This window comes from Artemia franciscana, chromosome 9 (genome assembly GCF_032884065.1).
Source record: "Artemia franciscana chromosome 9, ASM3288406v1, whole genome shotgun sequence".
Lineage (NCBI taxonomy): Eukaryota > Metazoa > Arthropoda > Branchiopoda > Anostraca > Artemiidae > Artemia > Artemia franciscana.
Window position 1 is genome coordinate 39540050 of NC_088871.1, and position 72089 is coordinate 39612138.

Sequence of the window (72089 nt, forward strand, 5' to 3'; positions counted from 1 at the left end):
TAAAGGTCTTCAAAGGACAGGGCCCTCTAGAGGGAGATGGAGCGGAACTAGGCCTAGTTGCTTCAAAATACCTTCCCAGGGCATACTTTAGTCTGTTGATTCATCTCTGAAAGGTTCATTTTCCTATCCTAAACCCTTTCTGAGATAGCAAGAAGTCAATCAGACCTAACTAGAATCTTACCCAAAATTCTACTCAAATAACAGGAATTGTATTTTCAGAACTAAAGGCAGAGAAAAAGCAACTAGTAACTGAAAATTAAGGTAAAATATTGTTTTGTCAAAATTTCAACAGGTATAGACCTGTCATGTAGGCTAATTTCAGAGAGGGAGAAGGAGTGGAGGGTTGGTACTTTAAAATAACTTCCTGGGACATACTTCAGCCTGTAGACCCATCCCTGAAAGCTTCATTTTCCTAACCTAAACCCTTTCCGAGATAGCAAGAGGTCAATTAACTAGAATTTCACCCTAATTTATAATGTTCTAAAGTATCTTCAGGATTTTATAGCCTAGTGTTTCCTTCAGGAGAGTGGGAGTCCAGTGCTAAATACCCTTTTCTTTGCATAAAAACTTTTTTGCCTTTAGAAGTGACCAGCCACTAAATATTTACCCTGGCATTATTTGGGATCCATACTTGTGTCACATAGGCTACTTGATAGAGCCTATCCTAGTAGGTTCAACATTTTCTTAAGTTCTTACCTTTGAGTCATTTTAATGCATTCACTTAAGGACTTATGTCAATGACCTTGTCCCCATAATAATGATTCTTTTCAACAAGTGTAACTAGGCCAAGGATAAATAATAACACAAACTTTATATTTTTCTTTTTTGAATTTAACGGCAAATTATAGGCCTTTTTTCGCGTCAACCAGCTGGTTTAACCAATGACAGCTTTGGTTTAACCAGCTTGAATGTTTAACGCGAAAACGGAAAAAATTACATATGGTTGAGCTCAAACAAAACTGGTTCGCGAAAACACATCTTTTTACTTGTCGGTTTGGGCAAAAAATTTCAAACATAAAACATCCGTATAATGTTAAGAGTGTCATTCTATTATAATTAAATGATTTAGCACTGGCTTAATTTCCTCCGGATTTGACATATTTCACATTAGTTTGAGGTCAGAGAGAATTGAAAAATGATCTAGCATACTCTCTGGTATATTTGAAGAGATAGGAAGGGTCTGATTTAGTGGAATCTTTGGTTAAATTGTTCAGGTAATATATTGGAAAATGTTGTATTCATACTGTAAAAGCAAAATTATCTATAAAAAAGTCCTAAATGATAAGACTTTAGCTTTGTTGAGCTACCCTAAACAGAGGATAAAATTCTAGTTTAACTTCTTTTTGTTTTGATTTGGAATTCTACTAGCCTACCAGGCTATATATTAAATTTCCACTCAAATTCCAGTTTAGCTACTTTTTGCTATCTTTGATTGGGGTTATGTTAGGTGAATGAAACTTTCAGTGATTAATCCATAGCTAAAAACATACTCTGAGAAGCTATTGCTAAGCTTATGTGATAACCCTCTTCTGTTTTTAAATCTGGGAATTTTGCATACTGGACTGGTCTGTAACTATTAAAATTTTGGTAAAACAACATCTTACCTTAATTTTCAGCAAGCAGTTTCTGTTTCTCTGGTTTTAGCTCTGAAAATGCAATTCTTGTTATTTGAGTAGAATTTTAAGCCATATCAGTGTTTCGTATTTAAATATAGGGAAATGTATATCCTGAAAGTTTCCAAATCTTGGAAACTTCATAAATTGAAATTGAGCAAAGTTATGACACTAAAAATGCTTTTTTCTTGTCATTTAAGTAGAAGATTTATTTTGCAAGGGTTTCACTTTTATAACACAAGCGTTTTTAAGGGTGTGGACCAAATATTGAGATTTCCAACTGTCATCATCACTAACCAGCAATTCTACAGGATTTAATCCTTATTTCATTAGACAATGTGATTTAAGGTAATTTAAGGCAAACATTTTTAAGAGAGAGAAAGAGTAGAGTTGGATGCTCCAAAATACTTTCCCATGATATAGTTTCATCTCTAGACCCATCCCTAAAAGTTTCATTTTCCTAACCTAAACTTTTTTCAAGATAATACAAATTTATCTAAACTAGAATTTTACCAAACAGAAGTTTAACCTAATAATTTGTAATAACATATTGTTCAGGCTAGCCTTTGCAATCCCTACAAATTTTGACTCTTCACAATAAAGCACTATTACAGGCTTAGCCTAACAAAAGAAAATAGCAAACTGCTTAATCTTAATAAAAAAAAATCCAAAGGACTTTATATTTCTTCAATACAAAATATATATTAATTTTTGTTTTCAGTAGAATACTGGTTAAGTATAAACCAGCAAATGTTTAAGAATTTTTTGAGGGGGGACAGCTGCCTAAAATTAACAAAATATTTCTGATAAGCACAAAAATATAACAAATTAAGCTAAACTAGGAAAATAGTTTTTTTCTCACTGACAGTTACCATAACACATAATGTGTTGTAAGATTTTTGCAGTACTTGTGCATTATAGCCACCACATTCAAGTTCTATTGAGAAGTTTAGTTTGGCTAATGTTAATGACATAAAATAAAAAATGATGAATATATAAAACTTTATCAACAAAATTATGAAAACCACAACAAAGAATCCTGGAATTTGTAAATCAGCATCATATCTAAATATACTGTATCTTACATTGTGATAGATTGTTTTAATGCCCTACTGTACAGGGGTAAATATTTAAATTATGTATCATAGGCAATTATCTGAAGAGTAATCTATTAAAAGTCTCCTGAGCTAACTAGGGAAGTTTTTTCTTTCTTTTTTACTTGCTTTAGCCTGTATCCAGTTCCTGATTGCCATTTAAATTCCATATTCATAGTTAAATAACATAAGCCTTTGTATATAGACTATACCTTGTTGCTAATTTTTCTGGGCATAGAATGTTTGATTTGGTAAAGCCCTAGAGAAGGACCTGAAGAGAAAGAAACATAATAAAAAAAAAATTCATGCTTCATAATTTTTAGAATAATAGCTGGTAACACATTTTATATTCAACTTTGCTCTACTTTACCCCTCAATCCTCCCAATATAAAAATGTATTGCTGAAATTTCCTATTTTCCATTTGTTTTGTCAATCTGTCTCTCTAACTTCATCCCATGTAGCTGTAAATTAAACAAATGTGACAAACAATAACTAGAAAAACAGGTGACAGGAGGTTAAATGCATTGAAAATATGAAATTTGAGCCATATTTCTGCACATTGGGAGGGGGATTGAGATAAAGCATAGCCTAACTTAATGATTTTCTCTTGCTATGTAGGGTAATTGGAAGGTCACTTGTATATCATGCTGTCCTTTTCAGTTTTAGTTGGATAGAAAAAATCCAAAGAAAGTCCCCTTTGAAAAGATAGGAGCCACAAAGTGAGATTGTATTTGTCAAAGCTTGGAGGTTTGTCCCTTCTGTCTGTTTAAACAAAACAGAATCTTAATTGAAGCTTTGTTCATTTCTATCTTAAGGGTGCACAACAATTATGATATAAGGTACTTTTCTTTATTCAATTGTCTTCTTTGTTGTCTAAAAGACTTTTTTTTAATCTAGATGTTTCATAAATTGCTCATTTTTACCACAAGTTCATTTGACCTACTTTGAAATCCCTGGTCTTAAAATTACACTTGACTTTGTTAAAGCTAGGAGACATAGACCTTGTGTTTGTTTAAAGAAAGTGAATAAACATTAGTAATTTGTATTGCACTAAAGCCCTAGGGCCATCACAATTCCAAACAAAAAAGAAACTTCACTTTAGAATATTCAACATTGTCTAACATAACAGAAACAAAGAAGAAAAATTATAAAATTTTACTTCTGCACTCTGCTGTCAACATGAGAAATTGTCCAAAATTTTAAAATCTTGCAAAACATTCATCCCTCATCACATTCACCAGCATCTCTCATCAAACCTACACTTCATTTCTCATCTCACTCAATCCTACAAATGCATCAAATGACCCACTCTCTCATTAGTGCTTCCATAGATATGGTCAAAGTAAGAGCCATCTTGCTTACATTTTATTATATCTAGAAGTTTTCTGTAGCTAAGTCAGTACTTAAATATTTCATACACCTTTGTAAACAACCTTAAGATGGTAAAATAGGTTGGATTATCCAAATTTTTAGTTACCACAATATATTTCAATCATTATTGTAATATAAAGGGCAGCCAATAGTAAAGGACCTGAATAAATATTTTAAGGTAATTAAAAAGGTTTATTACTCAAAAACTTGATAAAACTAAAAGGGACTTCTTAATGATTGATTACTTTAAAATATCTACATTATACACAACAATAAACCTTTGCTATAAAGGAAAAGTCAGTAAGGCCCAAAAACTATTCGATACTAATTGTGGTTTGAGACAGTTTGCTGAATGTCTGAATGATTTTAGATAGTAATGAAGATAAAATGTGGGCAAACTCAACACCAATATGCAAGTAAGTAAATATGGCAGCACTGACACATCAAGGTCTAAACTGGCAGTGCTAATTTCCACTTTGTGACCCTTTGGCCAAGAATTGCAATTAAGGGCTGGGGGCCAGAAATCTTGTGCTTTTGTACACCCTCCCTGCTTACCTTTTGCATATTTCTCCATTTGCCTATTTAGAGCTGGTTTAGATCTGTCTAACATCACTGACCCCCATTTAAATAAAATAAACAGACAATACTTGGAATCAAACCTGTACCCCATGGACAAATGATTTCTTACTAAGAGTGCTTTCCACTTAGCCAAGAACATTATTACGACCAGAGTAGAACAACTATTAAAAAAAAAAAAATATTGAAAAAAACAACAAGATGGATTTGCAGCCATTTTCACTAATCTTCAATACACATTGTATTTTACTTAGACAAGTTATTGTAAGGCAGGTGTCAACAAAGCTCCAGCAGGGATTGCTTTACTTAAGATACAAACTAGCATGGTGAATACTTAGCTGGTAAAAACCAAATACACTAGCAATGCCAGGAATTAAACCTGTACCCCTTGGACAAAGGATTCCCAAACCAGAGTGCCAACAACTTAGCAAGGAACACAAATGTGACCAGAGAACTATTATTTGAAAAAAGAAATATTGAAAAAAACTCAATTCATGGTTGTTGCCATTTTCTCTACTGTCCCATAAACAATATATTTTATTTAGACAAATTAATTTTAAGACAGGTATCAACAAAACTCCATCAGGGATTGTATTTACTTAAGATACAACAAGCAATGTGATTGCATAGCTTTGTGATATTCTAGTCTTAAATAATGATAAAAAAGCAAATTTACATTTGCTATTTGTTTTCCAAACCATTTTAAGCAAAACCATTTGCAACAGCAATACATCCATGGTTAGATTAGTGTCTATCCAAAATGCTTTACAACAGAAGGGACACATTTCTTGCAAAGCAAATACTCAGCTTTGATGCTATTCTGTGTCATCTCTAAAAAATTAAACTGTATCAGGTGTATTTTGATATAAGATACTTCTAAGACTCTTAGCAAGGGGGCAGGCATTTCTTCACAATTTATACAATGTGTAAAAGAGCACCAGGGGTGAGAATGAAAAAAAACTTTCAGGGATGGGTCTAAAGGCTAAAGTATGTTCTGGGAAGGTCTGCTTACATGGAGTACAAAGAAACTGTTTCACAGCTTTCCTCAATCCACTTTATAAGGTTTTAAAGATATGCAAAGACATTTCCTAAATTTTGAAAAAAAAATATTGATATGGCTTAAAATGCTACTTAAATAAAAGGAATTGCATTTTAAGAGCTAAAGCCAGAGTAAAAGAAACTGATAATTAAAAATTAAGGTAAATCTTGTTTTGTCAAAATTTCAATAGTATAGGTACAGACCTTTTGAGTAAGCAATTATCTAAGACTTAGAAATCAGAAAAGGATTGACATAGAAGCCTGGCAGCACCTTCCCAGAGTGTTTTTGACCCTGGATTAATTACTGAGTTTCATTCTTGTAACCTATTCCCTTTCCAAGATAATGAAAATTAGCTAAACTAGAATTTTACGTATTTTTTGCTTTGGATTCATTATTGGAAGTTCTATTTTCCTGACTTAACCCATTTCTAAGATAGCAAACAGTAGCCAAACTAGAGTTTGACCTGAAAATTTATCCATGGCCCTATAGGGTAAGGCTGAAATGTAAAAAGTTCTGACAAAGATGCAACACATCTTGAAGCATCTAGTAAGAATAGTAATTGGATTAACAATGCTTTATAACCACTAGGGTCTTGCTTCATCAAGGTTTTATCTCTGAAGCCAAATTACCAAGCTAAGGTCAAGCCTAGGGCATCAAAAGGATGAAACAAAGATTTCCAAGTATCTACATAAGTTTTCAAAAGCATATTCAAACTCTTGACTTCCTGTCTTAAGGCCTATGTGAATCAAATTGCAGGATATAACCCAACATTTATCCAAATAGCCCTAATACGAAAAAAAAAAAAATTAAACCTTACTTTTGCGAGGCTAGAATTCTATTTGTCAGCTTATAATTCTTATTTTATATAGACTTATTTATAGCCTACGAATTCTTCTTTTCGAAATCTACGCCTGAAAAGGTCAACCAACAATTATGAATGGTAGAACCCTACGGTTAAAAACAATGACAGTTCTGGTTAAATTAGAGTTCAACCAGTCAATTGTTTCACGCAAAATCACTTTTCATGACAACCTGGTTTGTCACTGTTTCACGCAAAAACAGCGGTTGAGCTCAACCACACCGAGTGGTTGAGCTCAAACAGTCTCTTTGGTTGACGCGAAAAAAGGCCTTATCTATGTTTCCATATACAGCTTTATGCTTCAAACGCCCAAAAGAATAGGAGAAAACGAGGCGAAACATTCTGGGTCTTTGAACGCTAAAATTCGTCAAAAAAGCTTTTCGGAGAAAACTAAAAAGCAATATTATGCCTCAAATAAGCAAAGATAAAGTGGTATAATAAGTCAAAAATTAAGAAACTAGTATGAATTAACTTAACACAAATAGAAATGAGTTTACAAGAACTTTCGGCCAAATTTCAAATTACTTTCGTGAGACAAAATTAACATATAGACCGTGTCCGAAAGCTAATTTCACAAAGAATGCTGCATCCAGATGCAGGGTTAATTCTGAATACTCAGTCCGAAAGCTGTTTTCGTCATTTGTTCTTTGAAGCTCAAATCTCTACTCAACAGCAACTCAGTAGTAGGAGAAGAAACAGAAATCAACCATCAGATTGAAAACAGCTTCTATGTAGCTCCTAATCACTTTGCTACTACTGCAAATTAAAGTACTGGACATGTTTTTGCTTTGTCTGATGGAGGAGCAATTTTTCTCTTACAGATAATGCATGCACAATTGTCAAGATTTTGTATAGCTTAGGTCAGACACTGGGTATATCTAGCATTTACCATAGTCTTTGGTAGGCCTATGCCTAACAATAAGTAAGGCCCAAGACTTTCTTATAATGCCAATCAAGATCGAAGGTCATCACTAGATTCAAGGATCAAATTTTCTCTGGCCCTTGAAATCTAGTGGTCATGCAAATTGGGTGATCATTAGATTTGTAACATAGTGCATATCCACTTATGCGCTAAATATACCTCTAGAGAAAATAAAATGTAAATGTCTCCATAACCATCTAGACCATATCTAGTAGGCTAATAGAACTGAGATTGTCTGTTGCCAAGCTGCTGCTAAGAATCAGAAACACAAAGAATTCAGAATAGAAAACTGTTGTTTTTATAGGCATTGATTATTTAGACCAATAAGATCTGTCATATATTTCACCAATTTTTAGCTGAATTCTTATGTTTTGAATTTGCTTTGCTAAAAAGTTGTCTTAAAAAGTGCCAAGTTTAGAGAGTTATGTTAATATTTTTTTGCTGATCAGAACAATTGTCTTTACAATTCTTTCCGTTAAAAGCATTTCAGAGAGTTTATAAGTGCACTATGGGCATATTGCAGTCTCAAATGAGCTTGTGGAAAACAAATAGGAAATATAATTTTTTCTTATTTTGCATTATTTCAAGACTAGAATATCACAAAACTAAGCTTTCATATTGCTTGTTGTATCTTAAGTAAATACAATTCCTGATGGAGTTTTGTTGATACCTGTCTTAAATTTACTTTGTTTAAATAAAATGCATATTGTTTATGGGCAGCAAGTATGACTTGAGTTTTTTTTCAATATTTTCTTTTTTCAAACAATTGTTGTTCTGTGGTCACATTTGTGTTCTTTCCTAAGTGGCTGGCTCTCTAGCTTGAGAATCCTTGTCCAAAGGGCACAGGTTTAATTCCTGGCATTACCAGTTTATTTGGTTTGGGACAGGGATCAGTGATGTGACTCTGTCAGCTTGGCTAGAATTGGCCCAACTTTAAAAGGTTACCTAAAGAAATGTGGAGCAGGAAGGGCATGCAAAAGCATAGGATGGCTGGCCCCTAGCTTCCTATTGTACTTCGTGGCTAAAGGAACACCTGGTCCTTTACTGGCCTACTGACTTGGCCATTTAAGCTTTCTTTTAAACTTATCAAACATAAGTACAAATCAATTTAAAGATTAAAAAACAATCATTTAGAATTCAAACAAGACAAATAAATAAATAAAAGTATCCCTTTATAACAATTTAATGAATTGTCACAAATTGTAGGTCACTCTTAAGATTGAAATGAACAAAGCTTCAATTATGAATCTGTTTTTTTTAACAGACTGAAGGGGCAAACCTTCAAGCTTTGACAAATTCAATCTTACTTTTGGGCTCTTTTCAATGGGGACTTTCTTTGGATTTTTCTTGACCAACTAAAAACAGTGGGGAAAGCCTCAGGTATAAGTGACTTAAGAGACTTCACAACATTTAGAAAAAGCTACATGCAACCTGATCTAAATGAGGATGCTATTGTAGAGTATCAAAGAGAAGTCTATACAGGTATATCCCAAATACAGTAAAGGCATATTACAAAGAACAAGAACAGGTTCATAGAATACCATTGAAGTGGTAAAGAAACAAGAAAATTGCAAAAGTTGAGATTATAGGATTAACAAGAAATTATGAAAATTGCAAGTACAGTACTAGCCTCCTTCAAACAGGACAAATAAGGGGATTCACACCCCAAAGCTCTGACTATTTTCAATCACACCTTTAGGAGCAAAAAAAAAATTAAATACATTTTTTCACATGTCAAATATGACATTTGACTCAGGAGTTAAGGGTCAGGGATTCAACACCCTGTGGTGCCACACATGGAAGGACCTTTGCTGTCATAAGCATTGTTAATCCTAGCACACACCCACACTCAAGTATAACATTCAGTAAAATCATAAACATCTTAAACAGCAAAAATAAAAGACTTTTTTTTTATTTTTGATAAAGACACTACAAGGCAAATATCAGGTTCATCAGCATGCTAAATTTGATGTGTCAATGATAAGATTTGTTAAATCTTTTCTGGGATCAAATGTGTTAGCTATAGATAACACAGACATTGCAATATCCATTTGTCCATCCATCTGTTTGATTGAAATTCTGAGACTATGACCCAAAGTCAAAAAAGCTAAGGCTTTTAAGTTTTTTTCATTGACCTTAGGTCAAATAGGGAAACAGGAGGGGGTTCTATAAACAAAAAGTAGAATTTTTTGTTGATTTGCTGAAGTCAGTGAAAGGAGTATAAAAATTTAAATGAAAGATGGAAAAAATGTACATAGCAAAATATCACCAAATTGGATCCTACTAGGATTTATCAGATTTGTTTATTTTAATTTCAAGCATAGGTAAGGTGCTGTCTCTGATATTTGACCAAGTTAAAACAAAATCCTTTAGACCAAAAAGCTTCAAAATAAATTTGTGTCTGATACACAATATAGTTAAATATATGTAATTAAAGGAAAAGCTACCATATTTTTCATCCCTGGGAAATTAGTTTAAAGCCCTGTCCTGATTAGAAGAGGTAGCTCACATCAGGTTACTCAAACATAATTCTAAAGGAGCTAGACCATGGTTAAAATGCTAATACTGCACTGATACTTAGTGAATTATACTGCTATTTCACCTTATTTGCATTGTGATGTTAACAATGGGTTTGCAGCTTTAATGTGATGATTGTTTGAAGACAGGATTATCACCGTATTTAGGGCAGATCAATTTTACTTGAAAGAAAATCACTTGGTAAAATTCTAGTTGATTGATTTCTTGCTATCTCAAAAAGAGGTTATGTTAGGAAAATGAAACTTCCAGGGATGCATCTACAGGCTAAAGAATGTCCTGGGAAGGTATTTTGAAGTGCCTACCTCTACTCCTTCTCTCTCTAGAGGGCCCTGACCTTTGATGACCTTCAAAATATGTGTTATAAAAGTGAAATACTGCAAAATAGATCTTCTGCTTGAATAAAGTACAACAAAATTGTTTTCAGCTTCACAACTTTGCTGAATCCAAATTTATAAGGTTTTAAAGATATGCCAATACATTTCCCAAATTTTGAAAAAAAAAACATTGATATGGCTCAGAATTCTACTCATAACAGGAATTGCATTTTCAGAACTAAAGGCAGAGAAAAAGCAACTGGTAACTAAAAATTAAGATAAAATATTGTTTTGTCAAAATTTCAATTTTGACAAACCTGTTAAAACTGTCAAACCTGTCATGTAGGCGAATTTCAGGGCTCTCTAGAGGGAAGAGTGGAGGTGGGTACTCTAGAACTCCTTCCCAGGATATACTTTAGCCTGTAGGCCCACCCCTGAAAGTTTCATTTTCTTAACCTTACCCCTCTGTGAGATAACAAGAAGTCACTCAACAAGAATATTAACAATCACTTTATTAAACAACTATCAACAACTGCTGATACGTTATCACTCTGCTTAGAGATAACCTTTAGCAAGGCATGAGAAATTTTATGTTTTCTCTTTGTTTGAAACAGCTTAATTTTTTTGCTTCAAGAATAACAAAACAAGAAGTCAATGATCATTGTATTTAGCAGTTATCATAAAATTAAAGCTCTATGATCAAAGAACGAGGTGAAGATCTACATACTTAATGATAATAATCTAAAAGCTGCTAATCACAAATGATTATTTTTTTAACTGAGATATTCTAAGCCACTTACATTGGAAGTTTTTTTTATCACACATTTCTGGAATCTGAAATCTCTCTGGAAACAGACCTTTCTTCCTTATGCTCTGGTCTTCCTTATGCTTGGATATGGATCGCCACTATCTTTCTTTAGTTTCTTCTGAAAAACCTCAGATAAATGCTGCAATTTCGTAGAATCTTTCGTAGGGTTTTTTGACGTCATAACCCTGCGATAATTACAGATGAAATTCTAGTCCGGACTGAGAATTCTTCGAAGAATTCCAGACGGATGCGAAATTAATTCTGCATACTTGAGCTTTCGGACACGCTCATAAACTTAAAAGGAAGACGAAGAAGTTGTCATCCCTGGGATCGAGAATACGACAATTTGAATGGAAGGATTCTGAAAGAGTCCTTCTAAAAATATATAATGGTTTATAATTCGAAATTTGCTAAATTCCATCTTAAAACGAAAAATTACCAAAAAAAAAAATAATTGAAGAAAAATTACCACAAACAGGAGTGGGCTTTTTTTCATTCAAACACTGTGTCATTTCTGTTTTATTGAAAATATATTTACAAGCCCTATTAACAATGCTAATATTCTTGCGTGAATTTCTCGTCTTGCAAAACGTTGTTCCAAATTACTTATTTTGGATGGATTTAACTTACTGTTCATAAATTGGTGTGTCCATAATACAAGTCAGCCAGGTCTGTCTTATGAACGGCAATTTTTAGATAGAGTGGATTATCTTTACTTGTATCAGCATATTGATAGGCCAACTCGAGCCAGAAAGGATGCTTACCCATCTATTTTGGACCTTGTTATTACTAGATCTGTAGATTATGTTTGGAATATAGATTTTAGACCACCTTTAGGTAAAAGTGATCATGTTGTCTTTGAGATTTATATGGATACTAAAGTTCAGAGAGATGGGGTTGATACTTTGAGGTATAATCATATTAATGCAGATTACTAATGTATGAAGAATTTAATTTCGTCTCTTAATATTATGCATGAGCTAAAACTGGTCAGGTATCCTCAGATTCAGCTTTTGAATTTCTGAAAGAAGTTTTGAAGTGGACTAAGGAGAAACTTGTTTTATTGGTAATTAAATGTTCTGACCATAGAAAAAGCCTAAGCTTCAACGTCAAATACTCCAAGTAATTCTTGAAAAAAAAAACAATCTTTGGCGGTCTTATTTTGAACCGCGTATTAGCAAAAATAAGCCACAACAGTCACAAAGCCAACTGCAAAATAATGACAAATGGTCCGCATACACAAGAGCGAAAAATAGGGCTACTAAGCTCCTTAGCGCCAATCATGGAGAATTTGAGACGCGTATTATTTAATGTAGTACAACATCACCAAAAATACTTTGGAAGTATGTAAATAGAAACAAACCAAACCTGGCACCTTCTGTACAAACATTCACATATCTAACTACACAATTAAACAATTGATAATGATTTTGAAAAGTCCAACATTGTTAGTGAGACATTTGCTTCTGTTTTTGCTAGGCCAAAACCAATACCTTCAGGTTTTGAAATACGAACAACATCACCTGAAACTACTTCACCTTTTAATGATTCAGATTTTTTTTTTGTAATTGAAGTGTTTGATATTCTTGAAAAATTAGACACGTCAAAATCTTCAGATGTAGACAGATTCGCGAATGAGATGATTGAAAAAAAAACTAGCTGCGGAAATTGCAGAGCCACTTACTTTAATATTTAATATACCTTTTGCACGTGGATGGTGTCTCTCTGGCTGGAAGAAAGCATTAGTAAAACCCCTTCATAAAAAGGTTTCCAAATCAGATTTTAGAAATTATCGGTCAATTTCAATCACATTTACTTTTTTGTCGAGTAATGGAAAAACTGATTGTAAAGCGAAATTCAGAAGTTTTTCGATGACAATAGTCTTTGGAGTCCTGCTCAACATGGTTTTCGAAAACGAATATCTTGTAATACCCTACTTCTTGCGGTAATTGTTGACTTTCAGGGCTTTGTAGACCTAGTATACCATTTGATTGTCTTAATATTGACTTACAAATATCCATACAAATATCCATTCTGAAGAAATGGTGCAAGACCTTGGTATCCATTTTGATATCCAACTAAAATTTGATAAGCAATTTTCGGCAATCGTGAGAAATGCGAACTACTGTCTATCGTCTTTGAAGAGAAGTTTCAGAAAATTCAATTTTCGAAATTTCCTTTTGCTTTACAAGTCTCTTATTCACCCACTTCTCGAGCGTAAAACTCAAGTATAACACTTAAATGTAATGGATGAACTTTGCGTAGAAAAAGTACAAAAGAGGGCGTCAAGGTTGATTCCTTACCTTCAACAGCTTCCCTACAGAGAGTGATTTTCTAATTTTGGTGTTCTGTCATTACATTACAGACTACGACGTGGTGACCTTACCAACGTGTTTCGTATTATTAAAGGTATAGAAAACCAAGATTTTGTTCCCTGTTCAAACACAGTCACTATCACACAACCCGCTAACACCATTAGAAAATTTACCCTCCAAAATCAAATAAGAAAATAGAGCAATGAACATTTTCCAGTAGGGTTGTTTCACCTTAGAATAGTGTATCCATTAAAGACGTGGAAGCTGGGAATGTCTAGATATTTAGACGTTTTTTAATGGAGACACCTTTCTATTTGGAAGTTTTTGATGTTTAGCTATTAGTTATAAGTCATTTTTTCGGTTATGAGTTTTGTTGGAGTTTATGAGTTATGAGTTTTGGACATGAGTTGTTTTTTTTTTTCTTTCTTTCTCCTTCTAACATTTATAAGTGTTGCTAAGTACATTCTTTCTTGATTTGTTTTTATAACGTCAAGCATTATTGCTTACCGTTTGATGTATTAATAAATAAGTAAATAAATAATAGTAAAGAATACGGCAATAGATTTTAAAGTCCTTACCGGCGGTGCTGATTTCTATTTTATGGCCCTTTAACCAAGAACTGTAATGGAGGGGTTGGGGGCCAGCCATTTTATGTTTTTGTATACGCTGAATCTGATGGTGTAATTTTTGTTAAGATTGTATGACTTTTAGGGGGTGTTTACCCCTATTTAATAAAATAAGGCAAATTTTTTCAGACTCCGAACTTCTGATGGGTAAGCCTAAACTTGATGAAACTTATATATTTAAAATCAGCATTAAAATTCAGTTCTTTTGGTGTAACTATTGGTATCAATATTCCATTTTCTAGAGTTTCGGTATTGAGCCGAGTCACTCCTTACCACCGTTCGTTACCACGAACTGTTGGGTTACCACGGCTTTCTATATTTTAATCTCAGTTCGTACACTTATCTTTCTGTCCTTCCAAATTTTTTCAAACTTGAAAAAAACCTTGCGCCTTGGCTATTGGAATTTTGGCTATTTTATTTTTGTTTCTTCACCGCATCCATTATTTTTACTAATGATATTATTCAGGTACGTAAAGCTATTCACTTGATAGATTTGGTTTTACCTGGCATTACCTCCTTAAGCTTATTCAATTATAGTCTAGAAAAACTTAATTTTATTAACATTAATTCCGAACCTACTCTTGCACAATGGTTTAACAAACCCCAAGGAAAGTGTGGCTTTGATTTGAAGATGCTAGTAACTTCAGGCCATTTGTACCAGAACTTATTCTACGATATATTTTCGATTGATTTTTAGAAGAAGCTGAGAGAACTTGGGATGTTATTTGTTACTTGATATCGAACAATATCAGTCGGAAAAATGTCTCTGGGGGCCAGGCCTCCAATTTCACCGCTCATTTCATTTCATCTACACGACCCGAAACATTAGAGTGGCTAGGAATATTTGGATATGCGTAAGATTACCATTGTAACCAAGTGCAATTTAAAGCACTAGAGAGTGATAAATGTCTAAAGTATGTTAAGTTTTAAATTAAGTTTAAATATCTAACTAAATTAAGTTTGGAGTGAAAGGCTGAATCTTGGTGCTTAATATTAGACTTTGATTCTTGGACTGACCAGTAAAGCATATCAACAGCTTTTTAAGACAGCTTCGTAGGTAAGACCTAGGTCTTTTTCTTTTAAAATGGTTTCGTGAAAAATCAATCTTTAAAGTTAAGTGTGTTCTGGTTTCTTAACCTATAGTTGTCTTACCAGGGGCGAACCTCCGGCATTTCTATCAGGGGGAGGGAGGGGGTTGGCAAAAGGGGTTATATCTGAATAGACAAGGGGCAGGTGGGATCCCCCACCAAATGTGTGGGGAAAATTTTCCCCCCACATTTAGTGGACAACTGTCGCCCCTGCCCTCCAAAACGTCGCCCCAGCGTTTTACATCTGCTAAGTAATCTTTCATAGCTGTTGACTTAGGGTCCATTAGTATGTAAACTTTTTTCAGGTTGATTGCTTATTTTTAGTTGAAAATCAGAACGTTTTACATCAGAATCCGTGACGTAAGTTCTTAAAGACTATTTCTCTGGTTCCAAGTTCAACAGAAAAATACAAATTTTTTAATTTGAACTAAAAATTTAGTGAGCGACATGCAAAACTTCCCAAAATATTCGGAACAAATTAAACAGAATCTTGATTTACTTTTATCAAACTGTTTGTAATAGTTACCGAAGGCGTGTCGAAAATCGGCAGCGCACCGCATAAAAAGTACGGGTAAGCTGGCTCGATGGCAAACAAACAAAGGGCGCGCCGGCATGGCTCGATGGCAGTTGTCCTTGCTGCACCAAACATTTTCAAACTTAGAACTTTACTAGATACATAGCGATCACTAGAAACACACAACAAAGAAGAGCAAAGAATCTTGACTTAATAGTTACCAAGAGAGCCTATAACTTGGCTGGGTAGAAAGAAGTCAATTATCTTGATCTTAGCATTCTTTAGGGGTTTCATTGGTAGCAAGCAATCCAGATTTTTAGTTATGAACAATCGTAATGGTATATTGATTTCTTAATCGGAGTAAAGGACTAAGAATGTACATCATCTCATTTACCAGACATAAACTTGAAAAATACGTTTTTTGGTTCGTGTAGCCTCATTTCCTTGGGTTAATTTTAATAATTCTATTGCTGGAACGTCCCTCTCTGTCTACTTATTCCTTGTATTTCCTAATTGTTTTTCCACTTAGAATCCTTAAACCATGTGGTAAGCTGAAGGAATTCTGATAACTATTTCTTATGGTATTTAGCTGTCCAGCTAAATGTGTTTGGCATTTATTAGCACAATAAAGAACCCTAACAAATACTACACTATAATCTACCCATTCGTCATTAATATATGTTCATAAAATGTACCTGTGAGCACATTCAATTGGGTAAGCATATTCAATCGTAACAAACGTGAAAACGAATAAATAGTCTATTACGCTTTCTCAAGCTCTTTGATGTTAGATTACATGGGACTATTTATAATTAAAATCTAGGAATTGTATTGTCATGAACTTCACAATCTCAAAATATTTGATTGATGAGATAGTTCTAGCTTTGGAGATTGAAAAACTGGTTAAGAAAGCTTGATTCACTGGAGAGGCATTTCGCAATAGGGGCCTAACCATGAGAGGGGAGCTACACTTCGACTGTTCCGAAAATTTCTCCCTGCTTAAAATATTTAGTAGTCTTAATATTGTTCTTAATGTTGATACTCAGTTGCCAATTTTCTAGGCTAGTGGCAAATCACCCCTGTGACACCATCAGAGCACTTGTAAGAGAATTTTGAATACACGGCTCCACTATTAAATGTTAGCATTATCGGATAGTAAGACAAGACATCATTCCAGATGGTTGCGATTAGGCATTCAAGAGTGCTTCTTCTTACCCTTTTCCCTGCTTTTCCTATGTACAGAAGCCCTTGGCAGAGGATTTAACTTTCTAATCAAGAAATTGATGAATTAATTTAAATTCCCTAGAAATTGTCTAACTGTTATTGGTATATATTTGAATTTATAATTGTAAAAAGACAAAAACTGTTTATCAGTCAACCACCAGCGATAAGATGTTATGACAAGAATTTGCATTCAAGAGATGAATATTCATCTCTGAATATACTTGTCTCCCAAACTAACACCGAGTTTTTCACTCAGGTTTTCGAACCCCAAGTGGTCCAGCATCCATCCTCACTCCTATGCTCCGGATGTTAAACAACGCTCATGGGTATAAATAATACATCCATCTGAACAAGAAATAGTCGAGTAAAAAGATAAATACAAAGGTATAGTTGTTTCATCCATCAGTGATTCACCAACTGAAAAATATCGTGTTGATTCTGGTTTTTAGATAAAGTTTTGAACATGTTCAATGATTTAAGAAAAAAATCCTAAAGCTAATAGTATTGCAGGATACTGATGACAATTATCAAAATAAGGATGATCACGTCATCGGAGGTCAGGTAAATTTCTTCCAAAATCTTGCAGTATATGGAGCCCTCCCTCTGAATTCTTCTTTAGCCTCTTCGGAAAAGCATTTGTCCAATTTCCATGGGCAGCAGTTTAAGCACGGAAGGTGCTAGCCGTCACAAAATAAAAAAAGCTAATGAAGTAGCTCCAGCTTTAGAGATTGAGGGACTGATGAAGAAAGCTTGATTCACTGAAGAGGCATTTCACTAAAAGGGCCTAACCACGAGAAAGGAGCTATGCTTCGACCGTTCAGAAAATTTCTCCTTGCTTAAAATATTTAGTGGCCTAAATATTATTCTTAATGTTGATACCCAGTTGCCGATTTTCTAGGCTGCTGACCATCAGAGCACTTAAACATGATTTTTTACAAAGCGGAATACTACCTTATATAGTTTAGAGAATTTTTAACACATCCCTCCACTATTAAATGTCGTTTACAAGATAATAAGACCAGCCATCATTCCAGACTGTTGCGAATTCCCTAGAAAATGTCTAATTGTCGCATGTATTTATTATACTTTATAATTATAAAAATACGAGAAACTGATGATCACTCGTCAGCTACTAGCAATAAGATGTATGACAAGAATTTTCATTTAAGAGGTGAATATACTCGCGTTTAAACTGACACCGAGTTTTTACCTGGATTTTTCATACGATAATTTCATATGACAGCAGTTTAAGCACCTAAGGGGCTATCCATATCAGCTATGGCTGCATTAGCAGCAAGGGTACCAAGCTATACTGGATCTATTGTAGCAGCCAAACCTTCCGCCTGGGCACCGTATATGGTGTGGTGATGACTAAAAATTAACTAAAATAAAAACTGTTTTTCGTGATAAGCTTCTCAAGGCCTTTAAATAATTAATTTTTCGTCAGGTTAACATGCTCTAAGCCCCTTGTTTCATCATTACTTTTCAGTTAGCTTACCTTTCAGTTTGAAAGCGAAATTATTTCCTCCTTCCCCAATTGACATGCCTGGTGAGTTTTTTTCATTCATGAGCGCTAATTCTAGAAAATTTAGGGGGCAAGGTTTTATCTATAAAGATAAAAAAAAAAAGATGTTTTTGACATGTAGTCAAAACTTTTGTGTTTGACCTGTAGTCAAAACATCTAAATGTTTGACATTTAGTAAAAAAAAAAGATATCTTTAATATATTATGTAAAACAGACCCACGCCCATAGACTTTAAGCGCGTTTTTGACGAAATTTCGGTAGTGTGTCGCCAAGAAAATTCACCGTGTCGACTGAACTAGTTTGCTAGTGAACTTCGGCCAATTCTGAAAAAATATAAACTTTTTATCTTAGATATTTTGTCAGAATTGTGTTTAGTACTTTTGAAAACAGACAAGGAAGCTTTTCGAGATAACCATCGTAACAAGCATGGATATTCGGTCAGAATCCCCTGAGTTTTGTCGACCAAAAAAGAAAATTCTGCATGGAAAGATGAATCCCGAATTAATTGAGAAGCATTTATTTACTTCAATAGTCAACAATGCCGAATAATCTGTCAACAATGGACGGCTGACTGCTGCTGAAGAAAAGATTTGTAAAATAAATCTCAACTTGAAGTATGGTTGAAAATAAGTAAGTTATCGCTTACCATCTTCGTATCTTTACACGACAAATGGATGGTTGGTATAGGGCTCATATTCTTGGCTATTGTTGTGTGGACTAAATTATAAATTATTGAAATCGTAAGTCAACTTCATTCTGTGGTCTAAATTCTGTCATGCTAAAATGGATTTCTAGCTTAGGCCTAGCTTGACAATTATGATCTTCATGAAAGGATATAGTAGTTTTATGGAAGGTAAGGGCTAGGCTTAGTAAAATAAGTCGACCTTGGAAACAGCATATTCTCTGTTCATATTCACCTCACTTTAACTTAGGCTATAGCACACCCTGGTCCATATCAAACAGAGCATAATTTGGTAAAATTCTAGTTAATTAACTTCTTGCTATCTCAGAAAGGGTTTAGGTTAGGAAAATGAAACTTTCAGGGATGAATCTAGAGACTAAAGTATGTCCCAGGAAGGTATTTTAAAGCAACTACCTCCACTCCTTTTCCCTCTAGAGGGCCCTGACCTTTGATGACCTTTAAAAATATGTGTGGTATAACAGTGAAAGCTTCCAAAATAGATCTTGTGCTTAATTGAAGTACAACAAAATTGTTTTCAGCTTCATAACTTTGCTCAATTCCATTTTATAAGGCTTTAAAGATATGCAAATACATTTCCTAAATTTTGAAAAAAAAACATTGATATGGCTCAAAATTCTATTCAAATAACAGGAATTGCTGAACAAAAGGCAGAGAAAAAGCAACTAATAACTGAAAATTAAGGTAAAATGTTGTTTTGTCAAAATTTCAATAGGTATAGACCTGTCATGTAGGCAAATTTCAGGGCCCTAAAGGAGCAGAGGTGGGTACTTTAAAATACCTTCCCAGGACATACTTTAGCCTGTCAACCCATCCCTGAAAGTTTCATTTTCCTACCTTAAACCCTTTCTGAGATAGCAAGAACTCAATTAACTAGAATTTTGCCCATAATTTTAAGAAATAGACCTACTCTAGTTTGTATAGTCTCAAAATTAAGAGCCAATCTACTTTTGAAAGACAATGCTGTAATTGATAGTATCCATTTTCTATGTGATGAATTAGGCAAATATATTTTTCATTTTATTGATTTATGAATAATGCAAATGTACTGCTTGACACCTTTTTTATTCTCTTTACAAATATAATAATTGCTTCTCTTGCAATTTCAAAATTAAGCTCTTTTTGAACCTTTGAAAATGACCTAAAAATTTCTAGTTTTTGGGTATTAACAAGGCTTTCCCCACAGCATTGATTTATCATGACTAAGTTAGATCAAATGTTCAAAACAATTTTTTCATTTCCATCCACTAGCCTATGTTTCTTCTGTTGGCTTTGATATTTTTTCAACATATAGGTAAAACAGCAGTTTTTAAGCAGCCTAACAGAGCAAGTAGAGAATATGGCAGATTTGTTTAAATTTTTGAATCAACTTAATCTTAACTAATCAATGTTTGTGACTTATAAAAGTTTTACATAATGGATTTAGGCCTATAATGAAATTGTAAGTTTGAAGCAAATATTATAACCCATTTTTATGTCCATAAAATATAGAATGAAATTTTTATTTTCAAGGGTCCTAAAAGGGCTTGAAACTAAATTTACAATAAAAGCAATTATTTTATTCAGAAAGAGCATAAAAATTTATCTAGTGGTATGATCAATGTCAGTAATATGAACAACAAAGTATTTACTGTGAATTTAAGATTTTTACAGTGTCAAAGTGGTGATTATTCCACAAGACTATTATAGGAGATCACTGGTGCCTCAAGGCATTAAGGATAAATAAGACAAGTTAAAGACTTGTCATCTGTGAAATCTTATAAGCTAGAAATTAGGAAAGGGTAAAAATATCACTGCCTATATACCATCATTAATTGTGAAATAATGGGAATTGTTAGGTAAATTTAAGGTAAATATATTGCCATATTTGAAAAATGATTATAGCATATTGATTGAAGTGGAAGCTATTATAAAAATTGATCAATACAAAAATATATCATATCATAAAATACAGTATGAGGTTATTATTATAGTAGGTTCCTATGGTCCTGTGTATATTCAAGAGTTATATATAGTGCAATGTCATTACATGGTGCAATTACAGTTATATATGGTGCAATTGTCATTACCTTAAATTGCATTTGCCAGCAAGATAAGGTGGTAGATCCTCCTGTAGGTTCTTGCTGGTGGTATGTGATGTAATTATGTTGGCTTAACTTCCCAATCCAGCCTCAACTTATTAGTATAGTGGGAATGGTAGCAACCATTATGAAACAGTTTGTGGTAACAAACTGTAGTAAGGAGTGACCCTGCTCAATAGTAAACAAAACTTTAAAAAAATTGGAATTTTGATGCTAAAATATACATCAAAAGAATCAGATTTTCATTCTGATTTTAAATATATAAGTTTCATCAAATTTAGTCTTTGTCATCAAAAGTTATGAGCCTGAAAAAATTTGCTGTATTTTAGAAAATAGGGGAAAACACCCCCTAAAAGTCACAGAATCTTAACGAAAATCACACCATCACATTTGGTGTATCAAGAGAACCCTATATCAAAATTTTCAAGCTCCTATCTACAAGAATGTGGAATTTTGTATTTTTTGCCAGAAGACAAATCATGGGTGTGTGTTTATTTGTTTTTTTTCCAGGGGTCATTGTATTGACCAAGTGGTCCTAGAATGTTGCAAGAGGGCTCATTCTAACGGAAATGAAAAGTTCTAGTGCCCTTTTTAAGTGACCAAAAAAATTGGCAGGCACCTAGGCCCCCTCCCATGCTCATTTTTTCTCCAAAGTCAACATATCAGAATTTTGAGATAGCCATTTTGTTCTGCATAGTCAAAAACCATAATAACTATGTCTTTGGGAATGACTTACCCCTGGTGGAGGGGCTGCAAGTTACAAACCTCGACCAGTGTTTACATATAATAATGGTTATTGGGAAGTGTACAGTTGGTTTCAGGGGATTTTTTTTTTGGTTTTGGGGGTGGGGTTGAGGGGAGGGGGCTATGTGGGAGGATCTTCTTTGGAGAAATATTTCATGGGGGAACGGAAATTCAATGAAAAGGGTGCAGGATTTTCTAAAATTACTATAAAAAAAACAATGAAAAAATAAACATGGAAAAGTTTTTTTAGTTGAAAGTAAACAGTAGCATTGAAACTTAAAACGAACAGAGATTATTACACATATGAGGGGTTCTAAAAATACTTTAGCATAAAGAGCAAGGTATTTAGGAGGAGATAAATACCTTGCTCTTTATGCTATAGTATTTTTATTAATTTCAACTATTTTTTCTATGGCCTCTCTGATTCAGGGGTCATTCTTAAAGAATTGGGACAAAACTTACGATTTAGGGTAAAGAACAAGGTATTAACAAGGGTACAAACCTCCTCATATACATAATAAAAATTAAAGAATATAAATGTTTGTTATGTAAGTTAATTCTTAAGTTACGTATATCTTTTACTAATAAAAAAATTTGTTAAAAATTAAAATTTATAGTTGCCTTTTTATGTAACTGAAAAATTGCATGGCAACTAGGCCTCCTTCCCCATCCCTTATTTCTCAAAATCGTCTGATCAAAACTAAGAGAAAGCCATTTAGCCAAAAAAGGAATTAATATTCAAATTTAATTTTAATAATTTATGTGTGGAGAGCCAAAATCAAACATGCATTAATTCAAAAACGTTCAGAAATTACATAAAAAAAACTAGTTTTTTAACTGAAAGTAAGGAGTGACATTAAAACTTAAAATGAACAGAAATTACTCCATATATGAAATGGGTTGTCCCCTCTGCAATCCCTTGCTCTTTACACTGAAGTTCAACTCTTTGCCACAATTCTGCTTTTTAAAACAATTAAAAGCTTTAGTGTAAAGAGCGAGGGATTGCAGAGGGGACAACCCATTTCATATATGGAGTAATTTGTGTTTATTTTAAGTTTTAATGTCACTCCTTACTTTCAGTTAAAAAACTAGTTTTTTTATGTAATATTTGAAAGCATTGAATGGAAAAATCAGTGGTACCACCCTTTTTTTTATTATAGTCTTTCCTTCTGAGCAGTCTTCATGCAATATTACCAGATATATTTACAAAAGTAGTGATCAATATATTTGGAATCAGCTTTAAAAAGACATCAAGTGGTATGCTCATCTTTTAGCTTGTGAATCAACCAAGAAAACTAATATTTACCATAATAATGCAAGTAGTTCTTGTGCTTAGCCTAGTAGTATATTTTAAGTGTAATTATTTGGTTAATATTAAGTATAAGTATAATTGGCTAATAACAAGAAACTACTCATTTAGTATTAGGTCTTACATCTGATGGGAGATCAGATAAAAAAGAAGAAATTCCCCATTTGGTTCACAGTATTACCAATTTGCAAGAATATTTCTTATATTTCTTTAAAAAAATGATGATACAAAAAAAATCCAAATGCTGGGAGGGTATTTTGTTCTTTTTTCATGGGGGGAGAGGAGGGATTACCTCAATATGGACTTATGAGTGAAAAAGGGTCCAATTCTGGTCCGTTTGGCTCTGTTGTTGAAATGGCAACTATTTAAACCCTTACACAAATATGAATTTAGAAGATCAGTTATACTCTGGGGGCCTGTTACCATTGGTGGATCAAGGGGGCAGGGGGAGAACCCTGGCTCTCCCCAATATTTTTTTGCCCCCTCTTTCTCTGTTTTTTTCTACTTTTCACTCTGTTTTTATGGCACTTGGTATTAACCAAGTGACATATAGCAATCACAAATTCTGTCAGTCTTTCTGTCTGTCAGTCCTGGTTTTGCTACTTTAGGCACTTCCAGGTAAGTTAGGACAATGAAATTTGGCAAGCATATCAGGGACGGGACCAGATTAAATTAGAAATAGTTGCTTTCCCAATTTGACCAAGTGGGGGGGGGGCTGTTAATTTGGAAAAAATTGAAGTATTTATAACTTACAAATGGTTGATCAGATCTTAATGAAATTTGATGTTTGGAAGGATAGTGTGTCTCAGAGCTGTTACTTTAAATCCTGACTGGATCTGGTGACATTGAGGGGAGTTTGGGGTGGGGGAACCAAAAATCATGGAAAATGCTTAGATAGGACGGATCAAGATGAAACTTGGTGGGAAAAATAAGCAGAAGTCTTAGATACATGATTTACATAATTGAAATGGATCTGCTCTATTGGGGTGGTGGTGGTTAATTCTTAAAAATTAGAAAAAATGACATATTTTTAACTTATGAAGGAGTGATTGGATCTTCATGAAACTTCATATTTAGAAGGACCTCGTAAGTCAGATCTCTTATTTTAAATCTCAACCAGATCCAGCATCATTGGGGGAGGGGGACCAGAAATCTTAGAAAATACTTAAAGTGGAGAGATCAGGATGAAACTGGATGGGAGGAATAAAAACCTGTCTAAGATACATGACTGACAAAACTGGACCAGATCTGCTCTCTTTGGTGGAGTGGGGGGGGGGGGTAATTTTGAAAATTAAGGTATTTGTAACTTACAAAAAGGGTGACCAGATCTTAATGAAATTTGATATTTAGAAGGAACATGTGCTTTAAAGCTCTAATTTTATCTGACCAGATCCTGTGACATTGGGGGGAGTTGGAGAGGGACACCGGAATTCTTGGAAAATGTGAAATGGGGTATTTTTATCTTACAAATAGGTGGTTGGATTTTAATGAAATTTGATAATTAGAAGGAATTAGTGTCTTGGAGCTCTTATTTAAAATCCCAACCAGATCTTTTGACATTGGGGGGAGTTGGAGGGGGAAATCTTGGAAACACTTGGAGTGGAGGAATTGGGATGAAGCTTGGTGGATAGAATAAGCAAATGTCCTTGATACTTGATTGATGTAACTTTACTGGATTTGCTCTCTTTGGGGGAGCTGGTGGGAGGGGCTCAGTGATTTGGCGAGTTTGGTACTTCTGGACATGCTAGGATGATGAAAATTGGTAGGCGTGTCAGGGAGCTGCACAAATTGACTTGATAAAGTCGTTTTCCCAGATTTGACCATCTGGGGGGACTAAAGGGATAGGAAAAATTAGGTATTTATAACTTACGAGTGGGTGATTGGATCTTAATGAATTTGATATTTAGAAGGACATCATGACTCAGAGCTCTTATTTTAAATCCTGACCAGCATTAAGCCTCTGATGGTCCTTTTAAATCAATCTATTGATTCTTAGAATTTTGTTGGAGCTCATACCATATGAGCTCTTGGCTCTTAGGTCTTCTTGCCTTTTCACAAGTGCCATACGAGCTCTTAGCTCTTATTTTTTTAATTTGTTATTTTGGTCAATCATTGACACCCTTGTCAAATTTGGCCCCCATCAATATTTTGCTTTCAATCCATCTTTGCCTGTGACTTTACTTCTTTACCTGTTATTAAGTATTCATGTATCTCTGGTTATGGTCTCTGCTAGATATATACTTCCAGAAAGTTTCTTTCCTGTCTTAGGCTAGCCATTATATATGGTAAGGTCTTAGGGTATGGGGACATTTTTCTATTGTGTTCTGCAGTTTCACATTTGTATAGGTGTTGGGCTGTGCATTTTTGCAATACCTGCTGCTCTGTTTGTGGAATGATTTTTACATTAAAGTTAGTCAAGTCTTTTTCCAGTGGTAGCCATGGCTTTCAACTTTTCAACAAGCACCTTATGCCTAGTTCTGTCTTCTCTTGACATACGACTGTAGAAACAGATTTCTGACTTCAGCTGGGACGAGTTTTTGATAATGGTATGTTTGATCAGGACTGTAGGTATAAAAATAAGTAGCAGGGAGATCTTTGAATTGATTCACTGGCAATAGGGAGCCCAGGGGAGGTAGACATTTCATGCTATAGAAGTTAGGAAGGGATGGGAGGCCATACTGGGGCTCTAAATTGTTACTAACTTACATGTTGTCTTCTGTAGTAATAGGAATACCATAAGCAGCTAGGTTATTTTTCTGCTGCTCTATGTTTGTTTTGTTACATACTAATTCAGTTAAATTGGTTTGCACTTGGTTGCTGATATCCATTCTTAGGTTGTTTCTTCCTGCCTTTGCTGCATCATAAATAATTTATTTAACTTCAGTGACATTGCACTTTGACTGTATTGTAAGCTCAATTGTTTCTAATTGGCTTTAATTGCTTCTATGTTGCTGTTCAGTCTCTTGGATAATGTACCAATTTGCTGGGATAGACTTGTTTTTAAGGCAAAGATAGCAGTTGCAACAATTTTTGTTACATCATCCATGGTAGCAGTAACTGGATTAGCTTGAAGTGTTTGGTGGGTTAACTTTACATAGGATGCATAACCATTGACAATCTATTTTGGACATAATTTCATTAATTAGGCTGTACTCTAGCTTATAGTGGTTATACATAGGAGATAACACAAAAAATATCAAAAATGTCATCATCTCACAATTTGGTTTTGTTACACCAAACCACAATTTGGTTTGGGTAGCTGCTACTGAAGTGATTATTTATTTTAAAGCAGGAATTTATGAAAAATCAAATCATATATTTTTTTTTTCTAGCCTTCCTCTGTCCAATAAGTAACCTTAACTGATATTAGGTAGGGGCAGATCTGGAGCAAAATATTGTGGAAGGGGTGGGGCAAAATGTAACAAGGGTGCCAATAAGCATTGGGGGGGGGGGGTAATGCAACAAGGGTGCCATTAACTGACTGGGGTGTGAATGCTGGCTAATGTAAGAAGTATCATTGAAGTTCCAACTACCAATGATTAATAATGTATTGCACCTTGGGTTTTAAAGATGGTCTTAAGTGTGATATTACATAAAAAAAAACTAGTTTTGTTTAACTGAAAGTAAGGAGCGACATTAAAACTTAAAATGAACAGAAATTACTCCGTATATGAAATGGGTTCTCCCCTCCGCAATCCTTCGCTCTTTACGCTAAAGCTTTTAATTGTATTAAAAAGCAGAATTGTGGCAAAGAGTCAAACTTTAGCGTAAAAAGCGAGGGATTGTGGAGGGGACAACCCATTTCATGTACGGAGTAATTTCTGTTCATTTTAAGTTTTAATGTCGCTCCTTACTTTCAGTTTAAAAAAAAACTAGCTTTTTTATGTAATTTCTGAACGTTTTTGAATTTGTGCATGTTTGATTTTGGCTCTCCACACATAAATTATTAAAATGAAATTTGCATATTAATTCTTTTTTTGGCTAAATGGCTTTCTCTTAGTTTTGATCAGACGATTTTGAGAAATAAGGGATGGGGAAGGAGGCCTAGTTGCCATGCAATTTTTCGGTTACATAAAAAGGCAACTATAAATTTTAATTTTTAATGAATTTTTCAATTAGTAAAAAATATACGTAACTTAAGAATTATCTTACATAACAAACTTTTATATTCTTTAATTTTTATTATGTATATGAGAGGGTTTGTACCCTCGTTAATACCTCGTTCTTTACACTAAATCGTAAGTTTTGTCCCAATTCTTTAAGAATGACCCCTGAATCAGAAAGGCCGTAGAATAAATAGTTGAAATTACTAAAAATACTATAGCATAAAGAGCAAGGTATTTATCTCCTTCTAAATACCTCGCTCTTTATGCTAAAGTATTTTTAGAGCCCCTCATATGCGTAATAATCTCTGTTCGTTTTAAGTTTCAATGCTACTCTTTACTTTCAATTGAAAAAAACTTTTCCATGTTTATTTTTTCATTGTTTTTTTTTATAGTAATTTTAGAAAATCCTGCGCCCTTTTCATTGAATTTCTGTTCCCCCATGACATATTTCTCCATGGAAAGATCCTCCCATATAGCCCCCTCCCCTCAACCCAACCCCCAAAACCAAAAAAAAAAATCCCCTGAAACCGACTGTACACTTCCCAATAACCATTATTATATGTAAACACTGATCGAAGTTTGTAACTTCCAGCCCCTCCCCCAGGGACTGTGGGGGAGTAAGTCATTCCCAAAGACATAGTTATTATGGTTTTTGACTATGCGGAACAAAATGGCTATCTCAAAATTTTGATCTGTTGACTTTGGAGAAAAAATGAGTGTGGGAGGGGGCCTAGGTGCCCTCCAATTTTTTTGGTCACTTAAAAAGGGCACTAGAACTTTTCATTTCCGTTAGAATGGGCCCTCTCTGCGACATTCTAGGACCACTTGGTCGATACGATGACCCCTGGAAAAAAAAAACAAACAAATAAACATGCACCCGTGATTTGTCTTCTGGCAAAAAATACGAAATTCCACATTTTTGTAGATAGGAGCTCGAAAATTTTACTACAGGGTTCTCTGATACGCCGAATGCGATTGTGTGATTTTCGTTAAGATTCTGTGACTTTTAGGGGGTGTTTCCCCCTATTTTCTAAAATAAGGCAAATTTTCTCAGGCTCGTAACCTTTGATGACGAAGACTAAATTTGATGAAACTTATATATTTAAAATCAGCATGAAAATCTGATTCTTTTGATGTATATTTTAGCATCAAAATTCCGTTTTTTAGAGTTTCGTTTACTGTTGAGCTGGGTTGCTCCTTACTACAGTTCGTTACCACAAACTGTTTGATTTCAGTTCTTAGGAAGGATTCTATTCCTTTCCCCCCTACGATTAGTCAGAAGAACTTGGCCTTCAGAAGCATTTGAAAAAAATGCTCACTAACATACATTGTGATTTCCCTCTGCCCTCTTGATGGTCAAACCTTCTGCAATCCACCTAAAATTTTGTCTGTTGTTATGCTGTACAAGAAAGTTGAAAAATCTATTAATTTCAGATCTTAATTTTTTTTATTTATTTAGGGAGAAACCTTCAGGGGGTGCCTTGGCAGGTGCTACTAAGCTACCAACAGTTCCTGAGACCCTTCTTAAAAGGAGGAAGAAGCTCCAAGAAAGCAAGGCTCTTACAACTAAAAAGGCTATTGAGGTTTGTTTTTACATTAATTTTTGTGATTTGTATCATGTCTTGGAAAATATAACTTTTCTTTGGAAACCAATTAACACAGGAAAACGTTTGCAGTAAAAGTCAAAAATCAACAATTTGTATTTACCCTCCCTCCCCTAACCACCCTATAAAAAAATACTGGTGCCTGGGTAGGTTGTGCTGCTATATTTGCCATATTTGGCTGAGCCAGAAAGTATAGGAAAATGATAAGAAAGGGAAGTCTGCATGCTCAACAGAGCTTATTGCAATTACTTTTATAACTCAATGAATAAGTTTAATTATTGTGCTACAATTATTGAATACAGTTTTAAAATCAAAATAAATATATATATATATATATATATATATATATATATATATATATGTATATATATATATATATATTGCATATGCACAGAACCCTTGAAACTAAGCAAAAGTATTGTTAGCTTATACTACTAGATAAATATTCCAAGAATTTTTCTGCAAAAAGAGGAATTGAGTTCTGAAGTACAATAAGCAAATAATTAACTGAAATTGGCTTTAATAGGTACCTTTGTATACTTTTCAATAATTGGAGCTGGCTATTGAATGCCAAAAAATATAAAATCAATTGCAATAAGCTTATTGCAATTGTTGTCTAGTACTACCAGGCAAAATCAGGGTTTATAATAAAAACAAAGAAAAGGGCCTCTTGAAAAGAGGCCCTTTTCAAGAAAAGATCCATATAGGTTTTAGAAGGTGCTGAATCCCCAGATTATCAACTTTCTGGTCATCCTAGAATTGCTGAATCTACTGAAGTACTATAGAGGGGTAGGCAGCCTGCAAAAATTGTTGTAAGGAGTTTCTATGGTTCGAATTTTCTCCAGAAAAAGATGTAATCCAGAAAAACTGAAGGAAATATGAGCATTACTGAATTAAGCAGTTTGGTTGTTGTTGGACTTGCAGGGAGAGGGTGTTGCTACCCTGCCCTGTTGAATTGAATCAATTTGTATTAGGAAAATGCATTATAAAAGATATAAAAAAACGAACTGGCCAGCCATGACAAAAACAAAGAAATGAATATAAAGATAACAAACGGGTCTTTGGCAAGTAAATGAAATCAAAGAGAACAAAAAATCAAAGGAATATTTTGCTCATATAGGCTACAACGAAGTGTCTTCAGCATAGAAAAAAAAACAACCTAGAAACTAAAGCTAAAAAAAACGAAAAAAAAAATGTAAAACTAAAATAGACTGAAAAGTAAATACACTTGCTTGCATATACCATTGGGAGCTAACTTCATGAAACCAGAAAAGTAATTGAATTAGTTATTTTTCTGGTTTCTTGAAGGTAGCTGCCAATTGTTTTCTATTTTTTGTTCTCTTCTTTTTCATTTACTGGCTATAGACCCGTTTCTCATCTTTATGTTCATTTCTTTGTCTTCGGGAAATGTATTAAAACTGGATGTAAGGAAAATACCTCACAAATAGGCTGTCAAATCCTTTTTTTTCTATAAGTTTATCCAAGGTTTTCAAGTCAGATATAAAAACTTTTAATTGACAAATCAGAGAAAATAAAGCCAATTTTAGTGTAATTTATTTCTCTATCGCAAGAACAACAAGGTTTGGTCATTTTCATTGAGCCATTGCAATTAGTTGTGTAAAACTTTTTGCCATCAAAATATTGTAATAAAGTTGCTTTGGAAATATTAAAACTGAACGACATGTGCTAAAAGTGGCCTTTGTTAGTATTTCCCTATCAGCAATGAAACTAGCTTTCTCCAATTTGTTCGTTACCTGTTGAAAAAAATATGAAAGTTTTATAGTAATTCTGATTTCCAACATTCCTCCTCAAGCTGAAAAAAAAAGATTGAAGTGGTAATCCTGACCTTGAAGAGAAGACTGAATTACCTGTTAGTAGTTTTTGCCTTTCTCTATAGGAAGTTTCAAAGCAAATACGATTTCCAACATTAATCTCGAAATTTTAAGGAATGTCAAAAAAAACTGCTGAATTTTGATGTGACAAATAAGTGTATATAACGATAAAAGAATAACTTGTAAAGACTGGCGGTATCTGATGAACCCTGGATAATAACATTTGTCTAATTTATTTGTTTTATTTTGGCTTTTATATATTATTGACAGTAATTAATTGTCTATTATATTGAGTATACTTTTGTATTAGGTCCTTTATTTTTTTTTTACTTCTTTCCTTTTCTTAGTTAAGATAAGCTGTCTTTTCCCTGTCTATTCTATGGGTGGTGGTCTTTGGCTGTTTTTTTCTTGAAATCTGGGATATTATATAAGAGTGTTTTCATTCAAGTTTATATTTTCTGTAGTATCAACAAAGGTAGCAGTTCTTTTTCTATATTCTCCTTTGCTTTTAAACTTCTCTTTAATTTTTAATGCTATTTCTTGCTTTGTTCTCTGACTTAATTTTTTTTTTCGTTAGATTCTGACAACCATCCTATAATTTAACCATATAAACTTAACGGGATCAGTAGGTGGTTTATGTTACTGAATAAATCGAACCTGTCAATCTTGTCGATTTGAAATATTTCTTGTCTGCTATAGTTTATGGACTGTTATTACACACGGTACTTAAAAATCCAAGTTCTAGTTGCAATTAAAAACACGTCAACAGCTAAAAACACATTAAAATTGCAATCCGAAGCAAATTAAATAGTATCAAGTGATATTTTCACTTGTACTGCCCATTGAATGAATGCGATTTTTTAATAGACTCCATCCTTATATAGTACTTGAGAGCTCGTCGTGCCCGTCGAGTAGAGATCTTCAAAAGAGCCGAAAAATTCGCCAAAGAATACAGAGACAAAGAGCGGGATGAAATCAGACTTAACAGAGAGGCTAAGAAGGAAGGCAACTTCTATGTTCCAGCTGAATCTAAGTTGGCATTTGTTATCCGAATTCGAGGGTATGTTTTTAAGATTTCTTAGAGATTATATTTATTTTCTAGTTGTCAAAAAAGTTTTTTTTTCTAGTTGTCAAAAAGAAAAAAGTATTTTCTAGTTGTCAAATGCAAAAAAGAATGTTTATTTTTAGTAGTAACAGTCACAAAGAGTGTAATCCCAAGTAAAAAGTCTCCTTAGTTTTTTTTTTAATTTTCACCGGAATATTTGACGGCCTTCTGCAGAGAAATGTCAGCCAGAAGTGGAGTCGTGTAATTGGCTATCCTTCGCCACAGGGATGTACTTATGATGAAGTATAACCTTATACTTATGGTGGATAGATTTAACATTTGGCAGAAGTGGTTAAAAAATTTTTTCATGCAACAGTGCCTACATTTGTAAACCAATATGAGGGAGAGTAAGGAAATTCTTTATTACCCTTCTGTGTAGGTACTACATTAGAGCGAGTAGCCTATTTCAGCCCCAAATATATCTATTCTGTGAAATCGTCATGTGACCTAGCAACGTCGAAATAACCATGTCAGGTTATTGTATGGTACATCCATCATCTGTTCATTATTGTATTTTGTAATTCCTAGATGAAAATAATGCAATAAGAAATCAATTTACAGACAGAAATCTTTCGTGTTTGAAACTCAGTGTGAGGGCCAAGTACCGTCCGGCCATCAAATATACTTGGACTCGAGGACAGTTGCTCCTTTTTCAAATGCTCATTTGACCATACAAAGGATCAGTACCACCAGCAGACTAAGCACAAATGAACCCCCATCCCTCCTTCCCCTCTTATCACTTATATTAACAACTGCAAAATATCGAGAGTGAAATTTAAAAACGAGAAATATTTTTTTTTCAAAGAAGGATGCAATTTTTTTCACGTCGTACACAAAAGTCAAGCAATGAGGACTAATTGTAGAATATGCACAAAGAATGATGATGTTAAGGAAAAAGGGGACAAAGGGGATTAATTGGCATGGTAGCGTTTAACTGGAACATGATCATTTGAAGACTTTCGTAAGTGCCTTTTTAACCTCCAACCTTGGGCCAGAACATACGTCCGATAGTCCGATTGAGTGAGAGGCAAATCTGCCATAAGCCCTTATTAGTATTGTATAAAAATGAAGTCAGTTCATTTGTCAATAGATAAGTCTATCATCCGTCCAGGCGTCATTCCTAGGACAGAAGAACTAAGGTAGATAGTCATAGAACCTATAGTTTTCCAAGCGTTTGGTTAATGGGACTTGAGAGGATTATTGTTCAATTCTTGGTTTTAAATGGTAGAAAGAATTTGGCAATAATTTTTTTTAGACAGTCAAAACTTCTGCCTCTATTTCCACGAAATTTTGGCTCGTGCTTTCTAAAGACAACCGTCCTATAAAAAGAAATAATTATAAAATTTTTACTCAGAAGAAAAAGTAGGCATTCCTTTATTTCTTGAAAATAAAGATACGAAACAAAAATAATTTTCATGATCTATTTTTTTAATGAAAACACCAAAAAAGTATTTTGCAAAATTCTTGACAGACACCAACAAAAGAAAGTCAAGAATAAAGACACAAAAAGGAATTGCAAGTTGCAAGAAAATGCTTTGTAAAGACAGCCAAATTTCGTAAAAAGATATTTTGAATGTAGCCTAAATGTGCTGAAGTTATATCGTTGGTAATTATCGACGAAATTTGTATCTATAATAATGAATTTGCACTTACACTTTTATTTAATCGTCTTGTGTTAATGTTATGCGAGCGAATGTTTTTCGAATTTATTCTAGTATTATTATGCGAATTCTATTGTTATTAAATTATATGGTACTTGTGCATTATTCGGTACACACTCGAGAATGTGGATCTACAGCTAAGATAATAACCGATTTTTGGCAGGCAGTATCCGAAAAAAAACAGCTTAGGCTCAGTTGAAATCTACGTTGTAGGTGTATTTTTTATTGAATATTTAATAGATAGAAATAGTATTTTGATTGGGTTAGGTATTTAATATAATGCTTTCTGAGACCACCCTTTCTGAGACCAAAATTTTATAATTTTGTTGCTAAATTATTGTATTTCTACCATATTTTGGTATATTTCATAATGATTAACCAAAATTCATTTCTCAAGTGTGTTCCGAATAATACGCAAGTACGAATTATAGTACCTAAGAAAAGAACCTTGACTGAGACCCCAACAAAGGAAATTTTCGAATAACAACACAAAAAATGCGCAATATTTGGAGTTAATAAAAACAAAACTTTTCAAACATAAAACCTCCTCCCATTACATTTACAGATTTTTTTTTATAGTTCATTCATTGCTATTTTTATGTTTGCAATTTTAGTATTAACCAAGTGGCGCCCAAAGTGAAGAAAACGCTTCAGCTCCTTCGTCTTCGCCAGATTAACAATGGTGTCTTCGTGAAATTGAACAAGGCAACAATGAACATGCTGAGGATTGTCGAGCCATACATCGCTTACGGTTACCCCAATTTGAAATCCGTTAGGGAGCTTATCTACAAGAGAGGTTTTGCCAAGGTTCGACAGAGGCGAATCCCCATTACCAGCAATGATATTGTTGAAAGAAAATTGGGTAGGTGCTCAGTTCGTGCTCATTCAAATTTTTCTTTATCTTACTACTACTTGTGGTACTTGAAAAGAATGGGATGAGAGCATAATATTCCTAAATTGTTTATAGGAAAAGATTTTTTATGTTTTGAATTTATCCCTCCTGAGAATACAAACCAAGCCACCCGAGAATAGCATAGTTGCGGACCTTCCTTTTCTACCCCTATCTTTCCAAAGCTTCGCTCCTTACTTCCTCCTGGGGAGTATTAATTTCGTTTAATTCCTCCCTTGAGACCTGTTCTATCCCTCTCGGGAGCGATCTGCTTTTCTTTTGGCCCAATGTAGATGGCTGAAAGTAACAATCTTTGGCAATCTGTCATCCGTAAAACGTGTCCTGCTCAACTGAACCTTTATTGTTTTTCTGACAAGATTTGATTAGCAGAGCTTGTTTGACATACGGTCATTCAAACTGGTACCTAATACTCCTTAGATAATCCCCAAATTATTATATAATTAGATTATTAAATAATTCATTAGATTTTAGATAATTTGATAAATCTTCTTCTGCCTTTTGAAGCACCCACTTTTCAGACCCATACTCGAGCTTAGCTTCCAATATTTTAATCTTGGTTCTCAGACTTATCCCCTATTCTTCCAAACACCTGACCTTGGTTATTCTACTTCCTAGCACCTGCCACCTTTTACTTAAAACACCGCCCAGATAAGTTATGCTATCTGCTTGATCGATCTTCTCGTTACCCAACGCTGACTCTTCATTCATTCTTAGGCTAAGGGACTTGGTCTTCTTTACACCAATTTTCAAACCTGTTCTTGCATCCTGAGCTCTCAAAACCTCCAATAATGCATTCATTTTGCCAATATTTTTTTCTGAGATATTCTAATCATCTGTAAAATCTAAGTCTAACGAGTTTTACCTCTGCATTTGATTCCGTGCTTTTCCATAACTTTTGATGTGTTCCGAAGGCCAAATTTAATAAAAATAATCCATATCATGCTGTTAATCTCCAGAAAATGAGTAATAAGTTCAGCTCAAACGATTTTAAATCTCCCGATGAAACTTCCTGTATAAGACATGCCAGTATTGAAGGAACTTGTCTTGATCAGTTTAACCAGAGCCGTTTCTAGGGTTGGTGGCTCCCGGGGAAAAATTCTTACAACGCCCAATATAAGACTCAAATATAAGCAAAATAAAGTCGAATCTGAGTAAAAAATTCGATCATAGTGGGCAACCCCACCGCTGCCCCCCCCCCCATTCACGGCGCCCAGGGCAGATAGGCCTGGTAGCCCTCCTTTGAACGTCTCTGAGTGTAAACTTGTTCTTGCTGAGAGTCTTTGCAAGAAAGCTAGCAGGAAGGATTTTATAGTCACACGGCAGTCAATTGCCACATGGAATTTTTTCCCTAGCAGTAGTGAACTGGAATTTCCTATTTCTTACGATTTTCGGTTAGTTTTTTTCGCTAAATTCCATCTGTGCGACTTAAATAACTCGTAAGGGCCTTGCTCATGCTGATATGTCCTCAGAAGAAAACTTGTATGCATGATTGTATATTAAATAACTTTAGTTGGCTATCCGTTACCACAGGAAATATTTTCTCAGCAGCAGCAGTCCAGAGAACACTTAAAATCTGTTAAGCTGTGAACAAGATAACTGCCAGGGCTAGAGCCACATCTTTATGGCTAGGGCTACAGTTATGTCTGTTATTTTACTGTTGTGTTATAAAAAGAAAGAAACTGCTGTTGTGTCGGCTGACTTCACAAGCATTATGCTTAATATGTCAACTATCAGCCTGTAGCAACTGATTCTTTTTTCTTTTCTGTCTTACGTGAGACATAAAGTAAACTCAGACATCAGTGACTGATCGTGGTTGTCGAAGTATATTTTCTTTCTTTTGTTTCCTTTTCTTGTTTTTACTCTGTCTTTTTTTGGGCGTGGCCATTTTTTTTTGTTATAAATAGAATGAAGGAATGCCTCATCTCTGAAGTTTCACGTGATGAGTTGCCTGTTATTGTGAAAATGTGTTGTTTTTTTTTCGTCTGTTACGTCTTGATTGATTAGAAAACCAGCTTGAGCATAATATTATTGATTTCAACACACAAGAGAGTATAGCTCTGAATCATCTTTTGCACACATTTATCTAGGATGGGACAAATCAGAATGGGTTTTGGCGATGTTTGTTCATCTTGGGCTTACTTTCTTTTTTTTTTCTTTTTTTTTTGAAGATCAGAAGTAGTACAGATTCCCATATTTCTGTGAAAAGTGATTTCTCTCAAGCACTATCAAAACGTGGAAGGATGTGGCTGTTCAGGGTAGGGGGAGGATGGGTGTTATGACCAAGATATTGTAAAGGTGATTACATTACTCATTTGCTAGTTTTCATACTGCTATTTTTTTTGGGGGGGGGAATTTTGCCTCGAGCTCCACCAACCCTGGGGAAGGATATTTTCTGTGTACATTGAGTTGGATGTTTTGTCCTGGATGCATAGGACTTTTCGTGGCTCAATGAGGAATCAGCTTTAATAGCTCAAATAGCCTTATTTGCTTCCTTAATTTTAAACGGTACATAAAGTGACTTTGACAATGGTCAGTAAATGTGATTCATGGGTGGGTATATTGTTGGGCATTGTCGAGTAACAAAGTAATTGTTGGGAGCAGCACTGGAGGGATAATATTGTTGCTGTTGATGTGAACCTTGCTTAATTAGGAAAGAAACATAAAACGGCTGTTACCCTGGCTGATTTTTTTTAGCATTGTAAGTTTTCACATGCTTATCGTGCCAAATATCAGCCTATAGCAACTGTTTTCTTTTTGTCTTCTGCCTCATGTGAGACAAGAAGTAGACACGGAAAACGACACATCTGTAAAACTTCCTTATGAGGAGTTGCCAAATATTTGATACGGTGTGTGAGAATTTAACTCGTACTGTGTACTGGCTAGCCTTTTTTTTTTTTTTTTTTTTTTTTTTTTTTTTTTTTTTTTTTTTTTTTTTTTTTTTTTGCTAAGCATAATAGTATGCTAGTAACAACTAGAAAGGCTCATTTATGTTTGATGTTATATTAACTCATATCTCTATGTTACGCGGGGTATTTGTGTGTTATAGCGACCACACTCAAGAAGTGAAGTTAGATTAATCATAATGAAATATTCCAAAATCTGATGAAAATATCGTACTTTCGTAACAAAACTATGGAAGCTACAACAGAGAATTATGGAAAGCAGGCCGCCCAGAGCGTATTATATTAAATACCTAGCCAAATGTATATTAAATATAATTTAATTATAGTATACCTGCATAGTAGTTTGTCTCATTCAAGCTAAGCTGATTGTCCACAAGTGCACATAGAGGAAATGGTTTTACGGAATATCAAAAACAATAGTGTGGTCGCTATACTACACAAGTACCGTTGTGCATTTGCTCATTTTGATGATATTGTAGGATTAGGCATTCCATAAATATTTGCATTAAATTGTCAAAGACATCCAAATAAGGCATTGTTTGGTGCTGGACCCTTCATAGGTCTATTCACACCTGAAAACCGCGATCCATTTATCTTTTGGCTGTTTCGAAGTTTTGAAATTTTTAGGGCAGTGCCATATTTTCGTCAGCGTTGCCTTATTCAAACATCAAAACAAATGAGTAAAATTAATTAGTTAGGTTTAATAACGCTTTTTGTCTGTAAAACTTCGAGCATTAACAATCTGTTTATTCTCAGAGACAACTAGAGCTTCAAAGGAAAGCCATAACTTGTAACATACTGTGTCGTCTTCTTATTTTTAATGTTTTATATTGGTGTTTTTTACATGCTTGTCAAGTTTTTTTCATTATTATCATACAATATTTCATAAGCCGGAATTTTAAGTATTATAGGTTATATTCTTGCTATGCTACGCACCTTCTTATAGCGATCGTTTCTTTCTGTTATATTTTGGGAGCTTCCACTAATGAAGTTAACTGCATAACACACTGAAAAGTCTTTTTTTGCTTTAATTTATTGTTTGCACTTTTTTTTTGGAAATTCTCATCGTTTACATCTTTTCACCAAATTTGCTGTTACGGGTGGGGGATTAATGGTGGAAGATAGAAACAATTTCGACCAAGGGCTGTCCTCTCAGGGGAAACCTTGGTAAAAAATGACAGACATGCATGCACATTTCTTTTTTTTGGTGGGGGGGGGGGAGAGTGTAAGGGAGGACATATGGTTATCGAAACGACAAAAATAATCGAATTAAAAAAAAAAAAACTCGAGCTTTTTGATGAAAAAATCATAGGATTTCGGGGCCTTAGTGTGGCCCCTCTTGCTGTTCACCTGCACATGAATGAGTGATTGTCGCGTACATATTGTATTTGGCTGGTTTTTAAGCATGAAGAGGTAATTATTCTTTTTGTGCTACGCACCTGCCTATAGCAACTGTTTTCATCTGTTATCTTTTGAGTTTCGTCTGAAATCTCAGTAAATGATGTCAACTACATAGATTATTGAAAAAAAAATATTTTTTTCATGTTTCTTACTCTACATAACTGGTAAGTTAAGAGAATACCTGTTCATAGGCAATCCTTTTGTTTATGTAGGTATTTACAAATGAGCAAAGGTGTGCCAACTCAAAAAAATGAGCCAACTAACAAGTCTAGCTAACAAATGAGAGAGCGTCAGACTACTAACCCCGGAGTAGCCACCTGGGTTCAAGTCCTACTATAAGATTTTGTTTCTTTGGAAAAAGTAAAGTATTGAGAACATTTTCCTTTTGGGTGAAAGTTTTTTTTTTCGTGAAGAAAAAAAACTGGACTATTTTACTCGTGCAGATGGATGCAGAATTATGTTAAATGGAAGGGGGAGGGTATTTTCTCTTTTAAAATGAGTATTTACAAAGCTCTATTTTTGATATACCTTTGCATTTTTTCACAACTAGGGGATCGAATTGAAACTTCCAGGGAGAGTTTTGTTGCAGAAAGGGGGGGGGGGGCACGTCACTTCGAATTATCCTCACAAAATCATGCACGGTACTGTTTTTCTTCTTGTGCCTATCGTTGGACAGGCTTTGCTGCTACAAACGTAATGAGGGCCAAGGGTAGGGCCGTATCCAGAAGAGGGGGCTAGGGGTTTAACCCTCTCCTGCTGAAATGTTGGTCAGATTCGTATAAACATAATAAAAATGCATAAAAACAAATTTTAATGTGTTTTTTTTTGTGTCCCCCCCCCGCTGAACGAAGAACCTGGATACGTCCCTGGTCAAGGGTAGGCCGAATCCTTTTCTATGCAACCAGCTCCTTGTTAGTCATCTGCATATGAAGTACGGATTGTTGCGCACATTTTATGTTTAGCAGGTTTGTTATGTATGATAGGCTATGTTGTTTACTTCATTTTGCACCTGCCTTCCCCCTTAGCAACTTATGTTTGAATTTCTTCTGAAACTAAATAAACGAAGTGAACAGCAGAACTTGTTTAGAAGATCCTTTGTTTTTATACTTATTCGTTTTAGCTGTTTCTAAAGTTATTTGAATTATTCTATGGTTTACAATGCCTCCGAGATTTGTAATACATAATTTATATGCGTCACTAACTACTTGATATGAATTTAGTTATTAAAATTTTTTTATTGGTATCGTCTAGGGATTTGTCTTTTGCATATAATTTTACCTTCTGCTTTTAGGTAAAGTCAATATTATTTGCCTAGAAGACTTGGTACATGAAATTTTCACAGTTGGCAGTAACTTTAAATATGCCTCCAACTTCCTTTGGCCATTCAAGGTAAGAATGTTTTCTTATTTAAAATATTACTGATTTGGTTCTTATTTTGTTGTTATATTTCCTTAAATTATTATTTTTGTAAACACAAATTTTTATATTTGTTGCAGAACCGTAGGCCTAACTGACCCCTGCCATTACTTTAGCTTCCAATGTTCTAATATTGGTTTGCCGGCTTATCTTCCTACTCTTCCAAACTTTTTTTTTAATTCTAAAACAAAAAACCTATACGTCGCCTGTTCTACTTTTAAGATCTTGTCTGTATCCGCCATCTTTACTAATAGTGCTACCTAGGTAAGTGAAGCAATCCACTTAATCGATCTTCTTGTTAGCCTACATCACTTCTTCACTTGCACTTATTCCCAATTTAAGCATCTTGTCTTCTTAACAATGATTTTCAAGCCTATTTTTGTGTACTGAACTCTCTTAAAATTAAAATCTCCTAAATCATTCATTTTGCTAGTATTTTCATCTAGGTCACTTAAAACTAGTGGTGTCTAGCCTTATCTTGGAAAATCCTAGTTAATCATTTAATAAATGGATAATTTTTGTTTTTTAATGGCACTAAGTATTTACCTAGTGACATTTAGCGATTGCAAATGTGTCGGGTCTCTCGGCCATGTCTTGTTAGTTTAGGCACTGCCAGATAAGCTAGGACGATGAAATTTGGCAGGCGTATCAGGAACCTGACCATACTAAATTAGAAATAGTCGTTTTCCCGATTCAACCATCTGGGGAGAGTGGGGGACGGTTAATTCAGAAAAATTAGAAAAAATTAGGTATTTTTAACTACGGGTGATTAGATCTTAATGAATTATGATATTCAGAAGGATATTGTGTCTCAGAGCTCTTATTTTAAATCCCGACTTGATCATGTGACATTGGGGGAGTTGGAGGGGTAAACCTAAAATCTTGGAAAACGCTTAGAGTGGAGGGATCGGGATGAAACTTGGTGGGAAAAATAAGCACAAGTCCTAGATACGTGATTGACATAACCGGAACGGATTTGCCCTCTTTGGGGGAGTTGAGGGGTGAGTTAGTTCTGAAAAATTAGAAAAAATGAGGTATTTTTAACTTACAAAGGAATGTTCGGATCTTAATGAAATTTCATATTTAGAAGGACCTCGTAACTCAGATCTCTGATTTTAAATCCAGACCGAATCTAGTGTCATTGGGGGAGTTGGGGGGGGGGGTGGACCGGAAATCTAGGAAAACGCTTAGAGTGGAGAGATCAGGATGAAACTCGGTGGGAAGAATAAGCACAAGTCGTAGATACTTTTGACATAACTAGACTGAATCTGCTCTCTTTGGGGCAGCCGGAGGGGGTTCTAATTCGTAAAAATTCGAAAAGTTGAGTATTTTTAAATTAAGAAGGGGTGATCGTTCGTGAGAAATCTTGGAAAACGCTTAGAGTGGCGAGATCGGGATGAAACCTGGTAGGTAGAATAAGCAAATGTCGTAGATACGCGATTTACGTAAAAGGACTGGATCCGTCCTCTTTTGGGGAGTTGGGGGGGTCCAGTGCTTCGGCGAGTTCGGTGCTTCTGGACGTTCTAGGACGATGAAAATTGGTAGGCATGTCAGGGACCTGCACAAATTGACTTGATAAAGTCGTTTTCCCGGATTCGACCATCTGGGGGGGGGGGCTTAAGGGAGAGTAAAAATTAGAAAAAAGTGAGGTATTTTTAACTTACGAGTGGGTGATTGGATCTTAGTGAATTTTGACATTTAGAAGGACCTTGTGTCTCAGAGCTCTTATTTTAAATACCGACCAGCATTAAACCTCTGATTTTCCTTTTAAATTAATCTATTGATTCTTAATTTTGCTAGAGCTCATGCCATATGAGCTCTTGGCTCTTCTGACCTGGTCACAAGTGCCATATGAGTTCTTATCTCTTATTTATTTACTTTTTTTACTCTAGGAAGAAGACACTTCGCTAAAAAGGTGTAACTGGTGTTTTTGTATGTTTTCTTTTAAACTAGCCTACGCTCTGTTAGCTAACCTAGGCCTAGCTATTTTCTATAGAGTAAGTCTGATAACAAATGAATGCCGACTTACAGAAAATTTCAAATTGATCGCCAATAAACTTGGATCTTTTTATTGAAATTTAGATTTAGAGAATTAGAAGTAATTTTGCTTTTAATGTTTTCAGTTCTACTGAATGACTGGTATTGTTGGTGGCGTTGATAGTTTAAATTTTTTAAATTAGTTCTGTCAACCCACTAAGTACTCAATTTGATGAATAGACTGTTTCATAGCCCCCTCCCCCTCTCATAGAGGTTTGGTTAGGTGCAAAACATGGAAAGCCATAACTATAAGCATATATCATATTTCTAAGCAAATTTGGCTTGGATCCAACCTCCCCTTGTGGATGCGCTTATGTAAATAAAACAGATAGTTTCTGGAATCCCCCTCCCCACCCCCGCCTTAAAAGAAGCAAAACCAGGATATAATCTCCTACATTTCGTCAATTTTAGCTCATTCATCTGAGCATTACCTGCTACCTCTCTTCAGTCTTATGTAGTAGATATTTTGATGATAAGGATTTAAAGACCCTTTCCTTCCCTGTTTTGACTATGAAAGATGGACTATGAACTTACTTGCGTTTTGTTTTTTTGCGTTTACTTGTTGTTTTGACTACGAACTTACTTGCTTACCCTCTATTACAGTTGTCAGTTTATCAGCTTAGCATCTGTCTACCATTTTTTGTAAGCTTAATTAGAGGTGTTCTTAATCAATTTCTATTTACAGTTGAACACACCTACTGGTGGATGGCGTGGGAAGAAAAACCATTTTGTTGATGGAGGTGACTTTGGTAACCGTGAAGAGATGATCAATGAATTGCTAAGGCGCATGGTTTAAACTAGTGCTTCTTTTGTCGGCAAATAAAATCTGTCGCCAAGTAATTTAACTATAAATGATATAGGATTTCTGCTAATGAGACTCCATGACTGGGGTGCTTCGTATAGAAGGAGTTGTTGTAGAAACCTCGGAAAGGGCTTATTCGATTGGGAATTGGAGGGGCTAGTGCCCTTTTTGATATTCGGAAGTGATTGCAGTGTAATCAACCCCCTCCCACGCCCATCATTTCCCCAAAAACATCCAGTCAGAATTTTGAGATGGCCATCTTTTTCAGCGTAGTTGAAAGGTCCAGAAATTATGTATTTGAGGATGATAAGCCCCTCATAGCCCTCTGGACAAGCATTGTAAATTATGCCCTGGGGGTATATAAGACTTATAAAAAGGGTGGTCATATAGGCTTCGGAGGTGGCTTATTGGATTGGTAATCAAAAGTTCTATTGCTCTTTTTAACAGTCGAAAGTGATTGGAGGGCAGTTACCCTCCTCCCACGCGCGTCTTTGCCCAAAACACGTCCAGTTTAAATTTTGAGATAGCCATTTTGTTTAGCGTAGTTGATAGATCCAGAAATTACGTATTTGTGGAATACAAAACCCCCATAGCCCTCAGGTCAAGGGTTGTAAGTTATGCCCTGGGGTTATATAAGGCTTTATAAAAAGGTTGGTCATATAAGCATCGGAGGAGGCTTATTGGATTGGTGATCAGAAGTCTCAGAAGAGAAAAAATTGCTAACTTGGGTCAACTTGAAGAGGTATAAAACTAAATTAAACACTACTATTTGTGTCCAGATTTTTAAAAGGGTGTATGTTGTTAAAAATTGTTGAAAAAGTTTCTCCAGCATACAAAAAGAAGACCAATCTATAAATTCTTAAAGAAGAACAGAAAAGATTCAAAATATTATTTTCTTTTTCTCTGAAAAGACTCTGTCAATATAAAACGAACAGAAATTAAAAAAAATCTTTTTCTATTAAATAAGTTTTCAAAGAAAAGTTAAGAACTTTATTGAACCAATAATCAGCAAAATTAAAATCAAATAATCTACCATGCATTAAACTACCACAAATCAGCATCGATAAATACATGAAACCCAAAACAATAGAAATTACAGTAAATAGCCGAGTCAAACTCAAAACGAGCAGAAATAAAAATGAGTTGTACTCGAAAGCCGTATGCCTTCGCAAGGCCAGAATATAATTTGCACTTTACTGAAAAAAATGAATGTACATTGTCAGTTTAATATACACATGCTGATATTTATTACACAAAATATAAATAATGTTTGGTTTATCAAAGTTAAGTGCAATTTATATTCTGGCCTTGGGAAGGCATAGGGGTTTTGAGCCCTACTCATTTTAATTTCTGTTCGTTTTGGGTTTGACTCGGTTATTTATTATAATCCCTGTTTTGAGTTTCATTTACTTATCGATGCTGATTTGTGGTAGCTTAACGCTTGGTAGATTATTTGATTCTAATTTTGCTCATTTTTTGTATAATGGAGTTCTTTAATTTTATTTGAAAAACTTCTTTTGTAGAAAGTTTTTTTTTTTTAGTTGATCTCGAGATAAAACGTCTTGCGCATACATTTGTATTGGGAAGAGGGAGACGGAGAGATTTGACATTGCGATTGCTCTGAAGAATTCCATAAATTTTCCCGTGTTTGTGCACTTTTGATTAATCTTCCTTCCTCCCCGCCCTGTGGGAAATCCATGTGCAATTATTCCTGTAGGTGATAGAAAAAGGGTTATAAAAAGCTTCTAAGGCAATGTTAGAGCTTAAAACTGTTATTTAAATGCAATTGCTTAGTTTAAAGTTTGAGTTCCTGGGGAACTCAAACTTTTAATCTTGAATCTAGCTCCAAGGATGTTGTGGGTCTTCATGTGAGATCCTAGAAGAGAAGAATGTATAAATGGTTTTACCCGTGTTTATAGTAAATAAAAGATTGGCTGGATCGATACAAGAAAATACAGCATATAGAATTGCTGTAATTGATGTTAAAAGTAAAGATAACTGTCTACTTGCGTCTTGAGTTCCAAAGCTGGAATTTAGGAAGGATAACTACCTTCCGGGAAGTTCTGAAGTTGGTAGACTCCAGGATAAATTTTGATGGAAAATTTTCAGGAACAGTTCATCGTAAAACTGGAAAGTCCGAAATTTGACAATTTAGAAGAGGGATGGAATAATTTTAGGAAAATGGCGTCAACTATATGCATCATTGTTACATTGCCCCCCCCCCAAAATGATCATTCGTGCCCTTGTCACATTGTGCCCATGATTTGTCTCTAGATCTGCCCCAGTTTGAGAACAAGATGAATGTAAGGAAAGTGGAGAAAGCATTAAATTAGGAACTAAGTAGATATCCAGTGGAGGCCATGGACAAAATTGCTCTTCTAGCAAATCTAAGTCTTCCAAAATCTGGAAGATGCACCCATTAGGCATAAATAATAATATAATGTTCTTGCATGTTGAAAAATTTACCTGGAATTGGCCCAGTTAAGGATGGGAACGGGAACTTAACTAGTGATAAAGAAAGTGTTAAAGAGAGAAAGGCAGAACATTTTGAGAATATGCCAATCCATGACAAAGTTAGAGGAAATGAAATAGAAACGAATGAAAAGGCTTGTAAAAATTTGGATAGTGAAGGAAGATTCATTTTTCGAGGAAGAGTTAAAAACATTACTAAAAGGATTGAAAAATATTCAGGGAAGCTTCAATTAAATCCCTTATAAGGAAAGTGATAAGAATGATGGTGGTTACCGGAAGCATTAGCTTGGTTTCTATAAGAAAACAAATTACTTAGTATGATGATACTTTTTGTTAGACCTAGAGATGCTGTAGATAAAATTTTGAAAGAAGAATGATGTGGTTTTAGTAAGGAAAGAGGATGTGTCAACCAAATTTTCACTATTAGATTAATAGTTGAGCAGTGTCTTCCTCCAATCCCTTTGGTCCTCAATTTTATAGATTATGAGCAAGCGTTTGATTCAGCTGATAGAAGAGCTTTATTGAAGGTCCTATTCCTGTATGGCATACCATTCATAATAAATATATTTAAGTGATTCGTGGTGCTGCGGTAGCAAATGGGATTCGTAGCTGGATTGATATCGAATCTGGAGTTAAGCTGGGTTTTGTTCTATTCCCTTTATATGGATCATTTTGATGCACTGTGTCCTAAGGAGTACCACAAAGACTAAGATCTAATCAAATATAAAGGTAAACCTCTCTTAGACGTAGATTATGCTGATGATTTAAGCATAGTAGATGAAAATGCTAGCACACATATATCGGTCCAATAAGAGAGGCACACTTACTCCCGCCGTCGACCTGTGCCTTCTGAGACCTAGAGCTATATTGATTTTCTAAGTAAACCAGCTTTGTCTTTTTTTTATGTAAAACTAGTCTAGCTTTAAATAATTTAAGTAAGATTCTTCCAGGGGGGGTATCCCCCTGGATCTGCCGGCGATATTGCAAGCGACCTGGTCATCTTGCGCTGTCGTCTTTGAAAAATCAAGTTTATCAAGATTAGGACCCTTCCACAGCTCAGTTCGAGTTTGTACTCTGTCCGTTCAGTATGCGATTTAGGAGACGCGATTAAGGAAGTTGGGTTTTCGTTTTGCGTCACGGAATATCTCAATGCTAACCGTAACTCTAAAAGACAAAATTTTGATATCAATAGACACAGAAAAAGAATTGGCTTTTAATGCTGATTCCAAATGCAAAAGATTCATCACGTTTAGTGTTACCCATCTAGAGCTACGAGCCTGAGAAAATTTGCCTAATTTTGAAGGGGAGAGACCCTCAAAAGTCAAGGAATCTTAATGAAAATTGCACCATCAGATTCAGCGTATCAGGTAACTATGCTGTAAAGGCTTCAAACTCTCTTCTTCAAAAATGTAAAGTTGTGATTTTTTTTTTGCCAGAAGAAAGTTCAAGGATGCGTGTTTATTTTTTTATTCATTTATTTGCCCCAAGGGTGATCGTATCGATCCAATGGTCCTAGAATATCGCTAGAGGGCTCATTCAAACGGAAATTAAAATTCTATGCCCCTTTGAAGTCACCGAAATGATTGACCGTCATTTTGGGAATTTAGAAACCATCTACGAGGCTGTAACAGACATTTTGAGGACCATAACAGATTAATACTTCCAACGCTGCAATGAAGAGTGGGAACAACGTCTCCATCGGTGTGTAGTTGCCCATGTGAACCACTTGAAGAGGATAATATTTATGTTGGGATTTCATAAAAACCTTGTTAGGAAAAAAATCAGTCTCATTATTTTTCTACCCCACCTTGTATATTAGGGAAAACCGCACATAGCAAAAATAAGGCGTAAACCAGGCATGTTTATTGTCTTAGTCACCGTTGAACATGGAATCGTAACATCATCGCAAGTGTTGAGGGCTCGTTGCCTCGTCTCTGGCGGATTTTTCCTTACCTTGAGAAATAAAGGTAGATAGTTTTTGAATACTTTTGTCTCTTGTATTCTTCAACATTGAATGTCATCCGTTAGTGAATATCATTCTTTGGCTTCATGGTTGAGCCCAAACTTTGATCCTTCTAGACAATGATTCCTTTCCCTAGACCAAAGGGCTGAATCCGTATCTGACGGACCTATGCCAGTCTCTGGAGCACGGGTTGACCGTACCTTTACAGCTAGGCTTTCTTCGTCAAATCATAACGAAATAGAATTATTACCAAATGGCTGAAGTGAGCATTTTTGTATAGGCACTAATCTTGAATATTTCTCAAGGGTACCTAGCAGGTAAATTGGCGATTTATTTAGAAGGACTCTTATGATCACATCTGCAAAAATCTTGAAGAAGCAAATGGCTTAGAATTTCGGTAACAAAGGACCGATTTTTTTCACGGAGGAGTGGGTTTTCGAAATCCTATCGCTGGATAAGCATGTAAGACCGAGCCTTCTTTTAAATTAATTAAGCCTCAATATATCAAAAGCAAGTATTTATGAGTTCTGCTCAGCCCCTTTCAAGCCTTTATTGTAGAAGCTCACCCGCCACCGCAACCAATATTTTGGAAGGGCACTAATTCTCAAGTTTTGTGAAGTTGTTGGTTATGATATTTTTAAATCAATACATTTTGGAGAAAGATAATATTCTTTTCTCAAATTTTCTCAGAATTTTAAATGCAATCCTATGTATATTTGACTAAGCTGTTATTTTATTTCTTACGGCCTAATTAACCACAGATAATGTCACTATCATTGAAAATCATTTCTTTTTCAGTTTCATCAAACAAAAATTCTATGTTCTATTGATAAATAATTTGAAAGTTGAAAAAAAATTATAAAGGTGATCGCTATACGTTCTTTTAAAGTCTTGAAAATTTATCGATTCTCTCTTAAGGCCCATTCAAAATGAGATTTTAATAATAACGAGACTTAGCAACCGCTAATTTGAGCCAATGAAATTTTTCTTAGAATTTTCTAGTTGGCTAAAAAATCTATGAAAGATTCCGATTGGTTCAAATTAGCATTAGCTAGATTCGGTATTGATGAAATCTAATAGTGAATGGACCTTTAGTGCCCCCTTCAAGCCTTTATTGCAGAAGCTCACCCGCCACCGCAACCAATATTTTGGAAGGGCACTGATGCTCAAGTTTTGTGAAGTTGTTGGTTATGATATTTTTAAATCAATACATTTTGGAGAAAGATAATATTCTTTTCTCAAATTTTCTCAGAATTTTAAATGCAATCCTATCTATATTTGACTAGGCTGTTATTTTATTTCTTACGGCCTAATTAACCACAGATAATGTCACTATCATTGAAAATCGTTTCTTTTTCAGTTTCATCAAACAAATTCTATGTTCTAATGATAAATCATTTTGAAGTTGAAAAAACGATGACGGTGATGTCTATATTTTCTTTTAAAGTCTTGAAAATTTATCGATTCTCTCTTAAGGCCCATTCACAATGAAATTTTAACAATAACGAGACTTAGCTACCGCTAATTTGAGCCAATGAAATTTTTCTTAGAATTTTCTAGTTGGCTAAAAAATCTATGAAAGATTCCGATTGGTTCAAATTAGCGTTAGCTAGATTCGGTATTGATAAAATCTAATAGTGAATAGACCTTTAGTGCCCCTTTCAAGCCCTTATTGCAGAAGCTCACCCGCCACCGCAGCCAATATTTTGGAAGGCCACTAATGCTCAAGTTTTGTGAAGTTGTTGGTTATGATATTTTTAAATCGATACATTTTGGAGAAAGATAATATTCTTTTCTTAAATTTTCTCAGAATTTTAAATGCAATCCTATCTATATTTGATTAAGCTGTTATTTTATTTCTTACGGTCTAATTAACCACAGATAATGTCACTATCATTGAAAATCGTTTTTTTTTTAGTTTTATCAAACAAATTCTATGTTTTATTGATCCAATTTTTTTTTTGCACTTTTTGTGTTTTTCTTTCACCATATATAAAAGTGAAAAGGAGTGAGTAAACGGTGTGGTATTTCCCCTCTGACATTTAAATAGAAGTATTGTCTTAGATGCATTGTTATCTTTAATTATTGCATATTCGTTATCTAGTTGGTTTTATCTCTGTAAAAAGAATAACAGCTATGGTAAGTAAAGAACAAAACTAGTTCCGATTTGCGTTTTGTTGTTGCTTAGTATAAAAAGGTGAGTGCTTACACCAAGTAATCCGTTTCATACTTTATGTTTCTTTTTGATAAAAGTAATGAATTCAAGTCTTTAAAATGGACTTGACCCTTTTGGATTCCATTGTGTCATTTGTTATTTTCAAGTTTTCTTCAGTGTCCTAGCAATATATCATAATGAAAAACTAAGCACAGATAACCAATAGATTACATAGGAGGAAATAAGCACGTTCGCTGGAGGGGGTATTGCTTTGTGGCCCTGGCATTTAGGAAGGGGCACAAATTTGGGACAAAAACTGGGAAAATAGGCAATTTAAAGGAAAAATATAATACCAATAAAAACAAATCGTATTTTTGCGAGGGGGAGGACTTCGAACAACAACCTTAAAGCGCGGCTCCGCTGCGAATAAAAACGAAAACTAGGTAAACAATGTGGAACATACAAGAAAAATTTGAAAATATCCAGATTTTGGGCGCTATAAATCATTGTCTAAGAAATCAAGAATTAAAAAAACAAAAAACGATGCACATTTATCTCCTAAGTGGGCACCCGGTAATAATCCTTTAATTTCAATTGGGATATCTATGAGAATATAAAGTAATAGTTGCCCATGAAATGAGGCATATTTAAAATGTATGCTGAAAAACAAGATTCACAAAAGAAAAAAAAATCTGGAAAAAGGACGGATAGAAAAATTCTTATGAATCGCACCAAGTTCTAACAATCTTCTAGCATATCTGACTAGCACCAAGATTGGACGAAGGGAATCTTTATAGTCCATTTTTTTATAAGTATGTGAGTTAAATCAATATGAGGTAAATCAATTGATTTTAGTTAATCAATTCTCCAACGTAGAACGGGTTTTTCATCTTCCTTTAAAATAACGAACGGCACCCCCTAGAAAATATTGCAGACTTTTACAGCCAAAAAGAAGCAGGATCTATTTCAGAAGTCTCTTAAAAGTTGTCCGGTGTTCGCCCGACATGTCTGTAGGGATGTTGAGGATGTCAACCCCAAAGCCTTTAGAGCAATGGCCATAAGTTGTAATCTGTCCATTGTTTATATAGTATTTGTTATTGGGAAAGAGAGCACGTTTGACCTCTGGTGTTCAAAAAGACCTAGTACATTCAAGCGAAGATTTCAGGGAATTTTGAGGAGAGTCCTGAACTAAATCACAACGTGTTATGTGCATAATGGTTGTCAAAAGGGGAGGAATGACCGAGGATACTAAGTTGGAATTTTGAGGAAATGATGTGGGGGATGATCAGTTCATCAAGGGCATGTTGAGGGGGATGTTGAACTAACTAAAAGGTACTATGTGCATGTTACCACTATTGCTACTGCTACGACTGATACTTGTTGTGAGGTTAAGTGTATTAAGATGAAACTTTCAGGGAACATTTAGGGGGGGGGGGGGTTGAAGCAAATCGAAACACATTGTGTGCATTCAGGCTGCCAAAAGTGTGTATGAGCAATTTCTCACGAATAGTTTCGAGTATTAAGTTGATATTTTCAGGGCGTTTCGAGAGGGACATTGAACTAACTAAAATGCCTTCTGTGCGTACTGCAACTGCTGCTACTTCTGTTACTATTACTGTTATTGCTACAACTACTACTACTGAAGTTAAGGGGTAGGAAGTTGAAACTTCCAGGGGATGTTTAAGGGATCTTGAACTAAATAAAACATGGTCTCTACAAGCAGGTTGTCAAAAGGGGGTATCAGCAGCATCCCAGAACTGTTCTTGGGTATTAAGTTGAAACTTTTAGGACATGTTAAGGGGGATTATGAAAATACAAAATGTGCATACTACTGCAACTACTAACACTACTACTACAACAACCACTGCTACAACTGCTTCTTCTGCTACAACTGCTTCTTCTGCTACGACTGCAACTTTCTACGACTGCTACTAAGGCGTCTACTTCTAGTACTACTGAAGCTAATGGCGTTATAGTGAAACTTTCAGGGAACGTTGAAGATGATAATGAACTAAATTGAAACATGCTGTGTGGATGCAGGTTATTCAAAGGCCGTAACAGCTATATCTCAGGAACAGCTTAGAGCATTAGTGAAAATTTCAGTGCATGTTAAGGGGGATGTTGAACCAACCAGAAAGTACTATATGTGTACTACCCTTACTAATTCTACTACTACTACTAATACAACTATTAAGGCCAAGGGTATTAAGGAGACATTTTCAAAATATGTTGGGGGTATGACAAATTGAATTGAAACACCCGATAGGTATGCAGGGCGTCAAATGGCCGTATCAGCAGTATATAATACACTACGTTCATACTCCTACTACTAGTAATAGTACTACTACTACTGCTGTTACTACTAATATTACCAAGGCTAATGATATTAACTTGAAGCTTTCAGGAACTATTAAGGGGGATGTTGGGCTAGATCAAAACGTATTATGCGCATGCTGGTTACCAACAAGACGCATAGACACATCTCAGAAACGGTTTAAAGTATTAAGTTGAAACTGTCATGGCATGAGGAGGGGATGCTATACTAGACCAAAAAAGCACAATATAAATACCATTACTGCTTACTACTAATGCTACCGCTGCTATTACTAATCCTGATCCTTCTGCTCCTATTATTGCTTACGGTAGGATATAGAGTATAGAGGTATAGCCCTATACCCTAGAACAGGGTATACAGTAGAAACTTTAATTGAAAAAGTATAAATTTTGTTCTGGTCCTCAGAAAGTATGGGGGAAGTTACCCCTACTCTTCTTAATTTCTGCTCGTTTGAGTTCGACTCAGTTATTTATTATAATTTCTGTTCGTTTTGGTTTTCATTTATTGTTGATGTGATTTGTGGTAGTTTTACGCTTGGAAAATTATTTGACTTGATTTCAGCTCCTTTTTGATTTAATGTAGCTCTTTACTTTTATTTGAAAAACTTGTTTTGTGGAAAAGTTTTTTTTTAGATTAATCAGGGGATAACAATGCAACGCCTCTTTCGTAGAAAACCTGGCTCATTATGAGCAATTCCACAAATATACTAAATCATTTGCTAATCCCTTTTCCTGGATATTTCTTTTTTTATCCGCCTAGTTATTTAAAGTGTCTAAGCTGACACGTCACGTGTCTTATCTATGGTTTTATCGTATTTATTCAAGAAATAAACTATGGAATTGTTTCGGATAGGCAGTTTCTAGAGCTTTGGAACCTAATAATTGTATTTTTCCTATTTGGATTTTTTTAAACTTAGAAAGTAATTCACTGTAACTAAATTCTAAGCCGGTGGCAATAGGATTTTTTCATTTAAAAATTTCTGCAGAAGTTGCCATAATTTTAGTGTTGTCAATTCAAAAAAATGTAGAGGTGGGAGGGCTAAAATGTTTTCCCGAATCTAGGGGAGGGGGCAATTTTATTTTTGGAAATATTTCCATGAAAACACAAAAAAAAACATTTTACACTAAAATTCATGAAAACGATATTTTTCAAAATCTGGGGGGGGGGGAGAGAACAAATCTGTGAGGAGCAAATGCATCCAATGGCCCTCCTCCCAATTAGTACCCCTGTATGATTTGCCATGCGCTCAAACCTGAGCTGAATTGTTACTTTTATCAGTCCTCAGACGAGTGCTCCTTAAGCTGTTTTGTTTCTGCAGAACTCTTAAAGATTGTTGAAAATTTTGCGGTACAACATACCACAAAAAAAATAACAATATTACGCCGCTAAAATAGCGACTGAGGAACAAATGTGTTATAAATTACCATAAAGTGACGTGAAAGAGTTGCATAACAAAAAGCGTTTTTATTTGCTTCAATATGCTGCAATTTCAACTGCCACAGGTTTAACGAAATTATGAGCCCGAGGCTGTTTAGTAATGATAAGCTTGTATGCCTGGACGAATATGAAATAATTGTTAAAATTATTTATAATTGAAAACAAGTTTGGTTAAATAGGAAGATGAGTCTGTGAACCAAGATTAGAGCATTGGAAGCTGCAAAAATGACATTGGTCAAGAATGGTTTTGAAACGTGGATGCTTTAAACGACGGAGGAGGTTTTGATAGATATTTTCCAGAGGAGTTGTCTGTTGATTCTTTTGGGCCGTCTGACTGAATTTATTTCAAACAACAAGCCGTCCAGAAAATGTCGTTCTATCCTGCTTTATAAGGCTATATGGAGAGAAAAGTTGAGATGGCTAGGACACGCTCTAGGGATGAAGGATGTAAAATTGCCAAAATTTATCCTTTTTGGTCAATCCTCTAGAACTAAACGAAAAGCAATCGTCCCCAAATGGTAGAGGAAGAGGTCGTAGGAAAGGATTTAAAGGGAGCTGTTACTTCTTGGGCGGGTGTAAATGGCTAGGCTGTGAATATATTGGAGCAAGAGGAGGAGCACGCACAGCTGTGTTGGCTTCAGGGGTCTTGGTGCTGTAGTGAGTTGTTAGTAGTAGCAGTAATATGAAATAGCATTTCGTCATGTCTGTCGCCAATTATCTAATTAGAACTTTGAATAAAGTTGAATACCAATCTCACCCAAGCATGAATTAAAACTCTATAGAGTATTGGGATTCGGGATTTCAGGATCCCTGAAAATGTAGTCTAGAATCCACGTTATGCATAATATACCACAGCGCAAAGTTAGCTCTGCGCTGTGAGGCTAATGGGATTTCAAGATCTATGTCAGACTTTTTATCCTCCAGAGGCCTACCAACACCTTTTTTTGTGTCACAGGGATGAGTGTTGGATCACCTATTATTTCTTGTATTCATTAATGATCTAAATGGATGCCTCAAACAGCTGTCAACGCCAAGGTACAATGATGGCCCGGTGCGAGCAATACTTCCAAGTTTTTCTGATGATACTCAGTTTAAAATCGCAGCGAAAATAGATGCGGATTTGAAAAATGACATGAAACAAGGAGTGGAGATAATCGAGTGGTGAATGCGAGTGGACAAACTACTTGTTAATCAGAAGAAAGCAATGTTCATGTTATATGGGAGAAATGCAAATTACTATCCATGGATTCAAGAAATTGAGTTAAAAAATGGACGTATAAAACGGAAAAGCATTGTAAAGTATCTTTATGTCATGGTAGATAAATGTCTAACTTTTAAAGATCATATTACATTTATAATTACTAAATTAGCCAAAAATGTTGGAACTCTGAGGAAGCTGAAAATTTTTTCTCCAAAAAGGTTATTAGAATGTTAGATCTTTCTCTTATTCATCCCTCTTTGTTGTACTGTGTTACAGTTTGGTCGTCGACATTCACTAGCCTTTTATATCCGCTCCGTATGTTACAAAATAAAGCAGTATGAGTTTTGATCAATGACTTCTCCCAGAGATCGGTAAGATTAAATTGGTCCTGAAGTCTGAAATAGGCTTCCGACGGAAGTAAAAGGTAAGAAGGCCCTTGATGAATTCCGTTCCTCTTTGCGATGTATTTGTTTTGACCAGTATTTTATACATGAATTGAGTGACTGATTTGGGAGTGAGTATATGCTTGTGAGCGTTAAAAAAGAAATTGATTCGTGTGCTGATTGAGGTGAGTGTCGGCACGTGAAAGGAAGCATCATGAATCATAGAGCATGAGTGAGGGATTCCTTTAAGCTCCCTGTAAAAATGTATTATCTTTGGAACTGTTTAATTGTTTTGTAGGGGTATGGCAGGGGAAGAGGGGTCAGAGAGTTTTTTTCTGAGGAACTGTATTAGTGTATTAGTTGCAGAAGTGGCCCTTTTTTGGGTCGTCCCAAATACGCTAATATGCGTCGGGAACTATTTTGATATTGCTAGTATTATACAGTTTTGTTTCTTTAGTATTATATGGACGTTTCTATCTTTTTTGTGAGCCATTTGTTAATAAATAAATAAAAAACTGCACTAAACCTAATGTTGGCCAATTTGATACGTATTACTCTTCAGTATTATTTTACTCCTGATATACGATTCACGAATAAACTCATGGTTTAACTTAACTATTAATTAACTAATTAACTAATTAATTAACTAATTATTAATTAAAATTAATTAATTAAAATTAATTATTAAATTAAATTATTAATAATTAATATTAATTTATATTTAATATATTTAATTATATTAATTATATTAATTATATGTATATTAATTATATTAATTATATTAATTAATATATTTAATTAATATAATTAAATATAATTAATTATTAAAATTAAAAATAATTAATTAAAATTAATTAACTAATGGCAAAACAAGATTGTGAGAGGTCTCTCATTCGAAAACATCTGGAGAAGAACTTCTAAGTCAAAAAATTCTAAGTCGGAAAATCGAATCCAAAATTATTGGTTTTAATGAAATCCGCGTTAAAATTGAAGAGACAATGTCGGAGGCCTTCCTTTCATAAAATTCAGATCTACTCATGAATTGACTTAAAGTCATGGCACAATTGAATCCAAAACGCTTGTTGAATTCATAATTGAATTCGAAATTTTAAGTTTAACAGCTTATTTTACTCTATGTTATAACTACTGGATCCATAATTTCACCCACAGTTAGAAAAAATGGAAACGTTGGGCTTGATACCTCTGCTCTGGGGCTCTTGGGCACTTTTGAATTCAATGTCGTAGGCCTCGACCGAGTCCGTTGGGTTTTTTGAATTGAAAATTTCCCACAATTCAAAAACCTCTTTCCGATTCAAAAATCAACGGACTCGGTCGAGGACTTCGGCTTCGACCTCGATAATGTGATGAAATTCACATAATTATCAAAAATCACCCCACAATCATTACCAAAACAGAACAACAGTGGAATGCTGGGTCCTTGGATTGCCTTATAAGGAGAACTATGTCTAGCAAAAGCTATAATACTTTATTGCTTACGACTTTAAAAGCTATGGAGTTGAACCGCTTGCCGAATTCGCTATGTAAAATATAGAATCCCAGTTTATGTAATTTTATCACCATCATATATTTCATTTAGTTCTAGTTTAGTAAGTTCAGTCTGTTCATCTCGATAAATTGGACAGGGAATTAGCTGCAGATATTCAAGATTGCTTTCTGATGCTTTTTTCAAGTGCTACTTATTGGTCTAACCCCTTTAACCTGGTGGACTGTATGGATTAGACCAACGTGTTTTTTTATTTGGTTTTCAGGATGCTTTCAGATTTTTGTTTGTCTTTTTGTTTTATTTACATAAGAAAGTTTAAAGATTGAAATTGGAATTTGAGGTTTAAAGGGTGTGGCTGTAATTTCTAAGGCATAAGAAAGCCTTTTGGTGCTCGAAAAAAAGAGGAAGTGTTTCCCTCGTGTCTCCTGAAACTTTTGTATTTTTATGGTTCCCTCGCTGCCTCCTTTGCTTTTCACACAGGTCACCATTTGTTGTTTTTTATATATTTGAATTTGAGTTCTCTGAATATAACCCCCTCTCCCAACAGAAAATGAAAGCTCACGTGTGCCTGTCTATGACTTGTGTTACAAATCATACAAATCAAAACGCCTGTCGATGCGTTTTGTGTTACCGCATGCGGAGCCTTTAGTTCTAAAGTTACAAGCAATCATTTTTTCAGAACTGTATGAAGTTGAAGAAGTGAGAGTGATTTTTGTGGAGCAGAAGTCGAAGCCGACACTGCACCATTTAGGGGAAGGCTACTATAATACTGTTCAACTGCATATAGTTCTGAGGACGGAGGAAGCGATGTTTTTTCCATAGCTGAACAGGAAACTGATTTTTGTAGAACTGAAAGCAAGGCAGATTTCAGTTTCTCCACTAGCATTCACGCTCAGCGAAAGGGTGCCTCAACAATATAATATTTTTCAGCCCTCTATGAAGCTGGAGAAGTAAGAGTCTTCTTCTTCTTCTTCCTCTTTGGATTATAATGGAGCCACTTTCGAATAATCTCATCACCGGAACCCATTTCTGGACCTTGGAATACATTCCTGTGTAAGTGAGAGTGATTTTTGCGGAACAGAAAACGATACCGGCTCCACTTTCCCTTAGTATTAGTGCTCTACGGGAGGCTACCTGACTTATCTAGACTTTGAAAGTCAATCCATGCTGGTAGTAGTAAGTTTTCTTGGCTGGGCGTATTTAACGCCAAAGTCAATTTGCTGCAATCATAGTTTTAAACAAGCTGTTTTGGCTTGTCACGAACATACTAGTTCAATCATTGGTACAATTTATGAGTTAGATGTTCAATTTATTTAGATGTTTAATGTTATATTTATTCATTTGTTTTTCCCATAATGCATAAAGCTTTCGCTTGTCGCAGTGACTTCATATGGTTGGTAAAATTCATAAATCTGTCAGCAATTTGAAAACCTGGAAGATCAATCAAACAGCATTGTATGTTGCATTGCAGGGCTTTTCAATGGAACAGGATTGTCAACAACTAAGAGCTGGACAACTCTCTTATAGTAGTCTATTAGGATCCTACTCTAACTGTAATATGGTATTTTGAAAAATGAGCCATATAGTAACAAAAAAGGTACAGATATACTAAAGGAAACTGACCCATTTCTGTGGATGCTTGAATTGTGTAGGCTTATCTTAGATTTGGTGAGACTTTGAAGAAACTAACTTTCAGATGGGAGGGGGGGGGGCAAAATGGATTCTAAGAGGGGTAATTGCACCCTTTTCTCACGCCACTTGAATTTTGCCACTTCAAATTACGCCACTGAACTTACGTTAAATACTCTCAGCTAACTAATGATGAGTGTAAGCTTCCACTGAATACAAGACATGAATAGACACTTTCGAAAAGGTGATAAAGGTATGTTATCTGTTTTCATGAGGAATTGTCTATGGATATTCGTCTGACTGACCTGACATCAAACAAAAACCTTACCGAAAATTGTGGTCCTATCTAACTTGCTAGTGATTTCCAACGTGAGGTGCAGGCCCAACCGATGGGGCGTGGTAATATTTTGTGGGTCATGGAAAGGACATACACCCTTCAACTGACTATATTTTAGACTAGGGCTATAATTTAGGAGATACTAAGATGTGTAGGCCATGTTTAACAGGTAATGGATTGTCAACGATTGTGCTTTTGGCCATCTATCTAGGGCCAAACAAACAGCAAGTCGTCTCCGAACGAAGTAGGAAGAGGCCGTAAAACAGGACTTCAAGGAAGATAGAAATTCGTGGCAGGAGGTAAGGCATGAAACTTATGGTATATTAGGGTGAAGAAAGTGGGTGTACAGTGTGTTGGTCTCAGGTGGTTTGATACTGTAGTAAGTAGCAGCAGCTGCAACTTGTCATTTTAATCAGTTAGAATCATTGGGATTGCCACCAAACGGAATGCAGAAAGTATCAGTAAGTCGGACAAAGATGTATAAAGTGATCTAAAGCGGCCTTAAAAACGTCCATTTAGTTTTCATTATTTTGTGAGCTATGGGTCTTTGTTAAACCTCATGTCCATCTGCATCTGTATACTCACGGTAAACATATAGCTCTCCATTATTTAACAGTTATTTCTAATGAATACTATAAATATACAGCCTATAAAGAAAATGCTAAATATGATTAAGTTTAAATCACTAACGACAAACCGTTGTCGATAGTGATTTAAACTTAGTAATTGGATGTTATGGGATGCATAAACTCCATCCATATATTTACCCCACCCCTCCCCTTTTTAAGCTGATCTGTCATGAAAGATTGAATTCCAAAATTTACAATACACAATATCAGATTAAATTCTGAAATAAGAGCGTGAACTTATGTTTATTATTCTTTTTTTTATGTTCGAAGATATAAACTTCAGCCATTATGAACAATTAATAGAAATAGTTATTTAAATGAGATGAGCCTATAAGCCGTATAAAGTATAAGCAACTCTATAAAACAAGATCAATAAACCTGTAAGAAATCAAAACGGTACATGCACCCACCGACCCGCACGCTAGCATTTATTTAAGGGAACGTATATAATTCTACAAATGAACTAGTGGGGACATACTCACTAAAGGAATATTTATTACTTTCTAAATCTGGTTAAACTTAAAAAATGTTATATGTAGCCTCTTCTTTTGGAGCGATTCTATGTTATCCCTTGCATTAAAAGTTTACTTTCTTTATTACTTTCTAAATCTGGTTAAACTTAAAAAATGTTATATGTAGCCTCTTCTTTTGGAGCGATTCTATGTTATCCCTTGCATTAAAAGTTTCTGATCTTGAGCCTGTTCCAGACTCAACAAGAAGTTAATAATATTTAATAAAAAATTAAATTTATCTTTCCAGGTGACAGCAAATTAACAGCTGGAGCGATTAAAAATGCACTTTTCATTAAATTTCGTATTAAATTTCTGCAAATATTGTTAACTAGCAGCCCTAGTGCATTAACTTCTGCATAATCATCATCAAATAGGGAAAAATAAAGGCGAAAAAACGATTGAATGAAAATTAATAAGCAATAAGGTATCGAAACTCATATTCTTTTCAAATTTTACTCGTTACTCATTATAATTACTTATATCTTAAATATAATGCGCATTGAGGCATTAGTTAATAAACCGTTCCAGGTTCGTAGTCAATTCACAATAAATTTGAGTTAAATTATGATTTTCACCTGGAACACACTCTTATTCTTATTTTACTTATTTTTTCAGTTCGGATGATTCTCATAGGCGAATGTGGTTCAACAAAAAGTGAATGGTCAGTTATTAATTCCGACGAGTCCTACAGATTGACTACATGTGGTATAAACCCAGTTCTGCAGGATACTGAAGAAATTATCGATACTATTCAAGTCGTAAAAAATTTCTTTGAATCCCGCAAAATCCGGCCTAACCACGTATTTTTCTATGGTGCAGGTTGCGGTCTGAAAGATTACAAGGCCAAGGTGAGATTCGCGTTGGAGTCAGAACTATCAGCAGATCATATTGAAGTAGAGAGCGATCTGTTAGGAGCTGCAAGAGGTTTATTTGGGAAAGAAGAGGGTATTGCTTGTATTATTGGTACTGGATCTAACTCCTGTCATTTCCGCGAGGGAAAAATTCAGGAAAGTATTCCTCCTTTAGGAATTTTTCTTGGGGACGAAGGAAGTGGAGGAAACCTTGGAAAAACAGTGATTAAGAAGTACCTTCGTAGGCAACTACCGGAAGAAGTATCTAATAAGTTGTGCAAAGCCTTTCCGGAGATTTCTACTGCTGAAGTACTTAGAAAAGTGTACAGGTAAGAAATCCAATTTCTAATAGTGGTGAGTTTGCAGAGTTCCGTAGATAGGCCTAAACTGAAATAATTATGACTAGAATAGCAGAAATTTTTATTATAAAAATAAATTAGGTGAATTTATAAAATGACCTATCTCAGCTTTGCTTCCGGTAAGGAATTCTTGACGCAATATTGACAGCCAATTTTTATTGTAATCAAACTAACAAATTTTAGTTATTTAAGTGTAAACCTAATAACGGTCAGTTTAAAATAGTGTAAAACAAGCCTAAAACATTTTTTTGTTTAACTATTTGTTTTGTAAAATATTAAAATCAATTACTGTTATAGTCAATTCCTCCTTTGGCAGTTGTACAAAATAATAACATGTTGTAAAATATCGAGGCTAATAAATGCCATTTGTGTTTAATGTCTAAATATATGTCCGAATCAAACTTGTAATGAATGCAGATAGTAGAACACATCTAGCAACCAAAAATTTAAATATTCATCTTAATTTTAATTAAAATTTCTACTGCTTCTATAGCAGGTGCCTACATGGCATTTTTCATGGAATGAGAGGGTGGGGGTTAAGCTTCTAAAGACTTTAAATTACCAGTGAATTTACCCAGGTTAGGTAACATTATCCCTATTCCTACTAACCTAGGCAATAAAATCTCCTAAAACATACTTTATTTTCACCTGGGATCCTGTCTATTTGTTCCTGTAGCTGTAAGTAAAGTTCGTCTGCGTCGCTACTATCTCCGTCAGTCGGTTCTCAGGGGCATATTCTGTTATGACTGATACCTTGCACTTTTTAGTCGTAAAATGAGCAACTAAAATCTTAATATAAATTTCTTCCCAAACTAAGCAAAACATAAAAGCTTCCTTATTTATCATGTGTCCTATTCCTTCCTTATGCGCACCATCCTTCCTATCGAGAAGAAAAAAATTCTAACTAGAATTGAAAGTCTTATCTTATTCACTTCATAAGAGTTCAGCAAAGACTGGCAAAAAAAGGTTATTCACTAATACGACACATGAGGAGTTATTTTGGGTATAAGATACTAGGCTCCTGCCAACATGTTTAAGTCGTTAGAATGATATTAGCAGCACAGCTTGTCCAACAATAGGCATTAAAAATATTCTTGTCTGGATTGGAGAAATAGCATTTTACCTCCCCCTCCCCTCATCAATAATTTAAATAGCTTTGTTTCTAGTAATCGATCAATGTACTTAGTAAAGTAAGTTTTTATTTCCCTTAATCCTTAGCCCTACCCCTAAAAAACCTAAAAGTTTCAGTGTGATCCCTCAATCGTGAGACAAAAGAAGGTAGGCTTACCGAAACCACAGCTACAATCTGTCACTATTCCAATGAAACATATTATGAAACATATCCGCTTTGTTCAATGACTTCAGGTATCCAAAATATGTTTTTTTTTAGAGATAAGAGCTACTGATTTAACCAATTATAAGTAGATTAGCAAATAGCCTATTTGTAATATTCACATCAAACAACCAAGTACAGCATTATTTGGAGGAAAAGACATGCTTAAGGTGGCTTTTGACACCTTGATCTTAAACATTAAGGTGGTCAGAATTCATGAATTTTTGAAAAATAAAACCTCCTAGGCTGAAGTGGCCCTAATTATAAATTTCCTTTAGGAACCAATTAGCCCACCAGCCAGCGACCGATATTTTTATAGTAGATGGATAAAATTGTTAAATAATACTTTAACCTCTGCAATATAAATTCAAATTTATTGTGCAAGAAGTTGAGTGCGTCATTTTAGCGTGTTAGTATATGTTATTAGTATTTACAAAAGTATCATAATTCATTGATTAAATTTTAGTGAAAAATTTCCAAATCGTTACCTGGCGTCTTTCGTTCCATTCATTAAGGCAAATATAGATGATCCACTCCTGGCGAAGATAGTCGAAGAGAACTTTGAGGAATTTTTTGGGAACATTATTGATTTATATTCAGTTGCCAAAGGGCTTCCCCTCCGCTTTGTAGGCTCAGTAGCAGCGGAATTTGAGAAGGAACTAAGAAAAGTTGGAGAGAAAAAAGGTTATAGAATTGATTTCATTAACAGAACACCAATCAAGGGACTTGAGGAATTTCACAGAAGGTAAAACCGACTTTGTTATGTTTTTTTCTGTTTTCAAAATGTATTCCGTTTATTTTGCCCTAATTTTGTGCATTACTTGGAATGACAGCTATTTCCATCAGTGAGACCAGAGGTAGCATTTACCAAAATTTAGGGGGAAAGGAAGTCTTATATTTGTTTAATGAATATTGGGAAAAAATGCGTCTTTCAAAATCTAAGAGGGAGTGGGAATTTAGTTTTTTTTCACAATTTTTTTAATACAAATATCGTTAAACAGTGTTTTCAAATCTACTGGATGATGGGAAATTGCCCCCTGTCCCCCAAATGGTGCCCCTGAATGATATTAAACTTTTTTTTAATTTATAGAGTTTACTTTTACACAGCTTACCGAATACATAAGGAGTCTGCGTCCAGATACCCCTCTGTAAATCTCAGTAGCTTTGCTATATTGACCACAATTTTCAGTATCTTTCATATGCTTCATCTGTTCTTTATTTTTTTCAGCTCTATTCCCTCCACAGCATCAATAACTTACGTCAAAAATGCATCAATTTAATCATAAGGCATAACCAGCTTAAAAAAATCATTATTAGAAGTAATTAGGGTTTAAAAAAAGTCGCAAAAATTAAAGCCCAATTTGCAACTACTGCTAGTACGGCTAACAACCCACATCAGCCCCAAGCCACCCCAGGCCAATGTAGCTGCGCGCGGTCCTCTTCAGTCCCAATGGCATTTTTGACTTATGTCAAAAACGCATCAATTCAAGCATGAGGTATAATTAGCTACCAAAAAAATTATTGTTGGAAGTAAGTAGGGTTTAAAAAAGTCGTAAAGTTTACAATTGGATTTAGCAACTACTGCCACTAAGACTAACAACTCACATCAGCACCAAGCCAGCCTAGGCCAGCATGCTCCTCTTCCACCCAACGTGCTCAAAGTTGCAGTCTTTACCCCTCCTATGTAATATCAGTTTTCTTCAATTTTTTGTTGTGATCCCTTTCCACTCCATTTCGGTGTGACCTGATTTTTGTTTGACCTTAGACAGATGGCTAAAATAACGATCTGTAGTGATGTGTCACCTTTCATCCGCGACTTATACTCCTAAATTTTCTTTTATAATAGTCATAGAAAGCGGGATAGAATCTTTTTTTCGTGCAACTTACTGTTTGATATACAGTTAGTTCAACGAGCATCCATATCATTAAGTGAGATGAAACAGATCATCTACGAAATGAAAAGTAATGCCTCTGGCAGTGATTTTATATCGTTAAGAGTGGTTAAATTTATTCTGCCTCTAATCCATAAGCCATTTTTGTCCCTAATTAATTTTGCATTAAAAGAGGGTTTCTTCCCGTCTTGTTTTAAAGTAGCTCGTCTGACTCCTGTTCATAAGGGTGGTGATACAAATAATTTAGGAAATTATAGGCCGATTTCTATTCTTCCTGTGCTATCACGTGTTTAAGAGAAGTGCTTTTGCAAATTTCAGTGCTCTTTATGCAAATTCAGAGCGTCTTAATGTGTTAAATCCTACCCAATTCAGATTTTGGCATGGTTACATAACAGAACAAGCGGTCGTCTATGTGAGCAACGCAGTCAATCAAGCACTGAATGAAGGCTACAGGGCTATATCAATATTTTAGACGTAATTGAAGGCTTCGACACAGTAGATCATGACTCTTTCCTTCTAAAGTTTAAGGTTTATGGCATAAGAGGTCCTGGGCTTAACTTTCTAAGTGTATTCTTTGGCAGAACGGCTACAGTATGTTCAGGTTAACTCAAAGCGTTCATTAAGTTTTCCTATTACATGTGGAGTTCCACAGGGCTCTGTTGTTGGACTGCTATTATTCTTAATTTTTGTAAATGACCTAAGTCAAACCATTATTAATATCAGAAACAATTTCAGTGTGTTATTCCATGATCCACAAGAGATAATAGTACCGATGTTTGTTGATGACACGTCGCTTGTTTGGCTCGCAAAAACTGAGAAGGGATTACTTGAGTTACGTAAAAAATCGTTAGACAGAGTTTCAACTTGGATGCACGTAAATGAACTACAAGTTCACCCGACTAAGAGTAGTTTTATTATATTGCCGTCAACAGCTACATATTACCCATGGATTTTTCGATTAAAACACAGATATAGTGAGATTAAAAGGAAGTCTTGTGTCAAGTATTTATGTATTACACTTGATGATACTTTGTCGTTTAGGAAACATGTTAGGAACATGTCAGTGATTTTATGACGGTACATTGGAAACCTTAGAAACTCGCACACTTTGTCCAGCATCACATTTTAAGGTTGCTGTACTTCTCTATAATACATCCGTATATTTTGTATTGTTTTTTCGGCATGGTCAGGGTCATTTCTGTTTAAGTTCTCCAAATAATACAATCCGTTTACTCTGCAAGAAATCTAACAGTGATTCGGTGAGATTGGAATATGGAAGACAAAAAACTTTACCACCTGCTGGCCTACTGGATTTTTATCACCAGCTATTTATGTTCAAGTATAATAATAATAATTTACCTTTATGCTTCTCAGGCATGTCCCAGATTAGGTCGGATTGCCACAATTATAATACTCGAACAAGCAAGGCGCTGTCTGCTCCACTTGCAACCTCTAGGCTGCAATGTCTAAGTTCTCCTTTATATATCGAGGAGTAAAATTATGGAATAGTAATGGTAAGAAAATTAATGACATAATAAGCTTTGAAAAATTTAGAAATATAGCTAGGGAAAAAAATATTCTAATTACGAGTTTTAAGTTATTATTTGTCATTTTTATTTGTATTTTATATTTAAATTTATGAATTATTAATAATATGATAATTTATGATACAAAAGGGTTTGAAAAATTTAGAAATGAAGTCAAGGAAAAAATGTATCCTATTAATGACTCCTAAAAAAGGCATTATTCGTCATTTTCTCTTCTTCTTCTTCTCTTGTTGTTTGAGGTGTGTGAAAGAGTATAGTGGATTATTTGGATAGTTTTTTCTTTTTTTTTGTCGTTACAGTGACTCCAGCAGCTCAGCAAGGAATAATGTATTTTTATTTATACTCACTATATATATATATATATATATATATATATATATATATATATATATATATATATATATATATATATATATATATATATATATATATATGTTGTATGTATATATATATATTTTGGTATATTTAATTTGTGCTTATAACTTGTACTAAAATTTTTTCTTTGTTTCTTGTATTCCTGGCACGCCCTTAGGACAACTTGCCTTTGCAAGTTCATGGGCAGGCTAGTATATTTAGTTCAATGACTTTGTTTTTCATGAATTATATATATATATATATATATATATATATATATATATATATATATATATATATATATATATATATATATATATATATATATGTATGTATGTATTTTGCCAAGTACTATTTTATTAATAAACTTAACTAACCAAATTCTGAAAACGAAAAAGAATTCCTTAGGAAAATACTTGACAAATCTTTGGCATTTTGCGAAAATGGCTTAAGTTCATTTTTTTCGAAAATGAGTTAAAATGGGCTTATTATTAATTGTGACACAGCTATAAATTTTTCCAAAAGGGCGTAAAAAAGATTGTAAGTCTCTTATCTTCTAAATAGCGAACAATACAGCAATTCGGACATTTCCAGTGAATTGTGATCGAAAATTTCACTAGGGATCAGTCTTTACAGTTTCAGTTTTCTTATTGCGATTTTTGAGAAAGATCTTTTCGTTGTCTGTTTTATTTTCCGCTCTTGTAAAATTAAGAAAAGTGAACTTAGGCCCTTTTTGCAAAACACCATGGAAATCTTCCCTAGCTTTTAGAAGCACTCTCGTTTCAGAGCCATTTTGTTTACACTACACTGGATAGGGACCTATAATAAATAAAGCTGCTAGGGAAACACTTTCATGCAAGAAGTCCATCAAAATAAACTAAACCCAGAAGAATAGTCCATTTTAGTCAAAATCCAGCGCAGTGCTGTGCCCTTTACTAGAGGGGCACCATTACCTAAGGTCACCTTGCAGCGTAGTTTGCACTCATGGCTCTGGTTAGGAAAAGTCGTGTAATGTTCATTCCAATACCCCTATGAGGCAGGACAAGTACTTCCCCATCTCGTTTCTGGAGATAGGGAAGAAGGAAGGAGCTTATGATGGAGCGGGGACCCACATTGTCTCACAGTACCAGTGCACGTCTATCCTTCAATTGCAGCCTATTCTTACCAGGTCCTTTACCAGAGTATAGTTCTTTCTTCATTTTCAAAACTCAATTTTATTCCTCGGGACCTTGTTTTAAAATTATTGTTTTATACATGTTTATGTGTTCGTGAAATATGTACAGTATGTTTTTGAATGACATCAGAGGAAGCGAAGGAGCCATATACCCAATAAAACAATTATGATTTTTTTGGAACAGTGAGCATAACACATTTATATGGTCTTATTAGCCAGTTTTTTTTTTATCAGAGATAAAAAAAAGAGAAATTGCTTTCTTTATTTTTGCATTAGAAACTATACTTTACTCCCATTGAGCCATATAGCCAAATGAGCCATATAGTACCATAAGGGCAAATATATACTAAAGAAAATTGACCTGTTTCTGTGGATGCTTGAATTATGCAGACTAATCTTAGTTTTGACACGATTTTTGAAGAAACTAAATTTCAGCTGGGGGACTGAGGTCAGGGGGTAAACTGAGCTCTGGGAGGGCAAGTTGTCCCCTTGCTCCATAGAAAAATTACACCCAAGGGGTTCACTATTTTGCGACTAAAGGGGTAGCTTGGGCAATTGCTTTTCCAAAAACTTCCAAATTCAAGGCAAAATAACAAAATAGTCATTTACACAAGAATAGAAAATATTATACTTTAAAGGTAAAACTTTTAATTAAGGCAATGAGAAAAAAAAATTATAATGAAAGTCCGAATATTTCGCATTCACTTCGGGAAACTTTTTTCATTAAACATAAAGAAACACTTTTTAACACTCATGCATGTTAAAGCAGAGGATTTACAACAAATTGCTGATCTTTTTTATTCAAGAATTAAATATAAAAAAAACAAGTTTTTATTTAACTGAAAGTAGGCTAACGAGCGACATTAAAACTTAAAACGAACAGAAATTACTCCGTGTTTGAAAGGGGCTGTTCCTCCCTCAACGTCCCGCTCTTTACGCTAAATTTGTACTCTTTCTCTCAATTCTACTTTATTAAACAGTAAAACAGAATTAATGAATGTTTTTATTTTGGCTCCCAAATGAATAATTAGAACGAAATTTGCGTATTAATTTTTTTTTGCTAAATGGCTTTCTCTTAGTTTTGATTAAATAAAAAAAAAACTAGTTTTTTTAACTGAAAGTAAGGAGCGACATTAAAACTTAAAACGAACAGAAATTACTCCGTATATGAAATGGGTTGTCCCCTCCGCAGTCCCTCGCTCTTTACGCTAAAGTTTTTAATTGTTTTAAAAAGTAGAATTGTGGCAAAGAGTCAAACTTTAGCGTAAAGAGCGAGGGACTGCGGAGGGGACAACCCATTTCATATACGGAGTAATCTCTGTTCGTTTTAAGTTTTAATGTCGCTCCTTACTTTCAGTTAAAAAAACTGGGTTTTTTTATTTAATTTCTGAACGTTTTTGAATTAATGCATGTTTGATTTTGGCTCTCCGCACATAAATTATTGAAATGAAATTAGTATATTAGTTTTTTTTGGCTAAATGGCTTTCTCTTAGTTTTGATCAGACGATTTTGAGAAATAAGGGGTGGAGAAGGAGGCCTAGCTGCCCTCCAATTTTTCGGTTACTTAAAAAGGCTACTAGAACTTTTAATTTTCAACGAACGTTTTTATTAGTAAAAAATATACGTAACTTAAGAATTAACTTACGTAACAAACTTTTATATTCTTATATTTTTATTATGTGTACGAGGGGGTTTGTACCCTCGTTAATACCTCGCTCTTTACACTAAATCGTAAGTTTTGTCCCAATTCTTTAAGAATGACCCCTGAATCAAAAAGGCTGTAGAATAAATAGTTGAAATTACTAAAAATATTTTAGCATAAAGAGCGAGGTATTTATCTCCTCCTAAATACCTCGCTCTTTATGCTAAAGTATTTTTAGAACCCCTCATATGCGTAATAATCTCTGTTCGTTTTAAATTTCAATGCTATTCCTTACTTTCATTTGAAAAAACGTTTTCATGTTTATTTTTTCATTGTTTTTTTTTTATAGTAATGCTAGAAAATCCTGCGCCCTTTTCATTGAATTTTTCTTCCCCCATGGCATATTCCTCAAAGGAAAGATCCTCCCACAAAGCCCTCTCCCATCAACCCCAAACCAAAAAATCCCCATGAAAACGTCTGTACACTTCCCAATAACCATTACTATATGTAAACAATGGTCAAAGTTTGTAACTTGCAGCCCCTCCCCCAGGGATTGTGGGGGAGTAAGTCATTCCCAAAGACATAGTTATTATGGTTTTCGACTATGCGGAACAAAATGGCTATCTTAAAATTTTAATCTGTTGACTTTTGGAAAAAAATTAGCGTGGGAGGGGGCCTATTTGCCCTCCAATTTTTTTATCACTTAAAAAGGGCACTATAACTTTTCATTTCCGTAAGAATGAGCCCTCTTGCGACACTCTAAGACCACCTGGTCGATACGATGACCCCTGGGGGAAAAAAAAAACAACAAACAAACAAATAAACACGCACCCGTGATTTGTCTTCTGGCAAAAAATATGAAATTCCGCATTTTTTTAGATAGGAGCTTGAAATTTTTGCTATAAAGTTCTCTGATATGCCGAATGCGATAGTGTGATTTTCGTTAAGATTCTATGACTTTTAGGGGATGTTTCCCCCTTTTTTCCAAAATAGGGCAAATTTTCTCAGGCTCGTAACTTTTGATGACAAAGACTAAATTAATTGAAACTTATATATTTAGAATCAGCGTGAAAATTCAATTCTTTTGATGTATCTTTTAGCATCAAAATTCCGTTTTTTAGAGTTCCGTTTACTATTGAGCCGGGTCGCCCCTTACTACAGTTCTTTACCACGAACTGTTTGAAAAGAAAATAATTCGGTATTTCGGGGCTTCTGACATTATTACTCCTTTGCGGAAGTTAGGCTCAAAATTGAAAAAGGATTATATTTTTTCTCTGGGCCCCTTCCACCTCTTAGTTCGTTTATTTTCCCGTTAGTTTTCACCTGTTTTCGCTTTATAGTTGTGTGATCTCTTAGCAGTTCTTCGTTAGTTGAGTTATGGTTGTGGTATATATGTTTTATCGCTCGTATAGTTGTGTTATTTTCAAATTATACTCCATAATAGAGAGGCTCCGAACACCCAGCATTGTATATTAAGCTCTGAATTTGACGTTTTTTTCTAACGTGACCAGATTCGTCCTGCGCCCTTTTCATTGAATTTTTTCCCCCATGGCATATTTCTCCAAGGAAAGATCCTCCCACATAGCCCCCTCCCTCAACCCTACCCCCAAAACCAAAAAAATCCCCCTGAAAACGTCTGTACACTTCCCAATAACCATTATTATATGTAAACACTGGTTGAAGTTTGTAACTTGCAGCCCCTCCCCCAGGGATTGTGGGGGAGTAAGTCATCCCCAAATACATAGTTATTATGATTTTCGACTATGTTGAACAAAATGGCTATCTCAAAATTTTGATCCTTTGACTTTGGGAAAAAAAGAGCGTGGGAGGGGGCCTAGATGCCCTCCAATTTTTTTGGTCACTTAAAAAGGGCACTAGAACTTTTCATTTCCGTTAGAATGAGCCCTCTTGCGACATTCTAGGACCACTTGGTCGATACGATGAACCCTGGGGAAAAAAAAACAAACAAACAAACAAATAAACACGCACCCGTGATTTGTCTTCTGGCAAAAAATGCAAAATTCCACATTTTTGTAGATAGGAGCTTGAAACTTCTACAGTAGGGTTCTCTGATACGCTGAATCTGATGTTCATTTTCGTTAAGATCCTACGACTTTTAGGGGGTGTTTCCCCCTATTTTCCTAAATAAGGCAAATTTTCTCAGGCTCGTAACTTTTGATGGCTAAGACTAAACTTGATGAAACTTATATATTTAAAATCAGCATTAAATTGCGATTCTTTTGATGTATCTATTGATATCAAAATTCAATTTTTTAGAGTTTTGGTTACTATTGAGCCGGATCGCTCCTTACTACAGTTCGTTACCACGAATTGTTTGATCAGACAATTTTGAGAAAAAGGGTGGGAGAGGAGGCCTAGTTGCCCACCAATTTTTCGGTTACTTAAAAACTAGAATTTTTAATTTTTAACGAACGTTTTCATTAGTAAAAAATATACATAACTTGCAAATTAACTTACGTAACGAACTTCTATATTCGTATATTTTTATTATGTATATGAGGGGATTTGCCCCCTCGTTAATACCTCACTCTTTGCACTAAAGCTTTAATTTTGTCCAATTCTTTAAGATTGACCCCTGAATCACAAAGGCTGTAGAATAAATAGTTGAAATTACTAAAATTACTTTAGCGTAAAGAGCTAGCTATTTAGGAAGATATGGACCCCCATATGCGTAATAATCTCTGTTAGTCTTAAGTTTTAATGCTGGTCCTTACTTTCAGTCGGAAAAACTTTTTCATATTTATTTTTTTATTGTTTTTTCAAAAATAATGATAGAAAATCCTGCCCCCTTTTCATGGAATTTCTCTTCTCCCATGACAAATTCCTCCAAGGGAAGATCATCCCACGTAGCCCCCTCCCTTCAACCCCCCCTCTCAACCAAAATCATCCTGGAAAGGATCTGTACACTTCCAAATAATCATTACTGTATGTTTGACGCTGGTCAAAGTTTGTATCTTGCAGTCCCTCCTCTGGGGACTGTGGGGGAGTAAGGGAGCCCCAAAGACATAGTTATTATGTTTTTCGACTATGCTGAACAAAATAGCTATCTCAAAATATTGATCCGTTGACTTTGGGAAAAAATGAGTGTGGGAGGGGGCCTAGGTGCCCTCCAATTTTTTGGTCACTTAAAAAGGGCACTAGAACTTTTATTTCCCTTTAGAATGAGCCCTCTCACGACATTCTAGGACCACATAGTCGATAATCATCCCTGGGAAAAAAACAAAAAAAAAACAAACAAACAAATAAACACGCACCCGTGATCGGTCTTCTGGCAAAAAATACGAAGTTCCACATTTTTGTAGATAGGAACTTGAACGTCTA

At 34.8% G+C, this 72089-nt stretch overlaps 3 protein-coding genes across 5 annotated transcripts in view; 2 read left to right on the top strand and 1 right to left on the bottom strand.

Moving 5' to 3' along the window:
• LOC136031395 (nuclear receptor coactivator 2-like) overlaps positions 1 to 846 on the bottom strand; it is a 203323-nt gene extending 202477 nt beyond the window's left edge. The window contains exon 1 of the mRNA XM_065710934.1: positions 697 to 846. The gene's annotated coding sequence lies outside the window, so the exon portion shown is untranslated. The remainder of the gene's footprint in view (positions 1 to 696) is intronic.
• An 18096-nt stretch (positions 847 to 18942) lies between these two features.
• LOC136031396 (large ribosomal subunit protein uL30-like) lies at positions 18943 to 43076 on the top strand. The gene is made up of 6 exons (XM_065710936.1): positions 18943 to 19057; positions 28827 to 28950; positions 31688 to 31863; positions 34184 to 34431; positions 40075 to 40172; positions 42922 to 43076. Exons 1-6 carry the CDS (start codon positions 19044 to 19046, stop codon positions 43030 to 43032), a joined length of 771 nt encoding a protein of 256 aa, XP_065567008.1. The 5' UTR covers positions 18943 to 19043; the 3' UTR covers positions 43033 to 43076.
• Positions 43077 to 49604: 6528 nt separating this feature from the next.
• Positions 49605 to 72089, top strand: part of LOC136031397 (N-acetylmuramic acid 6-phosphate etherase-like) — a 28188-nt gene continuing 5703 nt past the window's right edge. The window contains exons 1-3 of one of the 3 annotated variants that reach the window (XM_065710938.1): positions 49605 to 49670; positions 60211 to 60775; positions 62605 to 62883. In XM_065710938.1, the coding sequence (XP_065567010.1) occupies positions 60216 to 60775; positions 62605 to 62883 (839 nt within the window). In that variant the 5' untranslated portion in view covers positions 49605 to 49670; positions 60211 to 60215. The remainder of the gene's footprint in view (positions 49671 to 60210; positions 60776 to 62604; positions 62884 to 72089) is intronic. The other 2 variants (XM_065710937.1, XM_065710939.1) reach the window with 2 other exon arrangements.

Bases quoted from the DNA above. Each gene is read 5' to 3' on its own strand.
- LOC136031396 (XM_065710936.1), top strand. The intron at 28,951-31,687 runs GTTTGTTTTTAC...ATCCTTATATAG, and splicing joins CAACTAAAAAGGCTATTGAG to TACTTGAGAGCTCGTCGTGC. The intron at 31,864-34,183 runs GTATGTTTTTAA...TTGCAATTTTAG, and splicing joins TTTGTTATCCGAATTCGAGG to TATTAACCAAGTGGCGCCCA.